Source organism: Elephas maximus, chromosome 19 (genome assembly GCF_024166365.1).
Source record: "Elephas maximus indicus isolate mEleMax1 chromosome 19, mEleMax1 primary haplotype, whole genome shotgun sequence".
NCBI classification, from domain to species: domain Eukaryota; kingdom Metazoa; phylum Chordata; class Mammalia; order Proboscidea; family Elephantidae; genus Elephas; species Elephas maximus.
In genome coordinates, this window is record NC_064837.1 from 47,583,838 (window position 1) to 47,654,697 (window position 70,860).

General features: G+C 48.1%; 1 protein-coding gene and 1 long non-coding RNA gene across 2 annotated transcripts; one reads left to right on the plus strand and one right to left on the minus strand.

The window, feature by feature from the left end:
• Window positions 1-8,978: 8,978 nt before the first annotated feature.
• On the minus strand, window positions 8,979-32,521 carry TNS4 (tensin 4). The gene is made up of 13 exons (XM_049860169.1): window positions 32,457-32,521; window positions 27,519-28,052; window positions 21,056-21,479; window positions 19,495-19,919; window positions 17,153-17,239; window positions 16,706-16,831; window positions 15,245-15,337; window positions 15,067-15,144; window positions 13,763-13,834; window positions 12,258-12,426; window positions 11,388-11,456; window positions 11,085-11,111; window positions 8,979-10,478 (listed from the first exon to the last, which is right to left on the minus strand). The coding sequence occupies exons 2-13, from the start codon at window positions 27,955-27,957 to the stop codon at window positions 10,337-10,339; spliced, it is 2,151 nt and encodes a 716-aa protein (XP_049716126.1). The 5' UTR covers window positions 27,958-28,052; window positions 32,457-32,521; the 3' UTR covers window positions 8,979-10,336.
• A 28,528-nt stretch (window positions 32,522-61,049) lies between these two features.
• LOC126062528 (uncharacterized) lies at window positions 61,050-63,341 on the plus strand. The gene is made up of 3 exons (XR_007514082.1): window positions 61,050-61,132; window positions 61,373-61,499; window positions 62,479-63,341. It is a non-coding gene; the product is annotated as an uncharacterized LOC126062528 (long non-coding RNA).
• The last annotated feature ends 7,519 nt before the right edge of the window (window positions 63,342-70,860 follow it).

Genomic DNA, 70,860 nt, shown 5'->3' on the forward strand with positions numbered 1-70,860 from the left:
AGGCAGGGGATGGCTCTAGCCTCGTGGCTGAGAAAGTCACCCCCAGAAGAAGACCAGGATGGAGAGGAGCCTTCAAGGTCCTTTCCTCCAGACCACCCATTGCACAGATGGGGAAACCAAGGCTTGGATGAGTCTCTGTCTCGCTTGTCTGAAGGCATACTATGAGCTGGTGGCAGAAGCAGATTGGAACTCAGTGCCGTGTTCTTTCCCAGTGGGGCTAGGTAGGGGCTCCTTGGGCACCCAAATAGGATGGGGCCCTTCAGACACCAGAAAGATGAAACTCAATAAGGGCTGTCACTTGGGAGGAAGGAAGGGAGTGTTCCTTCTTTGCAGAAGAGCCATGACCCCAGGTGAGGGGATGGAGCTCTGAGGTGTGAGTACCCAAAGGGCTACTGAGTGCCAGGAACCTGGCAAGAGTGGAGGTGGCTGCACATGCCAGAGGCCAGGGGTGGAGGAAGGCAGTAGAAAGGTATTTCCTTAAGCTCCTGCTTAAAATCCTCCAGAGGCCTCCAGTGAATGCCTTGAATTTGCCTATATAAGGCTTGCCTAGCCCGGCTGCTGTCATTTTCCACACCCTTCATTCTGACTCACACCAGCCCCAGGGCCTTTGCACTCACTGTTTCCTCTGCCTGAATCATTTTTGTCCCTGCTCTCTACAAGGTTGGCTACTCTTCAACCTTCCAGCCTCAGCCCAATTGATGCCTCCCCCGAGAGGTCTTCTCTGTTCTAGGTAAAGCATCTCCCTCAACTTTACTTTTCTATCACCCCTATTTATTTTCCTGCATTATATTTTTTGTAATCATTTTTTTTTCTGTCTTTCTGAAATATATACTAGCTCCATGCCTATCTTATTTAATTACAGTTGAATCCCCCGGCACATAGTAGTGCTCAGTGAATGTTAATCTAATAAACCAATGTAAAAGAAAACAGGAAGCAGTTGGGTAGAGGCAGTACTGGGTGGTTGTTAGTGCCGAAGGCTTTTCTTAAGGTAGCTGGTGCTCTGTTCAGTTCTGCTTTTCTCTTCACTCTTCCTGTCTTGGCCCTGTGGGGTCCTGAGGAACATTATCTTTCTGTGAGTTCTTACATCTCTGGTCCCATTCTCTTATTTGGTTCTTATCTTTTATTTGCCCATGTCTTGTTCTCTTACACTCCTTACTTTTTGCCTTTTCTATCCCCATCTCCCTCTTCTCTCCACTCTTAAATCTGCTCTGCAGCTGGATCTTCTCTGTATTCCTCTCCCCCACCTCACTCCATGATTACTCAGTCAGTGCTGGTGGACTGGGAGCCCCCAGGCTGGTGGACTTGGAGCCCCCAGTTTGGTGGACTGGGAGTTGCTAGGCTGGTAGACTGGGAGTCGCCAGGCTGGTGGACCTGGAGCTCCCAGGTTGGTGGACTGGGAGTCACTAGGCTGGTGAACTGGGAGCCCCCAGGCTGGTGGACTGGGAGTTGCTAGGCTGGTGGACTGGGAGCCCCCAGGTTGGAGGACTGGGAGTTGCTAGGCTAGTGGACTGGGAGCCAGCAGGCTGGTGGACTGGGAGTCGTTAGGCTGGAGTTGCAGTATGTTCCCCACTGCCCACCACCATAGAATCCTCTGAAATTTGGGAAGGGGTCCCTGTCATAAATCCAAGGCTGCCCAGCATTTTGGAGGAGTGGGGGATGGAGGCCATGAGGGTGAGCTTGCAATGGGGGGCATGCTGAGGAAGAGGGAAGTATCCCAGGGCCATCTGGGCACCGTCAGGGACCTCTCCAAGCCCAAGCAGATTGTCTGTGGGCTCAGGCCCCTCCTTTTCCCAGCAGGGCAAGGGAGGTGGTTTTCTGTTCAACTTCCCCTTCTCCTGTGCCGTGCACTGGTTTCCAGTCCAGCAATTTAGTGGGAGAGTGATTGATTGCCCGTTTGGGTAGATGGTCCTCATGAAGGTACCTCAGACAGTCCTGCTCAGATGAGGGTAGGGGTGGGATGTGGGCAGAGCAGGGAGGCAGGATTTGGACTCAGAATACAGATTTTCATTCCCACCCCAAGCCAGGTCCTCCCTATAAACCCCAAAACCCGCCGTTCTTGAGTGGATTCCAACTCATAGCAACCCCACTGGGTTTCCAAGGCCGTAAATCATTACGGGAGCAGACTGCCACATCTTTCTCCCCAGCAGACTGCCACATCTTTCTCCCGTGAAGCTGCTGATGATTTCAAACAGCTCACCTTTCCATTAGCAGCCGATTGCTTTAACCACTGAGCCACCAGGGCTCTCTGGTTGCCCCCATTTCAGGAAAGGGCTCCACCACCCATCTGGCCTGGGGGAACTGGCCAGAAATCTGGGCATCCTTTTGGAAATCCCTTCGTCTTTACCCCTCACAACACTCCGTCACTAAGTCCCATGGATTCTAATTCTAAACATCTCACCGCTCCACCCCCCTCCCACCTCCACCAAAGCCCCCACCTGGGTGGGTCCCATCCTTGGCCTCCATCATCACACACCTTGCCTCCCGCAAGGCTTCCCCACAGCCCACTCTCCAAGCAGTTCTTACAGTAGCACTGAGCTTTACTGAAATATAATTGGGCCCTTCAGTCTCTTGCTTCACTGGGCCCCTACCTGTTCCGAGAATGACAACCAAAATCCCCAAGTGGCCTGGAGGTCCTGCATGGCCTGACCCCTGCTGACCTTGCCAGTCTCCCCTGCTGTTTAGGTACCCTTGCTTTCTGTGACTGCCAGCCATAGTCCTTCAAGTCGTTGGCTGAACCATGCGCCCTTCTACCACAGGGCCTTTGCACATGCTGTTACCGCTACCCATAGTGTTCCTAATACTCCTCTTCCACCCCTGCACCTGCCAATTACTTTTCCTTCAGCTCTCAGTTCAGCCATCATCACCTTCTCCGGGAAGCCCTCCTTGACTTCCCTGATTAGCTCAATGCTCCCAAGTATTCACTGTCAGCACTCACAAGATGGTTTAGTTAGGCATTCAGAGTGTTATTATTTCATATCTTTTGTCCCTTGCTCTTACAGGCACCACAAGGTCAGGAACCATGTCTGTCTGTTTTATTCACCACTCTATCTCCAGGTAGAGCCCAGTGGTACAGTGGGTAAAGTGCTCGGCTTCTTACCAGAAGATCAGTGGTTTCAACCCACCAGCCGCTCCGAGGGAGAGAGACGTGGCAGTCTGCTTCCGTAAAGATTTATAGCCTTGGAAACCCTGTGGGGGCAATTCCACTGTGTCCTATAGGATTGCTATGATACAGAACACCCAATTAAATTTGAATTTCAGATAAACAATAATATTTTTAGAATAAACATGTCCCATATTTTGCATGGAATGCGCATTATCTGTATTTTATCTGGGTACCCCATCTCCAAGGCCTAGTACAGAGCCAGGTACACAGGCCCTCAGCAGACAATGAACGATTTACCAAACGAATATAGAAAGGGGCTTTTTGCCCTTCTGCATGGTGCTCATTGCCCATAGAAGCATTCTTTCTGTGCTCTGTACCCCTGGCACCTAGCAGCACTAATTTCTTCATTTTGGAGGAGGGAGTCTGTTTCTGCAGACTTTCCTTAGTTTGGTTGTCCTGTCCCTCCAGTCTGTTCTGTCTCTGGGTTTCCCTCCTCCCGTCTGCCTCCCCTCCTGGTCTGTTTCTCTGCGCTCTGTCAATCTCTTTTTTGTCTGTCTTCCATCTTCTCTCCATCTGTTTTCCACCTTTCCTTCCCCCCATCCCATCTGCCTACAAGTAGCTGGAGGGCTTCCTGGGGTTCCCCATCTTTCCTATAAAGGCTTCTCAGGTCCAGAATAGGGGCTCCAGGAAGGAGGATCTATCTGGCAAGGGTGGGCTGCAGGCACTGCAGGAGAGGGTAATTTGCTAAGAGCATTTGATTTTGAGTCTTGCTCCTGATGGAGGATTCTGGGTGGAAGTTTACAGGGGAAGGTGGTGCCAACTTCCAGGAAGAAAGAGAGGCGGGCAACTTTTTCAACATCCTGAGCAACCTGGGGCTAGGGACCTGGGTGATGTGGGGAGCTAATCCCTGAGGGGAAAAGAGGGGTTTGGCCAAGACCCCAGAATGGAGGGACTAAGGACCCAATCCTGGTGTGCTTGGAGGTAGAGGGTTGGATTTGATGAGCTCAGGCTCAATCAGCTCCAGATGGCTGCTATCACCATCATCATCACTGTCATCATTATCGACATCACCGTCACTACGGGTTTGGGTCCAGACTGCCTAGATTCAAACCCCAGCTTTGCCTCTTATTATGGTTGAAACCTGGACAATTTAATCTCCTAAATCACAGTTCCATCATCCATAAAACGAGACAAGATAAGAGCACTTACATAGTGTTGTTGTCAAGATCAAATGAGATAACATATGCAAAGCTTCTAACAAATACTTACTGAGGGGCCTAATGTGTGGCAGGTACTGTTCTGGGTGCTGGGGATTCAGTGGTAAACGGGTCAAGTCCTTTCCTCACACAGCTTCTATTCCAGTGGCGCAGCGCTTGGCGTATATTGAGCACTCAGTAAAAGGCAGGTAGTAGGGCTATCCTCTTAATAATGAACATTGGTGCAGTGCTCCACGGGTTACAAACTACGTGCATGTCTGGTATGTTTTTTGAGCTTCCCACAACCTTGATTTTGTGTAGATGAGTATTACAGTTGAGGAAACTGAGGCTCAATATGCAGAGAAGAGACTTGCCCTAAACTGTGCAGCTAGTCAGTGTCAGAGGGGACTAGCAACCCAGGTCTGCCTGACCATCCGGGCTTCTAATTCTCAATGCAGAAGAGGGAAGTCTGTGTATGTGTAGGTGGGAGTGGGGTGAACTAGGGAAGGGATGTGTTCTGTCTCACTGTTGATGGGGTGCCAAATCCCAAAACTGTGGAAGAGAGAAGAAACATCTCTTTCTGGGCACAGGCAGACTTCTCCCTCACCTCCTGCCCCCTCCAGTGTGCCTCATTCTGCACTGTTCACAGGACCCTCAGCACATATTTGGTGAATGAGTGAATGGATGAAAGAGCGAGTGTGTGTCATTCTCCTTTCTTCTCCCTTCCCCTCCCCTTCTCATTCTCTCTCTCTCTGGGTTCCCTCCTCCTGGCTTGTCTCCCTGCCCCCCAGGCCTGCTCCAAGCCAAGCTCCACTTGGCCCCCTTGGCTGGATCTGGCTGAGGAGCCGCCTTCCAGGAAATAGAGTTACAAAACAAGGCCCTGACTGGCTCCAAGGGCTCGGAGTTGGAAGGAGGAGGGTCTGCTTTGCTGGGGCTGAGGGCTCCAGACTGGCCCAGAATAGGGGTGGGGGTGGGGAATGTGGTTGGGGCAGGGCTCTGAATGGAGGGGGTGTGGGGGCCCCTGGTCCTGCTCTTTCCCACATGGTCCTTCCAAGCTCTGAGAGAAGCAAGGACTCAGGCCCAGGTCAGGCATCCTCTTGCCTGAGCCTGTCTCGGGGTGAAAGCCCCTCTTCTTAGGCTCTTCTCCCTTTCCTAGCCTGAACTCCAAGTCCTCACAGTTTTTTATCCCATTTCTTCTCCCCAACCCGGGCCTCAGAGCCTGTCTCCTGCCCCCAGAGCTCTATTTCTAAAGCACAAATCTGGTCAAGTACTCCTCGGCTGAAAAGCCTCTGATGTCTCCCCGTTGCCTACGTTGTACAATTGTACGTTGTGCAACCTGCATTACTGTACACAGTGGTCCTGAGTCCAATCTCATTCATTCATTCATTTATTCACTCACTCACATATATGTTCCTTAGACATTTTCAGGTTGGCTCCCAAGGCTCTTGATAATCCAGTTCCTGTCTCTTTCCTTTCCTTCTTCTCTCACCATATTCCCTTGGGTACTGTATACTTGAGCCACACTTAACAGGGTACACCTTTTTAGACCTGTGTGCTTCATACACAGATTTGCTCATTTGCTTGCCTGAGAATGCTGGGCAAGCAGAATGGGCACGGATTTTGAAATCTGTTGTTTCTCTGTTAACCCACTGAGCCTCAGTTTTCTAACCTGTACAATGGGATTAAACACATATAATGTGCCTCATCTTTTTTTTTTTTTTTTTAATGTGCCTCATCTTGCACTTAGCACATAAAAAACAAAACAAAACAAAAAACCAAACCCGTTGCCATGGAGTCAGTTCTGACTCATAGTGACCCTATAGGACAGAGAACTACCCCATAGGGTGTCTAAGGAGCGGCTGGTGGATTTGAGCTTCTGACTTTTTGGTTAGCAGCCAAGGTCTTAACCACCGTGCCATCAGGGCTCGGTTTAGCACATGTGACTCCTCAGTCAAAAGTTGACTTATTCCCCTCTTTGAGTGTTGAATTCCTATTCATCCTTAAAGATCCAACTTAAAAGTTATCACCTTGGTGACATTCCCTCCAAAAGGGTAAAGTTTATCTTTTTCTGTTTCTACCTTTCCTGCCAGCCCTGCATGGCACTTACAACTTTCTGTTAACATTGTATTTATGTTTTCCTGGTTTATGTGCACAAGCATGCAGTCAGAAAACATGTGGTGCGTGAATCTGGGCACTAGCACCTGGGTTGGAAGCCTTTGACTTCCCATTTCTCCCCCAGTTCCAAGCCCTGAGCCTACCCATGGCATGAGAGTAAAGGATGGGAGCCAGAGAAGTAAGAGCAGTGGTGAGCAGCCTTGGCCCTCAGTGGGAGATGGGGGTGGGTCAGGTGAGGGCCAGGGTGAGGTGCTTCCACCATCTGGAGAGGTCACTTTGTAGCCAGAGAGGAGGCAGGATTTGGGGGTGGGGTGAGAGTGGGATTCTGAACTCTGCAAACTGGTCTGTAGTACAGGTGGCTACTCTCATCCCCTCTCATCAACCCCATGAGCACCTGGATTTTGCGGTGGGCCCAGCCACCTGGGGACAAAAGGGTGCAGAAATTCCATTGGAAAAGAGTAGGAAGTAGAGAAAGTTTTTCTGTAAAGAGGGAGAAGGTAGGTTGGGGGTGGGTGGGCAGTGAAGGTGTGATGAGGAGAGTGAGGAAGGAGAGTGGGAGAAGGGAAGTGAGGGAGGGAAGGAGGGTGGCATATGTGTGTGTAGAGAGAAGGATGGAGAAAGGGATAGGGAGGGATGAAAAATCTGGGGAAGACAGTGGAGGGGGCACTTGGGAAGGGGTTTAAAGGCACAGGGCTGCAGAGGTTTAGAGCCTCCTGGAGAGAAAACTCATGGGGTATACCTGGGTACGAGGCCCCTTCTCCTCTTGATTCCTGGCATGGTGGCTGCCCTCCCTCTCCTCCAGCTTCCCCACCCTTCGTTGGATGGCTGCTCAGCCCTCTGGCAAAAGTCCAAGGCAAGTTCTCTGCTAAACCTTCCTGGAGGAAAGAGGAGCTACAGCAAATGCTGCGGAGATTGCTGCCTTCATAGACTCTGTCCGCAGCTCAGCACGGCGGCTGGGGCAAGGGGCTGAGAGGACTCCAGTCTGGAACTGCTTGACCCGTGGGAGGGGAAGCAGGGGCCACCGGATGGTAGTTCAAGGCCATTGGGAAGGTATCTTCCCAGTTCCTCCAGGACAGCGCCTGTACTGGGTCACCCAGCTTAGCCTAAAAACAAGGAGGCGGCGCTCCCATTCCTAAGGCTCTGTAGGAAAGGGGCACACCTACACCACCCCTCCCCCCGCCTTTTGTAACACTTAGTGAGACCTTCTTATGGCACACCAACCTTGGATCCTTAGCTCCAGGGGGTCTGGAGCAGGTCTGGGGCATTGCCCCGGGACCCATGGCTGACTGGAGAGGGGAGGGAGGACTGCCAGCCAGCAAAAGCCAGGGTAGAACTCACTAGGCCCAGGGTGGGGCAAAGAAGCTCTTGTCTAGTTCTCTAGGGCCTAGCTGGTAGCTTGGGGTCATGTGGGTTCAGGGACTCTTCTGGATTCCTCTTCAGCTGCTTATGCTTCACCTGCCTCTCCTCACCTCTCAGAGAGACCGAGTGGGATCTTGAATTTCCCTGAGCCTTCTTAGTGACCCCATTAGGGGTGCTGCACACTCACCTTGGGCCCTGGGGCAGAGGGGAAACCCCAATCCTTCTGCTTTCCCGGCAGGGTGGCAAGAAAGGGGTCATGAAGAAAGAAAAACGGGTGTGTTGGGCACCTGGGGGACACGGAATGGTTTAAGCAAGGGTTTGAAGTGGAAGCCAATTACTGAGGCCACGAGTTGAGGAAGGAGTGTGGCACACCTGGTCGTGTGTGTCTGAGACACAGCCACCACCTGCCGGGTCAGGTGTCCTTCTGCTCAGGGCTCCATCCCTAACGGGACAGCCCTGAATGCTTCAGAACCAACTGTCATGCAGAGACAGACACCTCATTTTTTGTGATGGGCACTACACAGCACCAGTGGGTATATGGGGGGCTCTCTGCCAGCCCTTAGGCTGGGGCTGGGCAGTGTGACCTTGAGAGCCACATCTGGCATTCTGCAGACTCCTGGAGGTGGGAAGAGTGTCTGACCACAGTCTGGGTGGGCTGCTCTCTGCCTGTCCTGCCAGCCCAGTGCCACTCTAGTCTGGTTTGGTTTCCTGGATTGAAATTATAACCTGTCAGGCCCAACCTTCGCCAAAGATAATGATACTCCGACAGGGCCTGCTGCTGGGGCGGGGAAGGAACTTGTTCCTTGTAGAGCAAAAGTGGGCTTCTTCCCTGAGCCTCCCCTTCCACCCCCAGGTATGGCTTCCTTAGGACTCCAGGCTGTTAGACAAACATTACCAAACGTTACCAGTTTCTGGGGGGTGGTCTGGGGGCAGAAAAGACCTCCCAGTTTCTCCAAGCTTCTTGGGTTGGATGCGTGTTTGCATTTTTTTACTCTCTGCTGCCCCCCTGTGGCTGTGAGACCAATCGAAGCCACTCAGCTGCAGAGTTGTGTGTAGGTTGGGTGTGCTGAGCACGTGGGGGACATGGAGTCGTTTAAGCGCTAGAGCCAGTGGTGTCACCGGGGGAGCGCGGGGAGTGCGGACCACACCGGGTGACATTGCTAGAGGGGATGACACCAAAATGACTGTAAAGTTTTTGTGCACTGTTTCAGCAAAAATTTATTATTTTTTATAAAAATATGCCTGTAGTTAGTTGTAACAACAAAAACATTTTTCGTAAGCCCAGCTTACATGGATCGATATACCTACAAGGCTAAACTCTATGCGAATTTACTTTTTGAACCTTCTAATACCTTCTAGTCAGAGCTGTCATTATGCAGTTACTACTATGCTATGAATCACGTGGTTTTGCCTGCACGCGCTACAAGCATGCGTTGTTGTTCTCATTTTGCCAGTGTTTATAGTCTCTGATTTTGTCAAATTTTCTGGTGTTTTAGCTACAATATTGTGGTAATTAGTATTGGTGGACCTATAGCAATAACTTTTTTGAGAATGAAGTGGCAATTAAAGGAAAAGAAGGAGTGATATACGGGAATCATGATTTACAAGTAACGTTAGTACTAAAACCGTTACTGGTCTGGTACAGGAGGTGGTCCACGGGGTGGGTGACACCAACCCCAGTGTGGCTACTGACGAGAGCTGACGCAGAACAGAGAGAGTTGGGCCTTTTATCTGCTCTAGAGAACAGAGGTCTCTCTGCCCCAACCTTCAGATGTGGGTTATACAAGCAACATTAGGGCAGCTGTGATGCCAGCTGTAGGACATTTGCTTACCAAGAAACTGAAAGAAAAGATGGGGCTGATACTTATTTGTAAGCGGAGAGGGGCTAGATAGCAAAAATGCAAGGACGGTGGGGTCATATCTGACAGTGAGGGCAAGTTCCGCTTGCTGAGCTGTCCCAATAGGCACAGCTGGGTTGGCCTGCAGAATTCTGGACAGAGGGGATTTAGCTTTGTCATGGGAACAGCTGCCCAAGAAGCTACCAGGGAAGTAGGGGAAGGAGCAGACAGAGAGGGGAAGAGATAGAGCCAGCCAAGCCCTCGTTTTGTCCACAGCCCTTGCACCCCCTTCTAGGCCATCGTCAGGCCAGGGACCCTATGGGTCCCCACCCAGCTCCTGCTGTTTGCCCTGACACAGGTCACAGGTCGAGCTTGACTCAGACTGTTGTTTTTTTGGGTAAACCACCCAGGCTGAGGGAGTTAGAGGGACCTTGGAGGTTATTTTCGTCCAGGGGTTCTCAGAGGTGGGTGTGCTTCAGAACCACTGGGGGAGCTTGTTAAAAATACCCACCAAGTTCTGAGAATTGACCTGTCTATTGACCTCCTTTTACAGTTGAGGAAACTGAGGCCTAGGGAGGTCTGGATGAAGGTCACAGTGGGTTCAAGGGTTTCAACTTGACCCTGCTCTCTTCTAGTCCAGTAGGTTGGTCTGTAAGTGTGGCCACGAGCCCCTTGTTCGGGGTGGAGGTGGGCTGCTGGGAAGATGCACAGGCAGCCCCCTGCTCCTACATCCTTTCTGCATCCTGCAGCAGAGCACCCACCAGACCGATGACCTGTGAAGCTGGCTGCACTGCGTCATACTCCGCGAAGAGGTGACACACATTCTCCTGAGGCTCTGTCTGGCTCTTGGCCACAAACCCAAAGATCCTGGTGGGAGAGGGCAGCCTGAGTGAGGCGCAGGACCCAGACTCGAGGACACTTGGGCTATGAGCAGCATTCCTTCCTGCCCTCCCCCAGCTACTGGCTCCAGCACCTCCTTAGGATGGGGTTCTCTGAGAGAAGGAGGTGCCCTCCCTGTCAGACTGAAAGATCCCTGACTTCAGGATCTTGGTTTTTCTGTTTTGAATGGGGCTCCCTAGGATGGGACCTGTGTGCCCCCATTAGAATGGATGTGCCCTGAGGGCAAGGATGTGTCTTGATGATGATCACCAGACTGGGGCATCCCTGTAGACTGAGGCTTCTTGAGATTACAGCCTGTGCCTCCTGTGTACAACTGAGGGTTCTCTGGCTCATGTCTTCCCCATTAGACTGGGGAGTCCCTGAGGGCATGGTCATATTCTCTCCCCATAAGACTGGGGGCTCCTTGAGGACCAGAGCCTGTGCCTTCCCCCATCAAAACCATGTGCCTTCTAAGGTCAAGATGGGTCTCCCCTCTCCTCTAATTCCCTTCCCATGTTGGATCCAGGGCCCTGCAACAGGGACACGTATTATGGCAACTGAGTGGGTGGGAATCCTGCATTGGGGAAGGCTTACCAGGAGGGCTTGCAGTACTTCTGCCACCTGTGGGAGAAGAAGGTGGGCAGTGATGAGCAGGGAAGCTTTGCTCCACTCTACAGGACGTGGGCTGAGCAGCGGAAGGGAATGGCAGCATGTACCCCTGCCCTGCCACACCACACCCTGCCCTCATTGTTTTGCCCATGACCCTTTAGGGTTCAAGGCTTTCTCTGTGCCCCCAATTCCAGAGCCAACCCTCCTTCTGCAAGAAAACTTGGTGGGCCACTGGTGAGGGCAGCCATGCCCTGGGCAGCCTTCTTAGTGGCCCAGCCTTGAACTTACTTCCGTTGATCTGGGTCCATGCCACAGAAGCGGAGGGTGGTGAGGGGGTAATGGCGCCGGAAAAACACTCTGGGAGGAGGAGGAAGAGAAGGGGGCTCTCGTGAGAGCCTGTCTCAGCATTGTGGCCCGTCTCCATCATCCCCAGGTCCCCTGAAGCTCAGATGCCCCTTTCCTCCAAGAAGACTCCCAGTTAGACCGCCTCCCAACCTCCAGGACCTTTCCAGCTGCTGGGCCCTGGGGCACACGTTTGTGCTTCTCTCCTCCCATGGAGTGCATCTGCCTTGTGTCCTACATATTGGGGTTTTCTATCTCCTGCCTTCACCACAAAGAATCCCGTGGGGCTCCTCTTTGAGCCACCACGCAGGAAGGGGGTGTGTGGGGGACCGCAATTTGAGGCCAACCCCAGAGGGCTTGGGGATTTAACTTTTTGAGGATAGGAAGTATATCTTGTTCATCTCTTGTTTCTCCCTGTGAACTGCCCATCTCCTGTTTCTCCCTGTAAAAGCACCAGACTCCTGCTAGACCGTGAGTCCCTGAGCCCGGGGAGGGAGTATCTCACTCCGCTGTGTCCCTGTGGTCAGCCAGACTAGCCTCTGGAAGATGTTCCACGGATGGGCGCAAATGTCACCGGTGACTACTTGTTGAACTCCATCTCCATTAGTCATGATAAATGGGGTCTTTGGCAGGAGGCCATTGGAGTGAGGCCCAGAGAAGGCAGGGGACTTGTTGGAGCCACTCGGCACATCACTGACCCAGTTAGGTTTAGGACCCCAAAGTCTACCTTCATCACTGATCCCTGGCTGTCTCAGCCACCCCTTCCAGCTCCACCCTGTCCAGCCCTGTGGCCCCAGGGCAAGGGAAAGGCCTTACTTCCTCTGGACATCAGTTAGGGTGATGCCCTGCTCGGTGACTTTGAAGTGGACCACGGTGGGAGTGGGGAGAACGTCCCCCTCGAAGGTGGTTGAGATGGCCTTCTGCACGGCCATGGCTCCAGTCAGGGTTTCCACGCTCACAGAACTCAGGTACAGGGCCTGGCAGCCTGTGGAATACAGATACTGCGCTGGGGCCACTGCAGGATCCATGGGGCAGTAGGGTCCTCCCTCTGCCCAGAGCCAGGGAAGGGGGCACCTTCCTTCTTTGGGAATCCCATGGGGCTCCTCTTTGAGCCCCTAGGCAGGGAGTGGGTGGGGATGGCAATTTGAGGCCAGCCCTAGAGGGCTTTGGGATTTCCTTTGCATTGCCCTGGCCACCGGTCCTCCAGGGTCGGACAAAGGAGGGGATGTTGCCCTGTGAGGAGGGGCGTCCAAGCAAATGTTTCTTCTGCCCAGACTCATGGCTGACCTTCCGCACCTCCGCCCCTGAGCCCCAAGTTCATTGTTGAGAGCACGAAGAGAAGACAGGAGGTGGGGAGGGGTCGTTACGTTTAGGGGTACAGAGTAGAAGCTGTCACCGAGAGCAGTGCTGATCAGTGCCCAGCCTCTGGGCGTCAGGAGGGAAGAACTTTTCCACAGAAAGGTCCCCATGACTTGGACCTGTCACCCTACAGAAGACCCAGGCCCAGAGACCACCTCCAGGGCAGGTGCCTCAGACCCAAAGAGACCCTGGGACACAGCGTGTGCCCGTGTGTGTATAGGATGGGACCTATGCCTTGCCAACACCTCCTCGTCTCGTGCCCAACGTCCTCACTGCCTGCAGCCTCTCACCTCTCAGTTTACAGGGAAGGGGAGTGTTATGGATTGAATTGTGTCACCCCAAAATGTGCATCAACTTGGCTAGGCCATGATTCCCAGTATTGTGTGGTTGTCCTCCATTTCGTGATCTGATGTGTTGTAAATCCTAACCTCTATGATGTTAATGAGGCAGCATTACAGGCAGTTATGTTAATGAAGCAGGACTCAATCTACAGGATTAGGATGTATCTTGAGTCAGTCTCTTCTGAGATATAAAGGAGAGAAATAGCAGAGAGGAGAGGGACCTCATACCCCAAGCAAGAAGAGCCAGGAGCAGAGCACATCCTTTGGACCCGAGGTCCCTGTGTTGAGAAATTCTTAGACCAGGGGAAGATTAATAACAAGGACCTTCTCCTAGAGCCAACAGAGAGAGAAAGCCTTTCCCTGGAGCTAGCACCCTGAATTAGGACTTCCAGCCTCCTAGGCTGTGAGAGAATACATTCGTTTGTTAAAGCTATTCACTTCTGTTATTTCTGTTATAGCAGCACTAGAACTAAGACAGGGAGGAATGTGGCACCTTGTTAAAGATGTAGAAATAAAGCTGTGATGGGAAACACATGTGGGCCTGCGTGCGCGGAGGTGTGCGCAGCACTGGGAGGTGTCATTGGGAACACAGCCACACATGGTGCCTCCCCAACCACTTACCTGCAGATTTCTTCAGGGAGGAGGCCGTGCTGTCTCCAGAGGGATCCGGGGCCCCATCTCCACCTCCCAATTCTGAGCCAAGGCAAAGAAACAGGCCCCCAAGGGGCAGGCACAGTGAATGGACCCCTCTCAAGGAAACCAGCCTCGTTAATTTCTTTGAACATCTCTCACTTCTGTCCCCACCTCCAGGAAGCGACTTGTCTGAGAAACTAGGTGTGATTACTGCAATTAGGCAAACAGGGGCCGCTTTGAGCTCCCAAAACTCCTAGTTTGAGAGCCTTTTGATCCCTCCTCCCCCTCCTGGCCCTCCAGCCCCTTGACTGTGGCTCTGACCTTCTCTTCACAGGCCTCTGACCTCCTCACTTTTTTCAGACTCCACCCCAACCCCAGGCCTTTCTTTGTAGAAAGTAGGGAGGCTCTCCCTATCATTCCACCAGGGCCTCTCCCTGCTCTTGACTCCCCTTCAACCCCGCCCCACGCTGCTTCTCCAGCTCACCCCTGAGAGTACCTACTCTATCTGGGGAGCAGCTGGGCAGGAAGCACTGGGCTGTGTTTGAGGTTTGGGTCAGGCACGCACTGGCTGTGTGCCTTTGGGCAAGTTACTTAAAGCCTGGAGCTGTTATTTTTTGGTCTGTAAAATGGGAATGATAACAGCAATATCTACAGGGTTGTAGCGAGGCATGAGTGAATGTATGAGTGCTGGGTAAAAGTTGGACCTGGAAAAGAAAAAAGAAAAAAACCAAACAAGTTGCCATCAAGTCGATTCCGACTCATGGCGACCCCATGTGTGTCCAGGGAGAACTGTACTCCATAGGGTTTTGAATGATTGTGATCTTTTGGAAGCAGATTGGCAGGCCTTTCTTCTGAAGTACCTCAAGGTGGAGTCAGCCTTTCATTTGGTAGTCAAGTGCTCAACCATTTGCACCACCCAGGGACTCCTGAAAAAAAAAAAAAAAAAAAGCCTCTCCAAATGGGCTTATTTATGTTTCTTTCATCTTCTTGGAGAAGACTAGTATTTATTAAACAACTACTTTGTTCCAGGCATTGTGCTAAGGGCCTAGCCTGTGCAACTTCATTTAGTCCCCATGCCAATCCTGTAAATAGGTACAATTGTGATCGTCCCCATTTTACAGATGAGGAAACTGAGGCTCAGTGAGGTTAACATTCTCAGATCCCCGTGGCTATTAAGTGGAGATGTTGATGCACTTTTAACTGTGATGTCAAAATAATCCACAGATAAGGTGAGATCACTAAGAGCTTTTCTAGTGACAACGAACAGGCCTGATGCCCCCAGTGTCACCCACCTTTCTGTGGGATGGTGAGCTTGCAGGGCAGGGCCAGGGCCATGATGGAGTGCTGGCACACAAAGGCAGAGAGGCTCCCTGCAAGGCAACAGGCATCTCTGTGTGAGCAGGGCTTCCCTAGCCCAACCCCACAGCTCAGAAGGTACCCACCAAGGGGCTGGAGGCTGGCAGAGCTCACCGAAGTAGGGCTCCTCGTCTGCTCCTTTGAGATGCACCCCTTTGGCAGAAGATTCGATGAGGAAATGTCGGATAAGGTCACTGCTATCCTCGCCTGGACAAAGAAAGAAAGAAGAGTGGAAGCAGATGGGAGTTGGCAGAAACTGGAGTTAAACAAACACCGACCAACTCATTCTCTGACTCCCTCCCTCCAGGTCATCCTGAGGTTACCTAGTCCATCCCCCTGCCTCTGGGTGGGACTACAGGTAGGAATCCTATCTTCAAGGCCTCCCACAAAGGAGGTGCCAACACTTTTGCTCAAAGGTGTCTGTGTCCAATAATTCTCCCTTCTGGAAACTTTTCTTAGTCTCAAGAGTTATCAGGGATGGTTCCTGATTACCGTTTAGATCAAATTGCAACTCTTCCGTCTGATTTCTCTCTCCCCTTACCCACCTCAGCCCAGCTTCATTACTTGCCACCAGCTCCTCCTTGCTGGAGCCAGGCTGGCCCCTTGGAGGTGAGCGTGCCCTTCTCCCTCTTTACCAGCCCCCTAGCTTCCACCTGTCTTTGGGCTCATTGCCTCTGAGAAGGCTTCTTTAATAACCAGCCCCACTTCAGAGGTCACTTTCTAGTTTAGACAGAGAGGCTGTGTAAAGATCAGGAGATTGGGCTTTTTATCCTCACTCGGTCACTTATTGCTCTGGGGCTCATTAACTAAAGCTCAGAGCCACAGTTACCTCACCTATAAAGTGGGAGGTACAATCTCTGGGATAGAGGTGAGGGGTTACGTTACCCAGCTATCTTGTACTGTAACTATGTATTATCATATCTCCCTGGTGCCTTACACAGTGCCTGGTGCATGGTGGATGCCCCATAAATGTGTGCTGAGTTACCAAATGAGTGTGTGTGATCACAGGAAAGCAGGTGATGAGCTATCGCACACGTGGTGAGCTATCACACACATGATAATCTGTTATACATATACGTGATAATCTCTCACCAAGCAAAAAAAAAAAGCCCAAATCTGTTGCCATCGAGTCCATTTTGACTCAGAGACCCTATTTCTCACACACGTGATAGTCTATCTCACAAACATGTGATAAGGTATCACACACACATGTTATTACTTCATTATATCCCCTCACCATGAATCCATTCTGGACAGAGATGAGTACTCAGAAGAGAGCAGCCTAGAGAGGGATGGGACCTTCCTGCTCTTCTTCCCACCGTAAGTGTCCCTGTGCCCAGAGAAGGGGACTTGGGGAACTCGGAAGGCAAAGGCAGTTTAGGCTTTTGAAGGGATCTGCTCAGAGCCTCAGAGCTGGAGGGCAGCTGGGAGAGTACTGAGGTGGACCCTCCTCCTCCCAGGAGTCATTGAGGGACTGGCTCAAGGCCACCCAGTGAGCTACTGGCAGAGCCGGGACTAGAGCTCACCACACCCTATCGCCTCAGTGAAGCCTCAAGTCAGCAGACAGGTGCATACCTGGTCGGGTTTGGGCAGATGCGGGGGCCTCTTGTACCTTCAAAGCAAGGCCGAAGGAGCCTCGGTATGAAGAACTGTCTCTCACGATGAAAGTCCCTGGCTCCTCCTTCCTCAGCAGCTGGATTGCTAGAACAATCCTTGAGTCAGAGACAGTACTGCCCCATGTGGACACCCTCTGTCCCCCAACCCCATGGGATCTTCATAAGCAGATGTTACAGAATCACCTCTTGTTTCCAGGAAGTCTTTTCTACTGTCTAATCTCCACTATTCTTGCTGCAGTTCCAATTTCCTCAGGTCACGAGGTCAGCAGAACACTTCCTGTCCTGCACCCCCATCTGCCAGTCTCTTCCCTACCATGACCCAGGCCCGGTCTGCCTGATGCTGAGTACAAAGCCCACACCCGATTCCTGGGTCACTTGTCCCCTGAAACGCAGTGCTTCCTTTTACCTTGCTCTCGGGTGATGCTTGGTTTAAACCAGTATTTTGATGTGTCCATCACAAACTTCATGGTGGGTTGCATGTCCCTGGAGGAACCTGTAGACAGGCAGAAGGGGGACTCTGTAGGCTGCACAAAGGGGAGCTGAGTGAGGGCCACCAGAGAAGGCTGGAAACCCTCCTCTCTTCTGGCCAGGGGTCCCATCAACCCACCTTCTCCACCTGACCCGATTGTATCTCCAAACTGCCTACAAGAAGCAAAATCAGACAGAAGGATTTCAGGGCTCAGTGCATCTAGGACTTAGGGGTCCCTTTGTACACTTGATAATAGATCAAAACCAGTAAATGAAACCTCAGTGAACAAGAATTGGTTTCTCAAATCTAATGTTGCCTGGTGGGGACTGGAATAAGGGATTCTCAGACCCATCATTTGCTTGATTTCACACCCAGCTTGCTCTTAATAGTCCTAAGAATTCCTTATATGGTTTATTCAGTTTGGAAAAAAAAATGAAAGAAAAGGTGAAGGAAAGGAAACAGCAGATCCTGGAAATCAAGAAACTGGATTTTTGACTTAGCTGTCTGGTTTGGGATAATGGTTTCAGTTCCAAAAAACCAAACCAAGCCAAACCAGTTGCTATCGAGTTGACTCCAACTCATGGTGACCCCATGTGTGTCAGAGTAGAACTGTTCTTCACAGAGTTTTCAACGGTTGATTTTTCAGAAGTAAATTGCCAGGCCTTTCTTCTGAGGTACCTCTAGATGGACTCAAACCTCCAACCTCTCAGTAGCAGAGCACTTTAACTATTTGTACCACCCAGGGACTCCTCCTGAACCCTAGAGAGGACTGAATGGACTATCTGAGGATCTTTAATGCCCCAGTATCTTATGAAATTAAAATGGATTTTGCTTTGAGAATATTTTACAGAATTTGCTAACATCCCAGAGTATAATTAGTGATATCCTGGGGGTATTACCAAACCAGGAAGGGAAAATCACTGGGCTAAGTAAATGTGCTCCCTGAAATACCAAAATGCCCAATTTTCTGGGTCCCTAAGGCAGAGAGCAGTGGTTCTCAATTTTGGGATCTTAAAAAGGTATGTTTCGGCCAGTTGAGAGTAGCAGTAATATAAAATATGTACTAAGATCTACAAATTATTTGTCTTGGGAAAACTATCAGAGCAGATCCAGAGGGATCCTTGTCATGTCATTTTCTCTTGCTTGCATTGACATGGCATCCTGAGTGGGAGAGGACGGTGGGCTTGGGTGAGCATTCCACACCTCTCTGAGGCATACCACGATGGCATCTCGTGACCGCTGTGGCCCGTGAGTGTCACAGCCCAGTGAGGGCTGAGAAGCCCCCGGATGGAGGTGGGTGAGTGAGGGGGGTGCAGGGACAGTGCCCTCTGGCCCCACACGGTGCTGTGCTCATGAGAGATGTGCACCCACTGGGTGTTAAGACTTAGGCTTGGTGTTTACTGCTTTGGGTTCTGGTTGATGTTCTTTTTGGATGCCTGCAGTCACAGACTCCGGGAAGGAGGGTGTTTGCTCTTTTGTGGTTTTAGCTGTCTGAATTGGAATGCATTGTCTCCATTACCCCATCCGCCCCCGCTTGTGTTCTCGTCATCCACGAACGTCAGAGTTGTGATTGCCTCTCCCTCTCCTTGGGTTAGTCATCAAGCCTGCTGCTTCTGCACCCCACAGGTCTCCTGGCTCTGTCTTCTCCCTCCACCCCCACTGCCCTGCTCTGGTTCAGGCCCCTATTATGGCTTGTCTGGACCCCTTCACAGTGAAAGACCAAAGAGAACCAAATAAAAACTTCCCTCTCTGCCCACGCCAGGCCCCCACTCTACAGCTTAGCGTCCAAGGTCTTTCACAATATGACCCCAGATTACTCTGATGGTCTCACCCCACACCCGACATTCCAGTCATTTCCTAAATGTGCCATGTGTTTCCACACCTTCATGACTGCGGACTCACTTTTCCCTCTGCAGGGTATGCCCTTCCTCTCCTCTGGCCATGAACTCTGCCCCACTCTCCAGATCCAGCTCAAATGTCACTTCCCTTGAGAAGCCTTCCTAGTTCTCCAGACTGAATCGCTCCTTCCTCTGTGGCCCCTACAAATCCTAGAACATCTCTTTACCTCTGTGCTTATTCTATTCTATAGTGATTGTTGGTCTTCATGTCTCTTTCTAGACTGTGTCCATCTGTGTGTCCTCCCCATTCCTGGTGTAGTGCATGGCACACAGTGGGTACTCAATAAGTGTGTTGACTGGCTGTCATAGTAACCCACCTGTGCTTTGTCTATTCCCCTTACCTAAGCCTTACAATGCTTGAGGTATTGGCTTCCAACATACCCTCCAGGGATGTGGTGAGAGAGGCATCTGGCAGGGTCTGGTTGTGGCTCCCAGTGGCTGGACAGGGGTTGCTGGAGGAAGCAGCCCCAGGTCGGACAATGCTCTGGTGTCCTGGGGTCCTCTGGGTTGGGGGAGACCCTGGTTCTGGGCAGCCATTGATCAGCACAACGGGTATGTCCACCATGGAGTTGGTGACGGATGGGGGGCAGCTGCTGGCATGCTCCTTGGCCAGTGGTGGGGAGTAGGTTGCTCTGGGCTGGCCCATGTTTGGGGTGGGGTTGCTGGAGACGTGCAAGTCACTGGGTCTCGTACATAGGGACGCAGGGCCAAGACTGTGGAGGCTGGAGGAGGAGCTGGTTGGGCTTTCCAAGGATCTAGAAGACGACTGACAGCTGGAGATGCTGGAGTGGAGGAGGGACTGGCTGCTGCAGGGGAAGAGAGTACCAGATAAGATGTTAGGGCATCAGGGATGGATGGACACTCAGGGTCCAGAGCCAGGCTCGGGAATCTAGTGAGCTAGGGTGCCCATGGCCTTGGTCAAATAGCACTGCATACCTTGTTCCCCATAGCCCAGAGCAAAAGGCATGCCCCCCTGATCCCCAAGGATGCTGAAGGATACAGAAATGTCTGTGGATTATAGGGTCTTTGGTGTTTAAAGTAGCCAATGGTCTGGCGCCTGTGGGGCAGGTGGGCTTAGTCTGGATCTGATCTCCTCTGCTTTGCTAGGCAGGTCTGTCACAGCTGTCCTTTCAGCTCCTCTCTATCTGTCCCCCCACCCCCCCAAAAGTCTGCAGACAAGCTGAACCTGGACCTGGGCTGGACCGTGTCCATGGCTGATGCAGGAGGAATTCCCCAGCTGGAGGAGGAGAAGGCCAGCTTCTGCATCCTGCCAGGCTTTTCCCTGAGCCCAGAGGCCCATGCCAATGGGCATGGCTGTGGAACCACAAGTATCCTTGCCAGGGACTGCCTTGGCACAGTGGCTTTGGGATTGATTTAGGGGGCGGAGGTCCTGTGATTTGGTCTTCTGGGGCAGGATGGGGGTGGGCGCGTGGTTCTGCTGTGAGCTTTGTAGAGAACTGAGCTGGGACATTGTAAATAATGCTCAGGCAGGTGCTCCTTTCTATTGCTAAGCTTTGCCAGCAACAAAAGGAAGGAGGCTGTTTTGTTCATTCCTAAATGTTCATCTCAGGCCCTAAAAGCCTACTTACTTCCTGCGTTCTGAGTTTTTAAAAAAAACAAACAAAAAAACCCTTCCTTGAGATGGGTTGTAGGGGCTGGAAAGGATACAGGTGAGCCTCATTAAAGTGATTACTCTCTTCCCAAAGAGGTGGGTGTAAGTCAAGATTTTTGTGTATTGAATCATATTCTCAATGCTTAAGGAAAGCTTGGGATCCAAATGGCTGTCATGCCTTTTATGAAGAGAACATTCGCTCCTTTATTTTGGGGGCACACCCAGATTTTGCTCAGAGCAGGGTGCCCCTCTATGATTTTAGGATCTCTGTGTGTGTATGGTGGGGGTGGGGTGCGGGCAATGCCAGAAGCTACAGTCGGGGTGACCTACCTTCCAAACACATAGCTGACATCAGACGCTGGGCTGGCCGACAGCACGGAGACTCTGCTACTCCGCTGTGGGGTCAGGCCCCCCAGCCCCTTCTCCAAGCCTGGAGAAGCCACCAGCGGGGAGCCCAAGCCATGGGGGCCCAAGGCCTTGCTCCCCATGCATGGAATGGAGATGCTAGGGGAATGTGAGGGATGAGGAGAAAGAGCCCCAAAGGGGGAAAGGGGGCGCTGGTGCCCCCGGCCCTGGCTGCCAGAGAAGATAAGGCTCTCACTGCTGCTTCGAGTCTCTCGGGGAATGTCTCTGGAAAGGAGGAGGCCGCCACTGCGGGGGGAGCCGAAGGGTGGGGTGACGGACTGGCTGGAGCAGCGCTGGGGGCCGTCATGGCACCTTGATCTGGTGGAGGTCACCTCGATGTACTTTATATCTTTGGGGAGAGAAGCAGAGCAGTGGTGAAACCTGGGAATCTGAACTCACAGAACAGCAAAGCTGGAAGCCTCCTCAAGACTACCTGGTCCCTCCTCCATACACACCAGGAAACTGAAGCTCAGAGGAGTAGCTTATTGGAATCAGGACTAGCAATAGCACCCAGCTCCACCTTCAGGGCTCAGTCCCCGTGTCACCCTCTTCCCTTGCATAGGGAGATGCAGTGGAATGAACACAGGCTTTGGAGTCAGACAGACCTGGGTCCCAGACTGGCTCTGTCACTTACGTTTTGAGAGAGCTTGGTCAAATGACTTTGCTGCCTAGAGCTTCAGTTTCCACACCTGTAAAGTGGGGAAACTATTCCCAGGTTCTCGGTGTTACAGTAAGGATGACATGAGACTAAAGTGAGCAGCGCAGCAGTGCGACTGGCATACAGTGGGTGCTTAATAACGAAGCCGAGCCTCTCCTTCGTCTACGCCCCACTCCCTGGGGTGAAACGACTGATCTAATGGAGTGCGCCAGTAATATCATGTGATGCCTTTCTACTGCTCAGGGCATGACAGCGGTTTATTTGTCTGTTCCTGCAATGAAGGCAGGGGTCCTCAACCTTGGTGGCATACTAGATTCATCTGAGGGGCTTTTAAAAATCCCAGTGCTCAGGTTGTACCTGATGCCAATTAATTAGAATCTTCAGTGGGGTAGACCCAGGCTGTGGTGCTTTGTTTATTGTTTAGTTTTTCAGGTGACTCCAATATGCAGCCAAGATGGGTAACCACCACTTAGAGCCTCACTACTGTGGTCCATGGCCCAGCAGCACCCCTTGCCTGGGAGCTGGTCAGACAAGCCAAATCTCAGGGTCCATGCCAGGCCTACTGAATCAGAATCTGCTTTTAGTGAAACCCCTGGGGATTCTGGGTGCCCCTTAAAGTTTGAGAAGCTCTGCTTCAGGGTGAGAGCTCCCTAAGGGCTGGGCTTGAGCTGTATTCAGCCATGGACCTCCCAGGGCCACGCTCTTACTCCAGGGCTCTTTCCATTCCCTATTCCTGTGGGAGCCTGGGACTGTTGGGTTTCCAAGACTCTGTTCCTCCTCCAGAGGTCATTCCTAGAGTGGGGTGTCCTACAGTTCTCCCCATGGTGAGGATAGACAGATACCCCTCCTCCCAACTGCCTCTGTCTGAGCCTGCTTGGACTGTGGGGTGTAGTGGTGGATTACATCAGATGAGGGGGGCTGGCAGGCTGACCTGGGCTTGCTGCTCCAGCAGGTGGAGGAATGGCCTTGGCTCTGCAGTTGACAAACCTGGGTGTGAGTCTTGGCTTTGGCTCTTTCCACCCAGAGGCATTGGGTAACTTTCCCTAACTTCTCTGAGCCTCAGTGTCCTTAGCACTGTTCCAGCAAAGGTGATGGGAGTTACTGAGCTGCTCCCCTCTGGAGGGGTTTGAGACCTGCCTCTGGCTTCCCAGATTGAGAGCTGGGGCAGAGCAGCAAAAAGCTGTACCCTCAGTTCCTGTTTGCCCGCCTCCCATCCCTCCTGGGCTCTGGCACATGCACCCCCCCCTTACTTCTGCCATTCCTGGAGTCCCAGCCTGTCCCAGCTCGCACCTGGGTAGGGCCTTCTGGCCCTGCTCATGGATACTGCCTCTGCCTGAGCCTGCTTGGACTGTGGCGGGCGGGGGGCAGATTACATCAGACAAGGGGGGCTGGCAGGCTGACCTGGGCTTGCTGCTCCAGCAGGTGGAGGAATGGGCTTGGCTTTGCAGTTGACAAATCTGGGTGTGAGTCTTGCTTTTGCCACTTTCCACCCCAGAGGCATTGGGTAACCTTCCTAACTTCTCCGAGCCTCAGTTTCCTCACTTGTGAAGTGGGGATTGGAAACCCACTTCCCAAGGTTGTGGTGAGGATTAAATATAATGATAATTAGAGCCTAGAGCCTGGCCCCTGGTGGGCCGCAGGGAGCAGTCCTGCCTGCCTGCCTTTCTGGGCCATTGTTGGCCAAATGGAGCACTCTTTCTGGCTGAGGTGGGGATCCGTCTGCTTAAGAGGATGAGGACTAGAGGAGAAATATTTGGGGTAATATATTATGGGCTCTGGAGAAGAAAATGTTTGGGAAGTGGGGTGGATTCTTCTGGAAGGTTGGCAAGAAGTGCAAGTTCTATTTTTATAGCACTTTATAGTGTTTACATTCATCATCCCCTTGAACCTTACAACAGGCAGGGCAGGCATTGCATTTAAAGAGGAAGAAGCTGAGGCTCAGAGAAAAGTGGGAATGGAGCTAACATGTACTGAGACCCCCTACTATGTGACTGGCATTGTGCTAGGCGATTCATCTTACTAAGTGATCTTTGCATTATCATTTCCATTTTAAATATAACAATTTTTAATAAAGGCTGGTGCCAGCACCATCCCCAACATGTTTCCTCCATCGGCTCATTTAATCTTTATGGCGACTCTACTTTCCTACTTCCTCAAAGTAGGGAATATTATTAATTCCCATAAGAAATCAAGGCTCAGAAAGGCTAAGTGAGTTATCCAATGTCACGCAGCCAGGGAATGGAGGCACCTGACTCCTGCTCCTGTGCTGTGTTGGGGCCTCTTCCTTCTTGTTCTATGAGAAGGTGCTTGGCTGCTCTGGGGAGGGGGCGGTGTTTTTCATCCTGGTAAAGCTCTGGGCCCCTTACTCACTGGGCTATCCAAAGACCCACCAATAATGGAGCAGTGCAGCTTGGGGGAGGTAGGAGTCCTGGTGCTGTGAGTCACCTCCCTGGGCTCTCCTGAGGTGGATGTGGCTGCGGGGAGGCCCCCACCTCATCACCTGGGTGCAGCCGCTGTTTACAGGCCTGTAGGGCAAGTCTGAGCAGCATTGGGTGTACACAAGCTCCAGCAGTAGGCCAGGTGGGTGCGGGGAGGTAAGGGGGAATGGTGTGGGTGAGGGGCATGGGGACAGTTATTAAACCCTTCACTTTGGATAGGGAAACAGCCTTGCCTGGCAGATATTGCTGGAAAAAGAAATATGAGGGCCTGTTCCAAAGATGGAGAGGGGATAAAGAAAGGGATAAAGCATTTGCTTCTAGGAACCATGTTTGCTGTGGGCTAGGGACCCTCTAGAGTAAGTCTAAAGGAAGAGGACAGGAGCCTGAAACCCAGGGAAGGTTCACAAGCGCTGGTGAGGTAGAGCCTCAGAAAGGAGGCTGTAGGCTGCCTCCAAACAGATTTACTCTGTGAAGCCTGAGAGGGCAGGGAACTAGTTCCAAAGAAGAGAGGCAGATGGAGAGTGTGGACTTTGAAGGCCGACAGCCCAGATCTGAGGCCTGGCCCTACCACTCACTAGCTGCATGAGCGTGGACCATTCCTTTCTCTCCCTGAGCCTCAGTTTTCTCATCTGTAAGTGAGGTTACCACTATCACAGAGTAGATGTTGGGATCGTGTGTTATGTGAACTACTTAAAAAATAATCTATCAAAGGAATCAACATATGATTGCTAACATTTAAGTTTTAATTTTGCCAAGTTAGGGCATAAGAGAAACAGCAAACATAGAACACCACAATTATGAATGCCTTTCCTTCAACACCCCCAAAGTAGGAAGGATGAGATTGTAAAATACAGAGGGATCCCCACATGAATGTATTTGTTGTTGTTAGTTGCAGTTGAGTTGATTCCAACTCATGGCGACCCCACGTGTGCAGAGTAGAACTGTCTCATAGGATTTTCAAGGAAGCAGATTGCCAGGCCTGTCTTCGAAGCTGCCTCTGGGTGGGTTCAAAATGCTGACTTTTCAGCTAGTAAACCAGTGCTTAACCATTTGCACCACTCAAGGACTCCTGAATATTTTTAGGAATATAAAGATCCACCATGGTGCCCAGAATTAGCTACACTACATGGGCTGGTGAAAACTTTGTCACCAGGAGCAACGGTTTGTGGAGCGGGCTTTGGGAGCCTGAGATGCATGAGAAAGGGTGCAGCAGATACAAAGACCTGCAAATGCTCCGTCACTATACTTAGTGCTCATAGCAGAGCTTCCTAAGGGAATATAACTGGCTGGGCTGTCTCAGGAGGTAGTGAGCTTCCAGCATTGCAGGTGTCCAGGTGGAAGTTACAGGAAAGAATTTTTTTTTTTTTTTTTTTTAAACTCCATCATAAGGGGCGAGGGCAGAGCTAGGCGGCTTTGTCAGGACCTTTTGACCACTGTCACCCCCCTCACATCCCCTACTTCCTCAGAATTGGTGGACACATACTTACAATGGCAGGCTGTGCCCAGGGCATCTAAGAATACAGACGACTGTCCGTTAGTCTCTTGGAGGAAGGGCTGGGTTGTCCCCACTTCCCACCCTAGGCACCCCCGGCCACAGAGACTGGCCTGGCCTCAGCTGGCCTTGCGTGTGTGAAACCTTTGCCTTGGGGTATAAACATGAAAGGGCTGGGTTTGTTCCTGCCAACATTAATTAGGCCCCAGATGCTTTTCCTGCAATGACATGCCCATGACTGGCCTTAAGACACAGGAAAGGCTCTTGAGGGATAGAGGTGGTTCCTTTAACAGGCCTGGCAGGCAACCCTGGGTGGGAGGAGGTAGGAGTAAGCCCAGGCGCCAGAGGACCTAGGTCCTGGGCTCATCTCCACCCCAGAGCCGAAACCTGCCCTGGGGCTGGTCCTAAACTCAAACCTAATGTTTTAAAAAAAAACAGCCACCATTTATAATGACGTACAGAGTGCCAGGATTTATGATAAGCAGCCAACCAACATTATTATTTTTAATTCTCTGCAACGCCCTTTGAGGTAAGAACTCTTATTATCTTTATTTTACGGATGAGGAGCGTGAGACACAAAGCGAAGTAAGCAGATTGTGTAAGATCTGCCTGACTCCAACCTCAATTTTTTCATTCGTAAACTGGGGATAAAAATGTTTATCCCTTGGGGGTGGATTTGGAGAACTGAAGGCTCTACTATCTATAAAATGCTTAATATATTTGGCACTTTGACCTTCGAGGCCTCAGTCCTCAGGACTGTCTAGTGGGGCTGCTGCTCCTTGACCCTCATCCTCAGAGTAGATTTGAAACGGTTTGTTTGGCAAACTGAAGCCAGATGTGGGGATTCTCGTATTCCCTTGGATGTAGTGATGTACTAGAACTGGCTTATACCAGCTTTCAAGAACCAATTGTTAAATTGTCAGGATTTTGTCCAGTTGGTTGCTAAGCTCAGCCATTATGAAATTTATATAACCTTACAATTGAACAACTTATATTCAGATGAAGGTAACAAATACTCAGAACTCATCACATCTAATTATTTTACTATTATCTCTGCTCTTGAGGTAATTTATGTCTGTTGTATCTGTATGGTAGAAATACTACATGATGACCTGCAACTGCACATCTCTTCCCAACTCTAAACCACGTTGGTAGCTTGAAGTCAGCTATGGTGAGAAAATTTACACCATGGACATTGGCACTTTAAATCAGGGCTTCTTCCTCCCCATCCCCCAACCAGAGAGCCAGTTGTTAAACATTTAATACTGTACCACTACTTGAATGTAACGGAATGCCTACCCTAAAAAGACTGAATTCTGCGTCTCTCCAACCCCACTATTTCTAGCTTGGGCCTCCCAGAGAGATACCCCTCTAAACAGGGACAGAGACCCAGATAGAAATCCTAAGAAAATTTCAGAGGATCTAGGTTAGGACCTAGAGACACCACAGAGCAGTAGAGCTCAGAGGTCCCACATTTATTAAGTCCTTACTTACATGCATGGCATTGTATAAAACACTTATATGTATTAACTTATTTAAATTCTCATAAAAATCCTGTAAGGCAGGTATTCATTACTTTCCAAACTCAGGAACCTAATAGAATTGGCTAGCAAGGGAAACTTGCATTTATCCCTGTTTTATAGCAGAGAAAACAGAGAGGTTAAACAACTTCTTTAGGGCTGCCCAGCACCTCCCAACAGGATAGTGTCTCCTGCCGTTCTGATTCCATAGCAAAGTTCTCCTTCCTCATGAGGTCTGGCCCCCCAGTCCCCCTCCTGGCACTGTGCCCCAGGTCCTTACCCAAGGCTTCGGGCTCCTCCCTCTTTCTTCTCAAGGTTGTGTCCTGGGCAGGCTCAGCCTGGGGGCCACCAGTTCCTGGTGGAAGCAGCTGGAAGGTGGGATCCAGTTCTAGGATCATCTGGTTCAGACTCTCCAGTGAGAAGTCAATGTAGGAGGCGAGGTCCTCTGGGGCCCCTGAGGCCTGCTCATCGGGGAACTGCAGGAGGCAGCTGGCTTTGGCCCTGGCCTGTGGGGCCTGCTGGGGCCTGCTGGAGGGCCCCTTGCAGGGCATAGGGGCCATCAGGGCCTGGGCTCCCCAGCCTTCCGTGGTATAGTAAGGACACTGGGGTGGCAGGCTGGGGCTGGGCGCTGGGTGCAGGGCCCTGCTGGGTTCTTCGTGGGGAGCCAAGCAGACTGCATGGGCTCCTGCCAGGAGGGGGCTGGACATCACCTGTGACATGGTGGGGCTGGGGACCCCAGTGGTTTACCTCTGGCTTTCAACCAGCCTCACTTGCATTCCAGAGATATCACTTGCCAACCCGCAGTTCCCAGGACCTGAAAGAGGCAGGGAGGTGGGACTGAGTAAGTTCTGTAGATGAAGCTCCTCCCCCGCTCCCCCAATCAAAGGCATATATATTCATTTATTAGAAAGCATGGATTCTGGAGCCAGACTGCCTGGATTTACATCCTGGCCCTAGTATTTACTAGCTATGTAAACTTGAGCAAGTTAATTACTGTTTTCTGTGGCTAGGTTGTGATCCATAGGGTTTTCATTGGCCAATTTTTGGAAGTAGATCACCATGCCTTTCTTCCTAGTCTTAGTCTGGAAGGTCTGCTTTAACCTGTCCATCATGCATGACCCTGCTGGTATTCGAAATACCTTTAGCATAGCTTCAACATCATAAACCAAAAACTAAACCCATTGCCATGGAGTTGATTCTGACTCATAGCAACCGTATAGGACAGAGTAGAACTGCCCCATAGGGTTTCCAAAGAACAGCTGATGGATCCGAATTGCCAACCTTTTGGTTAGAGGCTAAATGCTTAGCCACTGAGCCACCAGGACTCCTCCAGCATCATCGCAACACGTGAACCAACACCGTATGACAAACTGACAGACGAGTGGTGGATTCTCCCATAGCACTGTGTATATCTGTTTAGGCTCCCTATTGGGATGGTATCATAGATTTTAGTTATACATAAAAACAGTTGTCCTGGAGTTGACTTCAACTCATGACGACCTGATGTGTGTCAGAGTAGAACTGTGCTCCATAGGGTTTTCAGTGGCTGATTTTTTGGAAGTAGAGCATCAGGCCTTGTTTCTGAGGCACCTCTGGGTGAACTCAAACCTCTAACCTTTTAGTTAGCATCAGAGGGCATTAACAGTTTGCATCACACAGGGATTAGGTGGCATATAAGCACTGCTATTTACACATAGAGCCTTTATAAATCCTCGTAATACTCCTATGAGGCAGGTCCTGTTATTATCCAGTTTTACAACAAGACAGCCTGAGATTTAGAGAGGTAAATGACTTGCCCAAAGGTCACACCACCAGCAATTGTCAGAGCAGGGTTGACCTGAGACTGCCTGATGTCAGGGCTCATGCACTTAGCTGCTGTTTCACGTAGCCCAGTTGGTGAAAGAGACAAGTAATCAGGTGAGCAATCATAAACAGTGTCACCAGGGAGGAGGGGACTCTGTAGGCACTGATGGGGAGGTCAGGGAAGACTTAACCTGGAGGAAGGGACATGTAAACAGGGACAAGAAGGAAAAACAGGAGCTAGCTGGGCAAGGCAGGCAGGGGTGGGTATGTAGGGAGTGTTCAAAGCAGAGGGAACAGTGTGTGTGAAGGCCCTGGTGGACAGGGGCGACCAAGAGGCATTCTTGAGCATCCAAGAACAGAGAGCACAGGGGTGGGTGGAAGGGAGATGGGGCAGGGGAGGCCAGCTGGCCAGACCCTGCATCCTCTTGCAGGTAGACTCAGGAGTGCAGACTCAACCCTAAGGGCAATGGGAGCCACAGAAATGTTCTGAGTACGGGAGTGACATCATTAGACGCTCTTCGCTCCCTGGGGGCTCATCTAGGAGAGAGATGTCTCAACTGCCTCATTTCCCTTACTGTGCAAAGTTCTTTGCGTTGTCTAACCTTAATGCCTTGTGCTAGTTCCTTATAGGTGGGGCTGGGAAAGAGGTAAGAGGTTCAGGCACGGGTGCTGCCAAAAAAAACTACAAGGAGCTGAGGCACGTTGGGTGCACTTCTGTTGCCTGCCCTGAGCCTGGCTGCCTGCCCACCCAACACTCCCCACCTCTGCTTCTCCCTTTCTCCCAGATGCTCCACCATGTCCTGGTTTCAAGCCAGAGCCTGGGCTGGAAAAGGCATCTGAGACCAGCTAGGGGCAGGTAAAATGAACATGGACTCTTGCATCTGAAGAGTTAGATTCTAATCCTAGCACAAACGGCTCCTAACTGTAATGCTGACCCTTAGTCTCCTCAACTGTGAGATGGGAATAAGAATTTCTGCCCTGTGTCCTCCAAGACAGTGGTGGGGAACAAATGAGAAAATAGTTTTTTGTGAAACAAACAAACAAACAAAAAAGCCCAAACCCATTGCTGTCGAGTCAATTCTGACTCACAGCAACCCTGTAGGACAGAGCAGAACTGCCCCATAAGGCTTCCAAGGAGTGGCTGATGACTTGAACTGCAAACGTTTTGGTTAGCAGCTGAGATCTTAACCACTGCTCCACCAGGGCTCTTGTGAAAGCAGTCGAACAGTTTCAAGTACTATTTAGAAGTAAGGGCTTGTAGAGTGTAACACCGTAATAATAACAATGACAACAACAACAATGACAACAACTACTCCCATTTATTGAGCTCTCATCACGTGCCAGGCACCAGTGGACATGCTTTACATATAGTAACTCATTTAATTCCCTCACAACCCTAGGAAGTACTGAACCTCTATTATCAGCCCATTTTATAGACGAAGCCACTAAGACTCAGAGAGGTTAAGAAACCTGTGTTGGTCACACAGCTAACAAAGTGGTGAAGCTGGGAGTCAGACCCAGGCCATGGAACTTTGGACTCTTAACTCCTTATGTCACATGGAATTCAATGCAGAGGGGCACCTGACGCCCACATAAGGGGTGTGGCCTGGCCAAGGTCATACAGTCAGTTAACAAGAAGTCGGTCTTCCCCCATCCCCCACCAAAGCTTCTGGAGGCTGGTTGCCAGACTTCTCCTGGCAGATCCTGGAGAAGGCGGTGCATCCCGGGCGCGGGAAGCCTGTCTATAAATGGCACTGGAAGGGAGCTGGGCCTTCCTGCTCCTCCCTGGGGCAGCTGAGGACACGGAACAGTGGCTTTTCCCCCACACACTCCAAGTATCCTGGGTTAGTGGGGACAGAATCTCTGTGCACTCTGGAAGGCTTTCTGAGGAGGCTAGGGTTACTGACTAACAGGGCACAGAGTGGCTGGGTGTCCTCCCAGGAACAGGACCTGGATGCCTGTTTTCTGATTAGACCTGCTTTTGTACCACCCTGGGCGAATGTCATTTCCTCTCTGGGCCTCAGTTTCCCCATCTTTATAATGGGAACATAATAATATACCCATTGCTGTCAAGTCGATTTAGACTCATAGTGACCCTATAGGACAGAGTAGAACCTCCCCACAGAGTTTCCAAGGAGCACCTGGTGTATTTGAATTGCCAGCCTTTTGGTTAGCAGATGTAGCACTTCACCACCACACCACCAGGGTTTCATAGTAGACACTTAATACTTAGTCATATCATTTTCTCAACTGTTCTCTGAGGTGGGCTGGAGAGGTCAAGGGATTTGCCCAAGGTCATACAATAGCAAGTGGAGGAGCTGGGATTTGAACCCAGGCGGTCTTGGCTTCCCAGTCCCCAGATCTTACCCTACGCTGCTGCTTCATAGATTCAAGACCCCTTCCAACCCGGCCCTTCTGTGGTTCTGGAACAGAGTAGGACAGACCTGGGATTGAGCAAAGGGCTCTTTTTCAAACTCTTCTCACTTTTAACACCTCCTGAATCGCCACTGATATCCTAGGGTAGGAACTGTGTCTCACGCCTTTAGTCCTGGACCCCTCCCCCCAGCCTTCCATGGGACACCTTCCTCTAGCTCTTTCTTTCCTGCCCTAAGTGGCTGGGGAGGCTCCCTGGGGCTCAGGACTGAGAGTGTGTGTGTGTTTTGGGGGTGGGTGTAGGGGGCAGGAGGGAGCATCACCAGCTTTGCCCTATTTGCAGATCCCTCCCACCCACTCCCCCTTCAGATCCAGATTCAAACCTCTCTCTTTGTTACAAAGGCCACTTTGAGAGGCAGCAAACCCCTACCTGGCAAATCCTGTCTTCTGCCTCCCTGTCCACCTCTTCTTCCAATTTACTCTCCCTCATATAAGCTCAGGTCAGCCAAGTCGACAGAGGAGGGGGTGAAACCTGAGTCTCCCCCAAAACACTTTGCTCAACAGCCTATCCACCCACACCCCACCCCCACCCATGAGGAATGGCTCCTGACTCCCCCTCCCTCCCACCCAGAACTAGCCAAGCAGCACCTAGAGCAGCAGGGAGATATGGGCCAGGCAGGGACCTGAAGGACCAGCAGAGGCCAGGAGCTGCCCTCTGAAGTGCCCAGCACCGGCCTCTGGGCTGGGAGGCTGGAGGCCTGGGCTCTGTGCCCATTCTCTTCCCAAGTCCCCATCTCAAGCCTCTTCCACTCCCTGGGCCTTGTTCCCTCATCTGCTCATTGAGGGGTACAGAATTAGTTCCCCAAAAGTGCTGGATTCTGGGGTCATCTCTCACCCACAGCCTCCTCCCCATTTCTCTCCACCTTTACTGAACCCCAAGGAGATGTGAAGAAGTGAGGACAGAGGGTTAAATGAGTCAAAGTTGGGGTGAGGGTTATAGGTTTCCCTCCCTCCTCCTTAAAGAATAAAGGTGCCTGCCTACCTGGTGTCCGTGGAGGCAGAGGCTGTGCTCGCTGAGGGCTACTGGGACCAAGCTGCTCAGAGCCCAGGTGAAGAGTAAGGGGAGGGGCCAGCTCACCTCCAGACCTGCCTTAAGAGTAGTCCTAGGTCCCTCCCTCCCTCCCTCCCTCCCCTTTCCTTCCCTCGGGCTCCTCACACCGCCCTAACCGCCAGCAGGCCCCACCCTCCCGCACCTGACCAACTTCTGACCAGCCCAGGTGGGGCTGGCACCAGCACGGGGGTGAGGCACTGGGTGGCTGCCTGGCCTGGCAGGCGCCAGGTCAGGCTTGTGTGTGAGGGGTTGCCAAGCGTCCTGCATGGCCTCTCAGTGCCCCATGTGGTCAGGGGAGCCCTTGGTTGGACTGGGTAGGGTGTTGCTTGAGCCAAGGTGTGCTACTGGTGTCCCTTTCAGCCATGTGCCTGCCAGAAACGGGTGGGCTGGCAGAGACAGAGTGAAGGCCTTGGTCTCGGGTAAGCAGGGCGCCAGTGAGCAGAATACCCTCCCACTGCCCCTCCTATACTGTCTGGACTGGGTCAGGTGGTGGCAGGACCTAGGTGGGGCCCCACTAGAACGATCTTGTCTTTTCTTCTTTTTACAATGTCTTTAGACATTATTGCAGAATGGGGCTTCCATCCCTAGTGTGTGGAGGGCTTTGAGAAGGGGCTCAGAGCCCTGTTTCATGCATTCATTCACGTGTGTGTGTGCCCTAAGGTGGGAACTACACCTGTGGTGATGGCAGCAAGTCCAGGCACTCCCTCTCCATGGCTCCAGCTCCCTCCCTGTTCTGTGCCAGGGGTCCCAGCCAGTTACAGTGGGGGAAAGGCATTAGTGCTTTAGTCAAGCTGGTCTGGGGAGGTTGGTTTGAAGTGAGGGAGCCAGTAAAGTCCCCAGCCCAGGGACTGGTGATCCCAGCAGTGACTAATATGAGGAATGATGAGGGTGTGGGTGAGGGGTGGGCTCCCCAGTGCTCTTCTTATGCTCAGTGGAAGGGCTTCTGGCTTCAGAGGCCTGAGGAGCCAGTGCCATGGCGGGTGGCCAGTGACCAAAGCTGTGCAAAGTTGTCAAAGGTGCTCCCTCTTGATGGTGCATTAAAGACATCTCCATGTGTCCATACAAATCCTGCTAGGTTGGGGAGCAGTTCTGTCTTTGAGTCAAGAAAATGGCGCCCCTCCTTCTGGCAGCTCCAAGCTAGGGCATACCATCCAGCAGTCTCAGCCAGGGACTGCAGCTCAGGATGGTGGGTGGGTGGGCAGAAGGGGCGACTGCTGAGGTTCTCAGCTTGAAGGAGCAGGTTACAGGGAGATGGAATGTCAGGCCAGGTGGTGGCTGGGCTTTAGCCCTAGCTACCTCCTGCAGGCTGGCACCAAGGACCACCTTCACACTGGTTCTTCAGGGCTGGTCTGGGGGGTCTGAGGGTTAATGCCTTGGTAGGTTGGCTCTTTTAGTTCACATATTGGCCACTTCCTTCAGCATAAGGCAGACCCAGGAACACTGATTCCAGCCTCAGCTGCTTCACAGGCCCTGCTCAGCCACCCCTGCCTCTGACACCATCAGCTTCCCAAGGCTAGGGCAGCTTTTGCTGGTGCCTTAAAATACACCCTTTCCCTGGCTGATGAGGGTACCGTGTCCTCCACCTACCCTTCCAGAAAAGGGAATCCAAGGTGACATTTCCCTAACCCAGTCCAGACTGTGAAGCAGTGAAGCGGTCTAGGCTGCAGTTTCCTCACTAAAGAAAGAGGAAAATCAGTCAAACAAACAAAAAAGTAATTTCTGACAGGACCTTTTTTTTTTTTGAGTACAGAACCCATTACTCATTCTTTCAAAACACCTTTATTGAGCATCTGCTATGTTCAGGTGCTAGAATACAGACCTTTGACAAGGCCCTTGACCCCAAGTAGTACACCATCTGTGGAGGAGGATGACTCATAAGCAAATGAGGCCAATAAATCCCAGGCTGGTGCTAGACGAGGCGTACAAAGGGCTAATAGCTGCCCATCCTATAGAGTGGCCATTAGTCACACGAGCTATTCAGCGCTTGAAATGTGGCTAGACTGATTTGAGAAGCTCTGTAAGTGCAAAATGCACTTCAGATTTCAAAGACTTAGTACCAAGAAAAATGTAAAATATCTTATTAATAATTCTATGCTGATTAAATGTGGAAATGATAATATTTTGGATATATTGGGTTAAATAAAATATACTGTTAAATTAATTTCACCTGTTTCTTTTTGCTTTTTAAAAATGTGGTAGTTTACTTAGGCTGCTGTAACAAATTACCATAAATTTGATGGCTTATCAAAAAAAACCCCTTTGCTGTCAAGTTGATTCCGACTCATAGCAACCCTCTAGGACAGAGTAGAACTGTCCCATAGGGTTTCTAAGGAGCGGTTGGTGGATTCAAACTGCTGACCTTTTAGTTAGCAGCCTGAACTCTTAATCACTGTGTCATCGGTTGTAGTTGGGTACCATCTAGTTCTGGTCTCAGGCTGATGTAGTCTCAGGTTTATGTGGCCCTTTCTGTCTCTTGGGCTCATAATTACCTTATGTCTTTGGTGTTCTTCATTCTCCTTTGCTACAGGTGCGTTGAGACCAATTGATGCATCTTAGGTGGCCACTTGCTAGCGTTTAAGACCTCAGACAGCACTGTCCAAAGTGGGATGCAGAATGTTTTCTTAGTAGATTTTATTATGCCAATTTACTTAGATGTCCCCGGAAACCATGGTCCCAAAACCGCTGCCCCTGTTACGCTGGCCTTTGAAGCATTCAGTTTATTCAGGAAACTTCTTTGCTTTTGGTTTAGTCCAGTTGTGCTGACCTCCCCTGTATTGTGCTTTGTCTTTCCCTTCACCTAAAATAGTTCTTATCTAATTAGTGAAAACCCCTCTCCCTCCCTCCCCACTCTAGTAACCGTCAAAGAATATTTTCTTTTCTGTTTAAACTATTTTTTGAGTTCTTATAATAGTGGTCTCATACAATATTTGTCCTTTTGCAACTAATTTCACTCAGCATAATGCCTTCCAGGTTCCCCCATGTTATGAAATGTTTCTCAGATTCCTCACTGTTCTTTATCGATGTGTAGTATTCCACTGTGTGAATATACCATAATTGATTTATCCATTCATCCGTTGATAGGCACCTTAGTTGCACCCATCTTTTTGCTATTGTAAACAGTGCTGTGATGAACATGGGTGTGCATATATCTGTTAGTGTAAAGGCTCTTATTTCTCTAGGATATATTCGAAGGAGTGGGATTGATAGATCATATGGTAGTTCTATTTCTAGTTTTTTAAGGAAGCGCCAAATTGATTTCCAAAGTGGTTATAGCATTTTACATTCCAACCAGCAGTGTATAAGTGTTCCAGTCTCTCCACAACCTCTCCAACATTTATTATTTTGTGTTTTTTGGATTAATGCCAGCCTTGTTGGAGTGAGATGGACTCTCATTGTAGTTTTGATCTGCATTTCTCTCATGGCTAATGATCGTGAGCATTTCCTCATGTATCTGTTAGCTACCTAAATGTTTTCCTTAGTGAAGTGCCTATTTATAGCCTTTGTTCATTTTTTAGTTAGGTTATTTGCTTTTTTTGTGTTGAGTTTTTGCAATATCATGTAGATTTTGAGATCAGACGCTGATTGGAAATGTCATAGCTGAAAAATTTTTCCATCTGTAGGTAATCTTTTTACTCTTTTGGTGATGTCTTTGGATGACCATAGGTGTTTGATTTTTAGGAGCTCCCAGTTATCTAGTTTCTCTTCTGCATTGTTAGTAATATTTTTATACTGTTTAGACCATGTGTTAGGGCTCCTAGTGTTGTCCCTATTTTTTTCTTCCATGATCTTTATTGTTTTAGATTTTATATTTAGGTCTTTGATCCCTTTTGAGTTAGTTTTTGTGCATGGTGTGAGGTATGGGTCTTGTTTCATTTTTTTGCAGATGGATATCCAGTTACGCCAGCACCATTTGTTAAAGAGGCTGTCTTTTCCCCATTTAACTGACTTTGGGCCTTTATCGAATATCAGCTGCTTGTATGTAGATGGATTTATGTGTGGATTCTCAATTCTGTTCCATTGGTCTATGTATCTGTTGTTGTACCAGTACCAGACTGTTTTGACTATTGTGGCGGTATAATAGGTTCTAAAATCAGGTAGAGTGAGGTCTTCCACTTTGTTCTTCTTTTTCGGTAATGCCTTACATACCTGGGACCTCTTTCCCAAAGGGTTTTCTTGGCTGTAATCTTTATGGAAGCAGATCTCCAGGCCTTTTCTTCCATGGTGCCACTTAGTGGGTTCGAACCACCAACCTTTTGGTTGCCAGTCGAGCACAAACTGTTTGCGCCACCTAGGGACCTTTGGGTGGCCATTATTCTACCTATTGCATATGGCTACTAGAAAATTTAGAATTATGCATGTGGCTCACATTATATTTCTACCGGACAGCTTTGGGCTATGGGAGTCCCTGAATGAGGGAACCAGAGAGAACATCTTAGGTTTGGGAAGGGCATTCAAGGTGGGGTGCCAGCAGGGACAGGGTCAGAGAGGTGAGAGAGAGCCTGCAGTGTTTCCAGGACATTTGGAGTGGTCTCTGTAGCTGGAGTTCAGGGTGAGTGTGGGAAGAGTGCTGGGAAAAGAATCTGGAGAGACAGTGTGTGTATAGCACCCAGCCTCCACCCGCCTTCCTGAGCTGGGGAGGCTGGATACTAGAAGCTGCATTACTCCGACTCTCTTGCTGCTAGAGTTCTGGCTATGCAATGGGTTCTATCAACCAAATGACCTTGATTTGCAAGCCCTGGTTGCACAGTGGTTAAGCACTTGGTTGCTAACTGAAAGGTTTGAACCTACCAGCTGCTCCGTGGAGGAAAGATGTGGCAGTCTGCTTCTGTAAATATTACAGCCTCGGAAACCTATGGGAGAGTTCTTCTCTGCTCTACAGGGTCAGTATGAGTTAGAATTGACTCGATGGGAATGGGTTTCAGGCTTTTATTTGGAAGGTGTGCTATCTTCTTTCTGCCACTTGGCTTATTGCTCCTGGCAAAGCATGGCTATGGAAACACTGGGGATTTTTGCCAGCTGCCTTCTGGTGTCCAGTCTCCAGCTTCATGGGTGTTGAGAAGTCGTTGCTGAAATCGCCCCTTGATCCCTGAATAGCTAATAGTTGTTATGGATTGAATAACGTCCCCCCAAAATATGTGTTATAAATCCTAACCCCTACACCTGTGGTTATAATCCCATTTGGGAATGGATTTTCTTTGTTATGTTAATGAGGCAGTATTAGTGTAGGGTGTATCTCTTTTGAAATTAAAAAAAGGAGCAGATTAAGTAAACAGGGATGTGGGAAGATAGATGCCAAGCCACATGAAGATAGCTGAGGATTAGAAACTCAAAAGAGACAAGACTTTCTTTAAGAGCCAACAGAGAGAGAAAGCCTTCTCCTAGAGCTAGAACCCTGAATTCAGACTTCTAGCCTCCTAAACTGTGAGAAAATAAATTTCTGTTAAAGCCATCTACTTGTGATATTTCTGTGATAGCAGCACTAGATAACTAAGACAGTAGTGATGGTTCTTGAAGCCAACAGACCCTGTATGACTCCCAGCGTGGGTAGTTGGGACCATGATATTGTGGAAGCCATTCCTAGAAGCTGTTCCTCTAGTCCTTTTAAAGATTTTCTAAGTATGGAATTATTTGCACGAAATTCCTTTCTGCTTACATTAGCAGTGTGGAATCCATTCCTGTAGGTGACTGATGCGGTGGGTTGGGCTGGGGGTGAGGGCCATGTAGTTTGGCCTAAGCAGCCTGAGTTTCCTGGGCAATGGAGAGAGAGCATTTTAGTTTCCTAGGGCTGTCATAACAAACTGGTTGGCTTTAAACAACAGAGATTTACCGTCTCACAGTTCTGGATGTTAGAAGCCCAAATCAACATGTGGGCAGGGCTACGCTCCTCCAAAGTCTCTAGGGGAAGACCCTTTCTTGCTTCTCTGGGAGCTCCAGGGGTTCCCTGGGTGGTAGATGCATGTTTAGATGGCTGTCCTTCCTTGGTCTTTCTGTGTCTCTTCTCTGTTTTTATAAGGACGTCACCCATACTAGATTAAGACCCACCTTATTCTAGTATGATCGCATCTTCAAAGACCCTATTTCAAGGACGGTCAAGTTCACAGGTACCAGGGCTTAGAACTTCAACATATTTTTTGAGAAAACGCAATTCAATCCCTAAAACTGGGAAGCCTTTAAGCAGGGGAGGGAGTGACACAAACATATCTGTGCCTTAGAAAGATCATTTTGCTTCAGGGATGTGCTGAGCCCTCTGAAAGGGTGGCAGAGCTGCAGCAGGCCTTGCTTTTCTCTGAAACTCTATTTTTGGGGATTAAGACACAAAAGATTGAGAGAGAGATGTTCTTCACTACGATGGGGCAGAAAACTGACCTGGGTGTTTAACTTCCTGAGCATTCTAGGCTTTATTTGCATCATGCAAGACTGAAATTAGTAGCAGGAAGGACTTCCGAACAGAGACAATCGTGTGAATTCAGTGGTCTAAAACCAGGTTCTGCCTCAAGGTTCAGAAGGAGCAGGACAGGTAAAAGGCCAGATCGGGCACTCAGGACACTTGCATTCATACTTTGGCTCCATTGCCAATTTGCTATGGCTCCAGGAAAGACAGTTACACTCTCAGGGCCTCTGTATTCCCTTCTGAGCAGGAGGAACGTTATCATTTTCTGTTGCAGTGGAAGGGGTAAGGAGGAGAGGAGTGAAGTCTTGTTTATTCCAGGGGAAGGAATGGGATGGAGGGTCAGTCCTCACTCTCATCTGCGTCCCTGACTTCTCAGCTACAAAATGTGCATGCCTGAAACTCTAATCAACCCCTTGCCCCTGCAGGGCAGGTGTTATGGATTAAATTATGTCCCCCCAAAATGTGTATCAACTTGATTAGGCCATGATTGCCAGTATTGTGTGGTTGTCCACAATTTTGTGATCTGATATAATTATCCTATGTGTTATAAATCCTAACCTCTATGATGTTAATGAGGCAGGATTAGAGGCAGTTACGTTAATGACGCAGGACTCAATCTACAGGATTATGTTGTGTTTTGGGTCAATGTCTTTTGAGATATAAAAAGGAGAAGTGAGCAGAGAGGCGAGGGGCCTCGTATTACCAAGGAAGAAGAGCCGGGAGAAGAAACATGTCCGTTGGACCCAGGGTGCCTGTGCTGAGAAACTCCTAGACCTGAGGGAAGATTGATGACAGGGACCTTCCTCCAAAGCCAACAGAGGGAGAAAGCCTTCTCCGGGAACTGGCACCCTGAACTAGGACTTTCAGCCACCTAGACTGTGAGAGAATAAGTTTCCGTTTGTTAAAGCCATACACTTGTGGTATTTTGTTATAGCAGCACTAGATGACTAAGACAGCAGGTAAGGATCCAGGAGAATGTTTATCATGAATGCTCCCACCCAGGATGTGGTGGCCTATTGTAGTCTCCGATGCCAGAGCTGGAGGGGCCTTTAGGCACTGCGATACCCTCAAGCTCAAACTTTATTGTTCACATATACCATCAGTAAAAAATTTTGAGCAGGCACCTTCAATATCTATTTATAATTTATGAATTACATACATATAACTTTACGCATGACACGTAAAAACCAAAAACCAAGCATGCTGCCATGGAGTCTGACTCATAGCAACCCTCTAGGACAGAGTAGAACTGCTGCACAGGATTTCCAAGGAGTGGCTGGTAGATTCGAACTGCCAACCTTTTGGTTAGCAGCTGAGCTTGTAACCACTGTGCCACTAGGACTCCAACATGACATGTATAAACCACATATACGAATATACATTAGTATGTACTTTATAAAAACATATATGTACTTTACAAATGTACATTACATACAGAATTATATATGTACAAATTACATAATATGCAGATTATTACATTATGTACATCACAAAACTATAGCAGTGGAAATGAAAAAAGAATCTAGTAAATATAAAACAAACAATATTTTAAAGTAGCGTTTACGGCATTTCATTTAATGATGGTTCAAAACCCCTTTTTGCTCTCACAATGAAAGCAATGTGATTGAAAGTGCTGCTTTATTTTTGAAAAACTCGGTTTAACACTTTGTGGAGCAGTGATTTGAAGGTCTGACTCTAAATTGGGTGTATTTCCATATTCAGTTTTAGTGGCTGTCACGGCTGAAAAGGATGCCTCACCAAGATGCCTAGATCCAGGCAGGCGAAGCGCATTGTGGGCTCAGCTTATTAAATCATGACATTCAGTTTTCAATTTCTTCCACCAATTATGCCAAGGCTTTGTTCAAAATTGGCTCACAAATTTCCATCTTCTTTCATGTCAATCAGTTGTTCCTGCAAAGAAATTGGAATGTGTTGCATTTTAATACCTTTAGCAAATTGATTTTAAACCCACTCAAAGTCTTCATTTGGAAGATTTTAGGCACGTTGAAAAATCCTTTTCTTCACATTTACCTCGATGGAAAGAGATGTCGTTTTTGGAAATCTCTCCTGTCTGCTGCAGCAGACAACAGAGAACTCTTGTTTGTCCTTTGTGATATGTTGGACAAAAGCATGTCCTAGGAGTAGGGGCCAGAAGCCCTGGTGGCTCAGTGTTTAAGGACTCGCTGCTAGCTAAAACGTTGGGGGTTTGAAAGAAGTGGCAGTTTGCTTCCATAAAGATTTACAGGCTTGGAAACCCTATAGAGCAGTTCTACTCTATCCTATGGGGTTTCTATGAGTTGGAATCGACTTGACAGCAATGGATTTTTTTTTTTTCTTTTTTTTTCGGATTGGGGAAGCTCTCCTACTTTCTTGCTGTTTTTGTAGAAATCTTTGTAGGCCACTTGTCCTTTTTTTTTGAAGGGTTAATTCAGTTTAAATCAGATATTATAATCTCTCCCCAGCTCCTGGAAACCACTAATCTGCTTTCTGTCCCTCTGGATTTACCTATTCCGGCTATTTCATATACATGGAATCATGCAGTACGTGGCGTTTTGTAATTGGCATCTTTCGCTTAGCATTATGTTTTCATGGTTCATCCATGTTGTACCACGTATCAGGACTTCGTTCCTTTTTATGGCTGCAAAATATTCCATCATATGAACATACCACATTAGCAGGGGCCTTTCTTGCCAAGACCTAAGGTGGTATTGGGAGGGATGTCAGCTGCTGGCTCTGCCTCTTTGTCCTCTTCTCCTTGGTGCCTCTTTGGATCTGTCATTCTAGAATATGTTGCTGAGGCCTGAAGACCCAGGGAGACAGCAAGTCTCACCACGTTCCCTGGTCTTTGCAACTTGATCCTGAAATCCGTCTGGCTGTGGCAGCAGCGTCAGACAGAGTGGGTGTAAACCCGTCCCAGGAGGATGCTCCTGTTTTGGGGTTCCCTGCTGTCTTGGGTCAGGGTGCCCCAGCCCAGTCCGGGAAGAACTGGAGTCCATCTCCGGTGACAGTTCTGAGGCCCTCCAGGGTGGGGAGCCTGGGGAGGGAAGGGGAACATGGTCTCAGGAGTTGGGATTGCTCAACCGCCTAGCCTGGAAGGCAGAGGGCGTCCAGCCCGGCACCGGGCGGAGCGGTCAGCCCCACGCCTAAAGAGATGCTTAGATCTCCACTTGTGGAGTCTGTTTTCCAGAGAAATTTAATTCCCCATTGTTTGTTTTCTGCTCCGCAGACGCCCCAGCTGAGGAAACCACGAGAATCTCATTTGAAAAGGAATTTGGTCTCTGGAGCCCCCTCCCCACTTGCCGGTGGGAGAGTGCCAAGACTTTGGTTGCTGCCACCACTCCAGCAAACCCCAAGCCACAGGAATGCAGTGGGGTCACCTGGGGACAGAGGGACGGTGGCCAGGCAGTGAGTTGGCAGTAAGCCCACGGGCTGCTGTTTTGTCACATGGGGGTCCGCTGTTTTGTGACAAGAGCTCTGGGCTTGGAGTCCCCAGGCCTCAGTTTGAATCCAGGCTCTGTCTCTGATTGTGGGATCTTGGGTGGCCACTTCTGTGGCTAACCACTCTCACCTGGCCACTCCGGCCCTCAGCCATACTCAAAACGAATTGCTGAGGAAGCTGCATGTCAGGCCCCTGGCAGGCAGCAGACGGGGGGATAGGAGGAGGGGCCCAGCTGGGGAGGCACAGCACTCAGGGACATATTCTTGTATCAGGGAGAGGGAACTACATCCATGAGTGCATCAATTATGGGTCAAGCCCTGCTCAGGCACTTTACGTAAGTAATTCATTGCATTTTCTTCCCATGGTAATCCTATGGTGTGGCTGGCATGATCCCTTTTCTACAGATGAGGAAACTGAAGAAAGTGAAGGGACTCACCTAGAGTAGCAGCTAAGGGCAGAGGGGAGAGGGCAGCAGCCTCCAGACGCCATGTTCTTTCTGCACTGTGCCGCTGGGTCCGTGACCTGGCCCTCTGATTTGTTTCTTGGTGGGATTACAGTTGGAATCATGATATTTTTGAACCAGAATGGATCTAGTGGAAGTTGCCATTGCCATTTTACAGTTGAGGAAATTGAGGCCCAGGGAGGGGAAGCTACTTGTCCAGAGTCTCCCAGGCAGGTAGCACATCTATCCTCTGTGCTCTGTCTGGGTAGAGCCCCGCATCTGTAAAGCCAAGTCCATCTTCAGCGCCAGTGGGACAAATCTCCTTGCTCTGCCCAAGTTCAAAGCCTGTCTGTTGGTCTAATCCTGCCTCTGGTTCTGAGACAGTGTGAATGACTTGGTACATCCTGTCTCCACTGTTATAACAACTCCAGGTTCTGATGACAGAGATGAGGAGTGCCACCCTGGTAGATAAAGGACTGCTCTAAGGTGTCTCTCCTTTTAACAGGCATGTGTCACTTGGCTTGAGTGGCTCCAGACCTCAAGAGAGAGGGCAGAAAAGAGCCCAGCTTCCCATCCCAACTCAGCTACTGTCTAGTAGTGTCACCTTAGTCTGGTCACTTCATTGGGTTGGCTAATATTTATTCCTGTGAGCAATCTATGTGCTAGGGAAATGAAGACGGAATAATGTCCCTGCTCTCAAGGAGCTCACAGTCTAGTGGGGAGGCAGGTCTGCAGTTAAACATATTCTTGCTATAAAGGACGATGTGTAAAGTACAGTGGGAGCCTGGGGGAGGTTGGGGCAGGCTTTCCAGAGGAGGTAGGGTCTATCTTCCAGATGGACAAAGGGTAGATTATTGAGTTTAGAAAGTGGATTAGAGTGGAAAGAAATAGATGTGTGTACAGGGAATAACTTAGAATATTTGGAGCGCACCACGTGGGATGGTTATAATGATGGCAAGGGGATGTTAGATTGGCTGGGAGGTGGTGCCTGATGCAAAAGCCTTTACACCATACATAGGTGTTTGGACTTCATCCTCAGGGAGTGAGGAGGCATAAAACATTTCAAACAGGCCTGTGTTTCGGAAAATTCATCGGGGCTGCACCAGGGATGGCCTGGTGGGGGCGGGGAGGATAGCCAGGGAGCCGAGGTAGTGATGCTGGTGTAAGGGCTGAGGTACCGGTGCCCTAAGGCTAGGCAGTAATGGAGAGGAGGGCAGGATAGAGTGGGTTGTGATTGGCTAGATATGGGGGTTGAGGAGGAAGGAGTCGGTTTCTGGCTTGGGCAATGGGTAATTGGGCAATTGGGGGTGCCGCTCACCCCAACAAGGAAACAGGAGGTATAGATTTGATGGTGAGGATGAATGAAATTTGGCACCTTTGTCTCCTATGCTGTTGTTGTGAGGTGCTGTGGAGTTGGCTCTGACTCATGGTGACCCCAAGTACAACAGAACAAAATGTTACCCGAAGCTGTGCTATTTACATGGTCGTTCGTGTGCTCAAGTCATTGTTGCAGCCACTGTGCATTTGGGGTGCCTTCCAACCTAGAGGGCTCATCTTCCAGCACTATATTGGACAATATTCTGTTGTGATCCATAGGGTTTTCATTGGCCGATTTTCGGAAGTAGATCACCAGGCCTTCCTAGTCTGTCAGCCTGGAAGCTCCGCTGAAACCTGTCTACCGTGAGTGACTCTGGCGTGATTGAAAGACCAGTGGCATAGCTTCCAGCATCGTGGCACCACGTAAGCCCCCACATGACGACAAACCGAGAGTTGGGTGGTGGATTCTCCTGTAGCACCCTGTGTTCTTTATGCTCTTTATCATAGATTTTAGTTACAGGTTTATAAAATTATTTAAATAATGTTTAGACTAGTGTTTTTTCCAAACTGTTTTTGATTGTGACCCACAGTAAGAAACACATTTTATGCTGGGACCCAATTCACATAATACATAAAACATTGATACAAAGCTTATTCGTACTCTGTGGGATACACTAATATTTTCTATTCTGTTCTGTTTTTTGCTGTCCTAGTCCGTATTTCATTTTTTAAAATGCTGGCTGTCTCACTAAATGAATTGCTGGCTCGCAGTTTGAAAACTGGTCTAGGAACTTGGTTGTTATTATGCGCTATCATGCCTGTGAATTCAAGAGAGCAGTGACCTGATGCGCTTTTCCTCACCACGGATTTCCTGGGGCATAGCATAGAGCTGGGCACACAGAAATGTGCTCAATCAATATTTGTTGAATGACTATATGAACATGTATGAATAAGTGAATGAATTGTCTACCCCACCCGGACAGGAAAGTGTGGCTTTGATCAGATTTTCCGTTGCTGAAAAACTCAACCCACTTCCTGTCGCTTTGATCTACAGCCTTAATTCTAAGCCGTCCTGCCTCAGCCAACAGCTCCCAGCTGCTCATTTCCCACTTTTTAGACGCCTTATCTCTCTATCCAAACATTTCTCAGCTTTCCCTTTCCAGGTAAGTATGTGTTCCTGAGTGCCTCCTCCTCATATCTTTGGCACAAGATGGGGCTGACCTCTTGGGCCAAGTATTTCCCAAATCTCAGCTCGCAGGGGTGCAGAGCATTTCTGGGTCAGGCATGTCCTCCTGCTCCAGCCTTCTGGGGGACAGGTGCCAGGACTTGGGTGGGGCACTGGCCTACATCCCGCTGATGGCCTGTGGGGCAGGAGGGGTGAGGACAAATATTGATGAAAGAGCCATGCAAATGTATAACAAGCTGCAAAGATGCTACCTAGGAAAAGTCAAGGTTGCCTTGAGAAAGTGTAACGAGGAAACTGTCTCTGTGGGATTAGGGAGGGCTTCCAGAGAAAGGGACAACTAATCTGAGACCTGAAAAAGAATAGGAGTTAGCTAGGCACTTTTAAGGCGTGCTTTCCTATGGACCCACCACTCATCAGTCAGTTTGTGGTACTGTGGTGGCTTGTGTGTTACTGTGATACTGGAAGCTATGCCATTGGTATTTCAAATACCAGAAGGGTCACCCACGGTGGACAGATTTCAGCGGAGCTTCCAGACTAAGACAGACTAGGAAGAAGGATATGGTTGTCTGTTTCTGAAAAAAATTGGCCAGTGAAAACCTTATGAATAGCAGCAGAACATTGTTTGATATAGTGCCAGAAGATGAACCCCTCAGTTTGGAACCAAAAAAACCAAACCTGTTGCAGTGGTTGATTCTGACTCATAGCGACCCTATAGGACAGAGTATGACTGCCCCATAGGGTTTGCAAGGAGCAGCTGGTGGATTTGAACTGCCAACCTCTTGGTTAGCAGCTCAACTCTTAACCACTGCGGCACCAGGGCTCCCTCAGTTTGGAAGGCACTCAAAATATGACTGAGGAAGAGCTGTCTCCTCAAAGTAGAGTTGACCCTAATGACAGGGACTCAGTAAAGCTTTCGGAACCTTCATTTGCTGATGTGGTATGACTAAAAATGAGAAGATACAGCTGCAAACAGGCATTAATGATTGAAATGTGGAATGTATGAAGTGTGAGTCTAGGAAAATAGGAAGTCATCAAAAATGAAACGCATAAAGATTGATATCCTAGGCATTAGTGAGCTGAAATGGACTGATGTTGGCCATTTTTAATCAGACAATCATATGGTATGCTATGCTGGGAGTGACAAATTGAAAATGAATGGCGTCTCATACAAAAAAAAAAAAAAAATTCACTATCTATCCTGAAGTACAACACTGTCAGTGATAGCACAATAACTGTATGCCTACAAGGAAGACCAGTTAATACGACAGCTATTTAAATTTATGCACCAACCACTAAGGCCAAAGCTGAAGAAATTGAAAATTTTTACCAACTTCTGCAGTCTGAAATTGACGAAACATGCAATCAAGTTGCATTGATAATTACTGGCGATAGGAACCCAAAAGTTGGAAACAAAGAAGAATTGGTAGTTGGAAAGTACGGCCTTGGTGATAGAAAAGATACTGGAGATTGGATGATAAAATTCTGGAAAATCAACAACTTATTCTTTGCAAATACCTTTTTTCAACAACGTAAACGGGCAAGTATACACGTGGTCCTTACCCAGGTGGAATACACAGGAATCAAACTGACTACGTCTGTGGGAAGAGACATTGGAGATGCTCGAATTGTCAGTCAGAGTAAGGCCAGGGCCCAACTGCAGAACAGACCAAATCAGCAGATAGCAGATTGGGCAAATTGGGAAAATCTGCTGCAAAAGACCTCTTTAAAGTGTTAAAAAGCAAAGATGTCACTTTGAGGACTAAGATGTGACTGACACAAGCCATGGTATTTTCAATCGCCTCATATGCATGCAAAAGCTGGACGATAAATAAGGAAGAACGAAGAAGAATTGATGCCTTTGAATTATGGTGTTGGTGAAGAATATTGAATATACCGTGGACTGCCAGAAGAATGAACAAATCTGTCTTGGTAGAAGTGTAGCCAGAATGCTCCTTAGAAGCAGGGATGGCGAGACTTTGTCTCACATACTTCAGACGTGTTATCAGGAGGGACCAGTCCCTAGAGAAGGACATCATGCTTGGTAAAGCAGAGGGTCAGTGAAAGAGAGGAAGACTCTCAACTAGATGGATTGACGCAGTGGCTGCAACTGTGGGCTCAAGCATAGCAACTATGGTGAGAATGACGCAGGACCAGGCAGTGTTTGGTTCTGCTGGATATACGGTTGCTGTGAGTCGCAACTGATTCCAGGGCACCTAACAACAACAACAATGACAACTCCTATGAACACTGTTTTAGCTTTAGGCAGAAGGGAAGTCTAGTCTTGGGAGAGAAATTCATTAATATCCACCCTCCCCCTGACCCCCAGTCATTTACAGGACTCTTGGCCTCAGTGATTTTCCCTGAATCCCACTGGGGGTCTATCTCCCCCTACAAAAGCCCTGCACTCTCCAGTGGAGCCTGAGGGTGTGAGAGGAAACAGGGGTTGGGCCACCTCCCCACCCAAGTGCCTGGGGACAGTGGAGCCTACTAGCCTGGGCAAAGGCTGGCATGTAGCTTTCCAGGTCTAATTCTTCCTGCCTTTGACTCACTTTCCTTGGAAGTACAGTCCTTGGAGAACCTGCTTAGTCATGGAAGTCTACACCCTGCACACACACAGGCCTTCATCCTGCCCTGGGGCGGGGAGTGGTGGAGGAGCCCCGAGGTGCCCCACCCCACCCCTGAAGTAAGGCCTGGGTCTCCCCCTTTGGACTGGGAGCTCCCTGAGGGCAAGTCTTTGCCTCTTCCATGGACTGAAAGTTCTCTGAGGGCAGGGAGGTTTCTTTGCTTTGAGACCAGGGCTCCTACAAGGCCTTGAGGAGGCCGTTCTTTAATAGAGACCTTACTGCCAGTAATCTCCCTGACACACCCTTCTCCATCCCCCCACAAGGCTCTGAGGGGCCCTCCCCTGTGTATGGGATGACAGGTGGTGGTGGTGGTATATGGGATTCCAGCTCCTGCCTCCCCATCTGTCTTCCTGATGGCAACAACTGCCAGTGGTTCTAGCAGGGCTTGGTGTTCCATGCTGTGGTTCTTGGCTCTGGTGCCCTGGGCTGTGTGTGTTGCGGGGAGCATGGGCAAGCCTTGAGGGTGCTTCCCCATCAGAGCCTACTCTGCCCATTTCTTCCCACAAAGCCCTGGGGCCTACTCCCTGCTGTGACTGAGGCTGCTGGGACTGCATGGAGTCTAGGCTTCCTGGTCTCTAGGCTGTCATCAGGAATTGAGCAACATGGGTCTTTTGGTTTTCCTGTCTGCCCTGGGGTGCTGACAGCAGTGCCCTGCCTCCCCTCTCTCTGGCTCCTCCTATGCCTCCTGCCTGGCCTCATCGGTCTGTTTTATAGACCAGGCCACAGACCTGCACAGAGAGGATCAGAGCAGAAGGTCAGAGGGAGAACAGATTGCTGACCAGCACCAGGGGCTCCTGGGGCAGCCCTGCCATTGGTCCCTACAACTGAGAGCCCAAGGCCATCTAGTCCAGCCCCTGCCTTCTTACCTGGGAAGGAGTCTTTCCAGTGTAAGCTGTGAACTAAAGCAGCCTCTGTTTCTTGCTCTGGACATTTTGGTGTCCACACAAATCCCATCAGAGCATGGGGAGGGATGCTCAGTAGATAGGACACCTGGCTCTCACCCCTCATCCTGGCACTCTTGGTCTTTATACGGAGGACCACGGAGAAGCCATTTTTTTTTTTTTTTTTTAATACTGCTGCTATCAATAGGGAAGGTAGCCCAGGAGAAAGGAAGGCAAAGAAGCTCCTCCATCCCAACCCCACCCCCTACTTAGGAACCTCCTCCTAAATGTACAGAAAAATCATTATTTAAGCTCAAGCAACAGAGAAGGATTGCAAACAAACCCCATACAAAGATATTTGTGAGAAGGAAGGCAGGATGACAGAACTCTTTCTTCAAATTGCATCTTGCCAGTAAGTGTGGACTAATAAAACAAAAATCAAAGCTAATCCAGTTGAAGGGTAGAGGTGGGCACTGAGGAAAGAAAGGGGTAGATGTCCCAGCTGTTCAGCCCCCTCCATCCTCCAGCATCCTCTCCCCTAGTGGGTTCTGTACAACGTGATATATTCCCAGCTCCTCCTGTGCAACAGAGGAAGGGAGGTGCAAAGAGGGGGGATGGCTTGTCCAAGGCCACCCAGGGAGTCGGCTTGGAGCACAGTAGGAAGAGATCTTAGATGGACTCCTCTTCACTGCTCTTTCCTTTAGTGGAGATGGGACTTAGAACTGTCAAGTTCCCCAAAGCCCAGGCTGGGTGCTGGGTGTGATGGGAGTCTAGATGGGGAGTCAGAAAATCTGGGTTTAAGCCTAGGTTCTGACACCTGTACAACGGTGATACTTTCTTGAGTCTCAGTTTTCTTGTTTATAAAATGGGGCAACACTCCCTGCCATACCCACCTCTCATTGTTGAATGAAGGCTCAAATAGGATGGTGGCGGGGAAAGCCTTTTATATTCTGTAACAAGATGCCCATGAGTGAATTATACTCTCACCCTGGGCCCCTCATACCTGTCTTCTGGTCTCAAGAGTCCCCTGGTCCACTCTGATCCTCAGTGAGAGACCCTAGTATCTTCCTCAGTGTCAGGGGCACCTTTGTTGGTTCATGGCCCTTACAGTCCTTCCTGAGCTTTCTGAGGCTAAGTGGCTCCACATGGAATGTCCTCCCACACTGTGAGCTGTAGGAAGTGGGGCATGGCTATGGGGAACTCCCTGTGGTCACCCCCACTTCTCTCCCCAGACATATACCAACAGACACAAACACATACATATCATATCCTGAGGTACTGAAGAAGAATTTGCCACACCCTGGAGAATGCCTTCCACAAAGCCCTCAAAGCCCTGAGTCACCAACTCCTTCACTCTGACCGGCCCGCTAACTGATACTTGTCTTTCAGTTATCATATTTTTCTCTGCACTGGAGTTGGCAGACGTGGATTCGAGTACTGGTTCTACCACTTACTGATGGCAAGACCTTGATCAAATATTACTTGCTAAGCTCAGTTTCCTCACCTGTGCAATAGGTGCCTGTGCCTCTTCAGTGATCTTTCCTTTAGTGGAGATGGGACTTAGAACTGTCAAGTTCCCCAAAGCCCAGGCTGGGTGCTGGGTGTGATGGGAGTCTAGATGGGGAGTCAGAAGATCTGGGTTTAAGCCTAGGTTCTGACACCTGTACAACGGTGATACTTTCTTGAGTCTCAGTTTTCTTGTTTGTAAAATTGGGCAACGCTCCCTGCCATACCCACCTCGCATTGTTGAATGAAGGCTCAAATAGGATGGTGGCGGGGAAAGCCTTTTATATTCTGTAACAAGATGCCCTGGGCCCCTCATACCTGTCTTCTGGTCTGAAGAATCCCCTGGCCCACTCTGATCCTTATAAGGTGCCAACCTTATAAGGTCGTTCTGAGGTTTAAGTGAGATAATATATGTGTGATGTGATGAAAATGATTAATGCATGAGTGTTCCTTCCCAGTCTTTCTCTTCTTCCTGCCTGTTCGAGAAAATTCTGCCTTGACCTACACAGCTTCTTGCCTCCCTCCCCTTCTAAGAAGGATACTGACTTGTCAGAACAGTTCTTAGGCATATGTGATAAAGAACTGGGAGGAAAGAGAGAAGGAGAAGAAGGACCTGGGGCAGGACTAAGAGGAGGGAGGTTTGGGAGCAGCTGCAGTGTGTGAGGGAAGAGCGTGGGAGAGATAAAGGAGATTTAAGAAGCGTTGCTGTGATCTACGAATCCCTTTTGTCAGGGTTGAGAAATTCAAGTAAACAAAACTGAGTTATTTTGAAATTGTTATTTTTTGGTTGTCATCCTTGATGATAACACAGCAATGAGACTGGATCACTTGGGTGATGATCTTATAAATAATAAAAAACCAAAATCAAACTCATTACTATTGAGTCGATTTTGACTCATGGTGACCCCATGCATTGCAGGGTAGAACTGCTCCACAGAGTTTTCTTGACTGTAATCTTTATGGAAGCAGATAGCCAGGCCTTTCTTCCATTGTGCCACTGGGCAGATTTGATTAATAGTCAAGTGCAAACTGTTTGTGCCATCCAGGAACCTTTATAAATGATGCATATGTAAAATGCTTGGCTTACAAGAGAGGCACAGTATAGACAGTGACTGGTGCTGTAAACTCTCAATTTTAGATGGCTTAAAATGAGCCATCCGAGAAACAGGAAGGGAGGATCTCAACACCACAAAGAAGACCCAGGAACGGAGTGGGTCCTTTGGACCCAGGATCCCTGTGCTGAGAACCAATTAGTTTGTGTGCACAATATACCGTCCCTCACGTTGGTCTGAGTGTTCCCTGAGTGTCGGTGTGACCACATACACCTGGAGGGCTGGGAATATGCTACGTCTTCCCCATTAGATTGGGGGCTTCTTGAGGGCAGGGACATTGCGTTCTTCACTAGACCAGTGACTCCCAGTATAAGCTGTGCCTGTTTCACCCTTACACTCTTCCCGAGGCTCCAGAACAGGGTCTTGCCCACAGATTGTGTCATATCTCTGTATTTGCCTGACTAATGGCCTGACCCAGCCTGGGTGGGAGGTAAATGTGGAGGGAGGAAGAAGGGAGAGGGCCAAGCCCAAGATGTTTGCTTCTGCCATGTGCTGCCTGAGGAGGTAAAGAGAATAACAGAGACAGTATCCTGCCTCAGCCTCACCTCAGTCTAGCCTTAGAGAAAAACGTGTCATTCTTGAGAATGAAAAAAATCTCATCCGCACCCAGTGGGTTCCCAGAAATCCAGGTGAGGTCTGTCTGGTCCAAATATCTTTCTTCCCCTGACTCTGTCTCATGGGGCGGGGCAAGGGCCAAGCCAAATCAAGATTCTGTCTCGTGGAGTTGACCATGTTTACTTGTGTTTGGCAAAGTGGCAGGGTTGGGGGCGGAGGTCATTATGACAACAGCTCAGCAACTCCTTCAAGAAATGAACAAGGTGTTTGTATTGTGGACAAGTTAGAATCTGTCTGTATGGGTCATAGCTTGGTTTTCAAATTTCAGCCTGGCAGTTGATTAAGGCTGTCCATAATCTGGTTCAGTTTGTTACAACTCGATTTGATTCCATAAACATTTTATTAAGTGCCACTATAAACAAGATCAGGAACGCCTCTCTACCAGAGAGGCAGATGGTTGCATAGCTCACTATGTTGCAGAGAGATTAGAGCTATAACAGAGATATGAACAAGTACCAGGAAAGCACAAAAGACAGAATAATTAATCTTTTGGAAGGTTGGGGAAAACTATAAATGTGAGGATGTTTGACCTGAAACCTTATAGAATTAACAGGAACTCAAGAGGTGGAGTAGTGGGGAGGTAAGAATAAAATGAACAGAGTGGGACATTGTAGTGCAGTGAATTACTTAATATGGCCCTTCTAACCATAGCCTTTCTAACTCCCACCAAATAACTGGGTGGGACTATGCAAATGAGGTGCTTGTGGTCCACTAAGGGGATTGGATAGTTTGCTAAAAAAAGGTGCATGGTACACTTGTGACGGTGGGACCATGCAAATAAGGTGTATGGAACCCTAACGAGGTGATTGGTCAGTTTTTCCATTCTGCTAGGCTTAAAATGAGCCATCCCAGAAACAGGAAGAGAGGATCTCAACACCACAAAGAAGATCCAGGAATGGAGTGAGTCCTTTGGACCCAGGATCCCTGTGCTGAGAACCAGTAGGATCCAGGAGACTGAGAGAGGAACTGTAACACAGAAGACAGAGAGAGATGGTAACACGAGATGGCAGGAATCAGGAGACTGGCATGAGATGGCTGCAGTGGGGCTTCCCAGCCCACAGAGAAAGTTGATTGCCTTTGGGCATGAGCCTTACTGGTGGAGTGGGGTGCCTCCAGGCACTTATCAAGAGAGCTAAAAGAGTTTTATAACACTTGCCCGAGAAAGGCAGAGGTCACGCCAAGGGGCCAAGAGACTAAGGGGCCACAGAGGTGTGTCTGTGGGCACTGCTGAGAAGAGGTTGTACTGATCAAAGAACTGTATCCTGAGCATTCCTGAACCTGAACTGTAACCTGTTACTTTCCTAATAAATCCCATAATCAAGAGTATTTTCTGTGAGTTCCGTGTGGCCATTGCAACGAATTATCAAACCTGGCAGAGAAGTAGGGAGTGCCATGGGAGGGATGGTTGGTTTGTCAGAATTGGTAAAAGGGGAATGAGAGGAGGCATGTCTGACCTCTGCCTCATAGGAATCAACAGGCTTGGGCTGTTAATCTTGGTTCTTCTTTCCCCTCATGAAGTTAGAGGAGGTCAGATGCCACCCCGCCACACCATTTTTACGGTTGGTGTCAGAAGTGGGATTTGTGCAATGGCTCCACAGTCGTGGAAGTATGGGACTTTGTAAGAGAAAGAATGAAGGGGCATAGGAGGTGAAACTTTTGATTCTTACATGGTTACTTTGGTTATTGTAACCTATAATGGTTGAAAGGAAAGTAAGAGATGTTATGCTGCAGCTGAAGAGAGGAAATTGCATCTGGAGTGGCCTGGGGATAAAGTAAGGTTGATTGAACAAGACGATTGATAGGAGGCCAGGGTCTACTTGTTCCACGCAGCAAGAGGGCCAAGGCCATATGCATATGAGTAGGAAGATAGTCAAGGTGTGGAGAAGATAAGGTGAAACTGGAATATTTTTAAAAGGGTTATGTGTTTATCCAAAGGTACTATGGATATTGAATGTTTCTTCTGCCTAATGTTGTAAAACTGACCTGACTTTATGATAGAAATGAATATTGGGTATTATAGACTACAGAGAGTGTGTAACTCCACCTTCAGCCAATACTTGATTGGTTATGTTAAAAGGGGAACTAGGATTTGCCCGAAAGAAACACAGACTGTTCATTTCAATGCAGTAGCCCTGTGTATACCTGAGCCCCATCCTAACCCTTCAGAGTCAGAACATTTGCATTTGAAAAGACATGCAGACCCACCTAGAGCTGCTGAGAGAACAGGAGATTTGCATTTGAAGGAAGGATCTGCAGGGGAAAAAAGGACTGTTTTGCTTTTTGAATTTTGAGCAAGTGGTTTGCCTTTGAGTGCATTGAAGCAGGAAAAGCCATTGCCCATCAGAAGAACTCCCTTCTAGGACTGGAAGTTAAAGAGAGCTGGCAAATAGACCGCCTAGTATGCTCACTTGTGATGAACACCTTGGTCTACTCAATGAGTGGAAGTGAAGGAGGAGCAGCAATGAAGAGATGGGCTGAATGTGGACATGTTCTGTTGGCACCCATTGACCTAGCCAATAGAGGCTAGGGATGAGAGAGAGAGAGAGAGAAAGAGAGAGAGACAGAGAGATCACTGGTCTGAAGTGCCAGCCAGAAAGGGAGTTGCATGGACTCCTGAGCCTATGGAGGTGGCTGCTGCCTGTTGACCTAGCCCTTGGGGGTTACGGATGAGAGAGTGAAGGGACTGGCAGGTCTGAAGTTCAGGGAGGTGTGTGTGGACTCCTGAGCTTACAACTGGTACCCATCGACCTGGCCCCTGGGGGCTAGGGATGAGCTGACTAGAACCCGACCGAATGAAGAGAAAGATGTCTGATACTGTGAGCTGGTAAAAATTACTGCAATTTGATGGCTTGCTCTGGACTGGATTTTGCTTATGGGTGCAGATGCTCAAAGTTCCAACTGGAACAGAAGATTTATCAGATAAAGGAACATGCTTGCCTCCTCAGAGTACCGATTTAATGTTGTTACTAGGTGCCTTTGAGTTGGTTCCAACTCATAGTAACCCTATGTACAACAGAACAAAACATTACCCAGTCCTGAGCCATCCTCACAATCGTTGCAATGCTGGAGCCAATTGTTGCAGCCACTGTGTCAATCTGTCTTGTTGAGGATCTTCATCTCTTTCACTGACCCTTTACCAAGCATGATGCCCTTCTCCAGGGACTGGTCCCTCCTGATAACATGTCCAAAGTATGTGAGATGAAGTCTTGCCATCCTTGCTTCTAAGGAGGATTCTGGCTATACTTCCTCCAAGACATATTTGTTCGTTCTTCTGGTAGTCCATGGTATATTCAATATTCTTAACCAAGACCATAATTCAAAGGCATCAATTCTTCTTTGGTGTTTCTTATTCATTGTCTAGCTTTTGCATGCATATGAGGTGATTGAAAAATACCATGGCTTGTGTCAGTCACACCTTAGTCCTCAAAGTGACATCTTTGCTTTTTAACACTTGAAAGAGGTCCTTTGCAGTAGATTGATAGGGACAGACAACTTAAACACTGACTATCTAAAATGGGAAGAGAGAAAGGCATGAAGTGGCTGGCTTACATGCTTTTGTGTATGTGTTTACGCTCAAAACGAAGGGGCAAGGGAGGACACCCCGCTGAAGCTCTTTTCCTGTCGAGTCTGGGGAAGAGAGGGTAGGGGAAGATGCTGATCGGATTATATGATTCAGCTGTGAGTAATGATTGTTAACAGGGTTAATTGTGATTGTAAATACTGTAATTATAGAAGCTGTAATGTCAAAGAGTAGACTAAAGGGGAGGCACTGTTAGACTGGAGTACAGTGGCCAGACCTGAAGTCCCTTAAAGGTTTTGCTATGCTGACACCTTGTGAGGCTCAGAGCATGGGAATATTCTTCTCAGTTAAATTTTTTTCAGACACCAGAAAGGGTGAAGCTGAGATGACCTGCAGAAGACTTGGATGGCTGGTACCTGAGCAACCTTATCCTGAGAACCGTTTGCCATACTGAAGGACTAATTCTTAATGACTGTTTTGGACTGGTAAAATGATTGGGAAGGGGAAGTTAATCCTTCAAGTATGAAAGGGCCAAAGGTTAGAAGAGCCAAGGGGTGGCCTACAGTACAATGAATTGCTTAATATGACCCTTCTAGCCATGGTCTTTGTAACTTCTGCCAAACGACTGTGTGGGACTATGAAAATGAGGTGCTTGTGGCCCACCAAGGGGATTGGATAGTTTGCTAATAATGTAAATAAGGTGCATGGAACCCTTGTGGGGATGGGACCGTGCAAATAAGATGTATGGAACCCTAGTGAGGGGATTGGTCAGCTTTGCCATTCTGCTAGGCTTAGAATGAGCCATTCCAGAGGTGAGAAGGGAGGACCTCAACACCACCAAGAAAGAGGGGGGAGTGGACCTAGCATCCCTGCACTGAGAATTTCCTAGATCCAGGAGACCAAGAGAGGAGCTGTAACATGGAAGACAGAGAGAGACAGTGACAAGAGAAAGCAGAAATCAGGAAACTGGCACAAGGTGGCTACAGTGGGGCTTCCTGGCCACAGAGCAAGAAAGCTGAGTGCCTTTGGGTACGAGGCTTCCCGATGGAGTGGGGACTTATCGGCAGAGTTAAAGGAGCTTTGTAACACTTGCCTGAACAGGGCAGAAGCCAGACTGAGAAGATAATAGGCCAAGGGGCCAGAGAGAGGTATGCCTGTGGGCATAGCTGAGAAGGGGTTGTTCCGATCAAAGAACTGTCCTGAGCATTCCTAAAAGTGAATTGTAACCTATTATTTCCCTAATAAACCCCACAATCATGAATATTGTCTGTGAATTCTGTGTGGCCATTGCAACAAATTATTGAACCCAGCAGAGAAGTAGAGAGTGTCATGGGAGTGATGTTGGTGTGTCACAATAGGTAAAAAAGGGAGAGGGAGGAGGCATGTCTGACCTCTTCCTCACAGTAATCAACAGCCTTGGGCTGGTTGATCTTGATTCTCCTTCCCCCTTGTGAAGTTAGAGGAGGTCAGGTGCTGGCCCCGCCACGCCGTTTTTACAGGCATGGTAAGTAGATCAGTATAAAGCGGGGAGGAAGAATTGTAATTAGCATTTATTGAGCACCTACTAGTCACCAGGTTCTGTACTAACTGCTTTACGTGTATATTATCTCATTTAATCCTCCCACCAATCTAAGGAGGTAGGTGCTATTGAGGGAAACTAACATTTGAAGAGAACAGGCTTGTCCAACTCTAAATTTCAAGTTTTTTAAAATTTATTTTATTATGCTAGTGGTTTTCTGAATATATTCTATGAAACTTTTATAGCTCTGAGGAGGCACTTTAGGGACATGTCTGATTTTAATTTCATATTTAAATTATATTTTAATCAACACATACTCAAATGTGTTATATAACAAAAAAGTCTTCCATCTCCATGCATATTTTTAAATTTCTTGTAAATGTGTCACTGATTAACAAGACTGTAGTTCTGCACAGTCTGCTTGGGTCTACCACGTGAAATTGTAAAAAAGAGCGCATTCCCATGCCTGTCACCCTCCATTACAAGGCAGATAGAACTTACAATCTAAGATGGCAGACTAAACACACATGAGCTTTTCTCTACTTCCTCCAGAAACTTTATAGTAATAAATAAAAAACACAGAAACCCTTCCAAAGAAGAAAACTGGGTGGGGGAGACATCTGTGGACGAGAGAAGTCTCAACAAATTTCTGGAGCAGTCGTTTAATGGAGGAGTGATGACTGAGTAAGCAGGAGAGAGGAAGCTGCGGTCTGGAATACACCTAGAAGGGTCTGCAGCTGACCTGCCCAAGAAGCCTGGAAAAGCTTGGGACTTTGCTATTCTGGTTGCAATGGAGGGTAGGAAGGGGATGTGTAAGTGAAAATAAGGGGCTTAATTGAAAGTCTGTAAATGGATGGTTAACTTCCCAGATACTGAGTGCTCCACTAGGTGCTTGCTCTGCCCTTCATATCCTCCCTCCTGCCAAAATGGAGGCCCTTCTTTAAAGAAATTAAATTGTCTGAGGAAGACTAGGGCAGCTGGATTTTAAGGTGGCATCCTAGAGCAAAGCACTTGCAGGCTGACATTTAGGACTCCCAAAGTGTAAAGACCAGCTCACTCTGAAACAAAGCTTGCTATTCATCTCTGATTATCCATGTACACAAAGCTTTCAGGAAACTTTTCTACTGTCTCATTCTTAAATATGAATGGACAATCATCATAGGCCACCAGCTATTTGAGAAAGCTTGAAATATGAAATAGAAAGACCAAGATAAACCGAAAATAAGACCTTTGAGGAAACAGAAACAAAGTATAGGTAGAAGAGAACTTAAAAAGACACCGTAAAACACATATAGTGTGCTAGGAAAAAGGAATAATCAGAGAACATACACACAAACAAACAAGACAAAACAGAAAACCCCTGGACATTAAAAATACAGTTAAAATTCAGTGAAGTGTCAGAAGTTAAGGTCAAGGTAATCTCTCAGGAAATAAAGCAAAGAGAATTTTATGATAGAAAAGAGATATAAACATAAAATCAGTGCAAAAAGTCCATGTTTGATTAGTAAGCATTTCAGAGAGAAAAGAGAAAGCAAGGGAAAGATTTTTCAAATAAATAATTGAAAAGAATTTCTCAGAACAAAAAGACTCAAGTCTTCAGACTAACAGGGCTCATCAAGTCTGCAGCACAGAGATCACGTTGACAATATTTTGAAATTTCAGAATTCCTAAAAAAATGAGAACTTAAAGTTTCTAGAGAGAGGAGTTCAGCACAATTGGACTAAACCAAAAGCAAAGAAGTTTCCTGAATAAACTGAATGCTTCGAAGGCCAGCGTAGCAGGGACAGGGGCCTGGGGACCATGGTTTCCGGGGACATCTAGGTCAATTGGCATAATAAAATCTATTAAGAAAACATTCTGCATCCCACTTTGAAGACTGGAGTCTTAAACGCCGGCAAGCAGCCATCTAAGATGCATAAATTGGTCTCATCCTACCTGGATCAAAGGAGAATGAACACCAAGGACACAAGACAATTATGAGCCCAAGAGACAGAAAGGGCCACATGAACCAGAGACTACATCACCCTGAGACCAGAAGAACTAGATGGTGCCCGGCTACAACCCATGACTGCCCTGACAGGGAACACAACAGAGAACCCCTGAGGGAGCAGGAGAGCAGTGGGATGCAGACCCCAAATTCTCATAAGACCAGACTTAATGGCCTGAGACTAGAAGGACCCCGGTGGTCATGGCCCCCAGATCTTCTGTTGCCCCAGGACAGGAACCATTCCCGAAGCCAACTCTTCAGACATGGATTGGACTGGACAATGGGTTGGAGAGGGATGCTGGTGAGGAGTGAGCTTCTTGGATCAAGTGGACACTTGAAACTATGTTGGCATCTCCTGCCTGGAGGGGAGATGAGAGGGTGGAAGGGGTTAGAAGCTGGCGAAATGGACACGAAAAGAGAGAGTGGAGGGAGAGAGCAGGATGTCTCATTAGGGGGAGAGTAATTGGGAGTGTGTAGCTTTTTTTTTTAGCAAGGTGTATATGGGTTTTTGTGTGAGAGACTGACTTGATTTGTAAACTTTCACTTAAAGCACAATAAAAATTATAGAAAAAAGGTTTCTAAAGAGAAAAGCAGTCCCTATAAATGACTGGAAATCAGCAATGTCTTCAAAGTTCTGAGGGAAAATAATGTTCAATTTATAATCCAATATCCAGCTAAACTGTCTCTTAGGTACAAAAGCAGATCAAAGACTTTTTAGACATATAAGTACTAAGACATTTTACTTCCCACAAGCTTTCTTAGGGAGTTACTTGAGGATGTGTTGTAATAAAACAAAGGAGAGACCAAGGAAGGGGAAAACATGCAATTTTTGCCAGTTTGTAAGTTAGCCTGGTATGTCATTTTAATTAATTAATTAATTTAAGGCATGCTTTCTTTTTGTTAGATTTAAGTATCAGGTTTATGCCAACTCTGAGAAATGAACTTTTTTTTTTTTTTATTAATCTTTTTATGTTCTGAAAGTGCCCAGGGAATAACCACTTTCTTGAATGTTTGCAAAAAAGTATCAGACCTTTTTTTTTTTTAAAAACCTAGTCTTTGGCAATATTATCCATGTTTTCTTTCACCATTGTTTTGGTAGACCCATTGAAGACCTTCTTGGCAGATCATTTGGCTATCCAATATTCGTTCTTTTTCTTCCTTTATTTAACAGAATCCAATTCTGCCAAGTTAAAAATTAACTTTCACAGGCTGTCTTGCAGAGAGGTGGGACAAGAGATGGAAATATATATTTGCTGGATGGGTGTCTTAGTTATACAGTGCTGCTATAACAGAAATACCACAAGTGGATGGCTTTAACAAACAGAAGTTTATTCTCTCACAGTTTAGGAGGCTAGAATTCCGAATTCAGGATGCTGGTTTTAGGGGAAGGCTTTCTTTCTCTGTGTGCTCTGGAGGAAAGTCTTTGTCTTTTTGAGCTTCTGCTCCTGGGTGATCTTCATCTGGCTTGGCACCTCTCTTCCTGCATCTTTGCTTGATGGCTTGCATTTGATCTCTTTTATATCTCAAAATAGATTGCCTCAAAATACACCCAACACTGATCCTGCCTCATTATCATAACAAAGACAACCCATTTCCAAATGAGTTTATAAACACAGGCATAAAGGTTAGGATTTACAACACAAATTTTGGGGGGGACTCAGTCAGTCCATAACAATGGATTTCCAGAAAAGCTATTGTTTTCCTGATAAAAAGGGACAGATTTAGCTGGCCCTTTGCCCTTCTCCTTTCTTCTTGCCTGGAATGTAGCAGGATTCTTAAAGCTGAAGTAACCATATTGTGAGCACAAGGACAAAAGCCACAGGCTAAGGATGGTGGAGCAGAAAGACAGAAAGAGTCTGGGTTCCTGCTGGCATTGTAGAGTTCCACACTAACCCGGGACTGTCTACCTTTTTATTTCTTGTTACATGAGAACAATATATCCCTTATTAGTTTAAGTTTCCAATTGTTCACTTTTCTGTTATTTGCAGCAAATTCCCTTTCAACTGATACAACATTTAACCTCAGAGCATCTTGCTGGAACCCAGAGGATTTTAGATTCTATGAAAAGGTATTCAGTGAATTGAAAGTTGTCACTAAGGGGAGCAATTTTCTTTCCTCTCCATTCTGTCATTTTCCCATAAAACAGGAACATACATCCTCTTGGTAGTACTGGGAAGAAACCATTTGACTTTCTTTGTACCCTCGTCACTGGTTCCCCACTATGAGAAGAGTGACCTCTTGGCTTGGTGGGGATGGAAAAATGGTACCCAGTGTGCATTGCTCAGCTTGGCTCTGGCTTTCTCTCTAGGACTGACGACTGCAAGCAGCATGTGATCCCTTTGCTCCTGCTTCCTCCAGGCAATGAGCACCAGGGTGGGCCCAGCCCCTGCCTGGGAGGACTTCAATAGTCCAGCTGCTCTGCTGTGAGTGGGTGGGTAAGTTCAATTCAGGGGAGAAAGAATAGGAAGCCCATTTGGGCCTTGGGTCTATGCCACATCCTCCAGTCCATCTGGATCAGCAATAAAGCTGACATTTTAATCCCTACATGCCTCCTGTGACTATTTCTCAATTGGGTCAGAACTTGGAGAAATGAGGGATGTGATTAACTAGCACCCACAAACTCTAACATCTGTTGAATTCTTAGCCCCAGTAGGATAAGCAAAGGTTAGAAAAAAGCAATGGTTTAAAAAATTGATAATTATTAGATAGTACTTCTTATGTTGAGTGCTGTGTTGGAGGCTGGTTATACAATGTTATGTAAAACAAACATGGCCCCTGCCATCTTGGAGCTAAGAATCTACTAGGAGAGACAGACATCAAACACACAAATAAATGTACAAATATAAGTATTCAACTCTTTTAATAAAATTTTAATAAATGAATAATTGGATTGGGCACAGCACTCCTACTTATCCACACTCAGGGAGAGCTGCGTGTGGTGGCGCCACTAGTTAGCAAATTGTACCACAGCCACTGTGCTTAGGAAGACATAACAACGATGCTTACAATGGGCTGGCCTTTGGAATTGAACACAAAACAAAAAACCAAAACCACATTTTTTTAAAGTTACAAATTAATACATACTTATTATAAAAAGGCAAACAATACCGAGAAAAAATTAAAAGAAAAAAAAAAATCTTCCTTTTTCCCCCTCCAAGGTCACTTGGAAATAGGAATAATGGGTAGATGTATATCCTTCCAGAAGGATGGAAATAGGAATAATGGGTAGATGTATATCCTTCCAGAAGGATGCATACTTAACAGTAGGCTTCAAGAGGGCAGAGATGGGATCTGCCTCAGTCACTGCCGTGTCCTTGGTGGGTGCTCAGTAAATATTTGTTAACTGAATTAATAAGTAAGCAATCATCACACATAAATGCTCATATAAAGTTTTTTTTTTTTTCTTTTTCTAAGATCAAAAAGGGGATCATCCACTTTGGAGAGTGACATCTGGGGTCTTAAACGCTAGCAAGTGGCCATCTAAGATGCATCAATTGGTCTCAACCCACCTGGAGCACAGGAGAATGAAGAACACCAAAGACACAAGATAATTATGAGCCCAAGAGACAGAAAGGGCCACATAAACCAGAGACTACATTAGCCTGAGACCAGAAGAACTAGATGGTGCCCAGCTACAACTGATGACTGCCCTGATAGGGAACACAACGGAGAACCCCTGAGGGAGCAAGAGAGCAGTGAGATGCAGACCCCAAATTCTCGTAAAAAGACCAGACTTAATGGTCTGACTGAGACTAGAAGGTGGTCATGGGCCCTAGACCTTCTGTTGGCCCAGAACAGGAACCATTCCTAAAGCCAGCTAGCTGTTCACACAGGGATTGGACTGGACTATAGGATAGAAAATGATACTGGTGAAGAGTGAGCTTCTTCGATCAAGTAGACACATGAGACTATGTGGGCAGCTCCTGTCTGGAGGGAAGATGAGAGGGCAGAGGGGGTCCGAAGCTGGCTGAATGGACACGAAAATAGACAGTGGAGGGAAGAAGGGTTCTATCTCATTAGGAGGAGAGCAACTAGGAGTATATACCAAAAAAAACAAACCTACTGCCATCGAGTCGATCCCGACTCTTAGCGGCCCTATAGGACAGAGTAGAACTGCCCTATAGAGTTTTCAAGAAGTGCCTGGCAGATTTGAACTGCCGACCTCTTGGTTAGCAGCTGTAGCACTTAACCACTATGCCACCAGAGTTTCCAGGAGCATACAGCAGGGTGTATATAAATTTTTGTATGAGGCACTGACTTGATTTGCAAACTTTCACTTAAAGCACAATAAAAATTAAAAAAAAAAAAAGCTCTGATTGATGCCAAAAAAAAAAAAAAAGGGGGGGGGGTCATGCTATGCATATGTGCTTTCTGTCCTGTGCCTTGCTTTTTCTTCACTCAAAAACCCACAGTGTACATCCTTTCACATAATTTATCCATTCTCGGTGGATATTTAGGTTGCTTCTAAGGTTGAACTATTATGATGGTAACTGTTGTCATTTTTCTGAGCACCATTGCTGGGAGAGAAGAGCCCTAGGAATTTGTTCTTCTCTCCAGGAAACCCTTGGAATAATCCCAGACTGTAGCCTTGGTATCTCAGCCTTGGTAGAATTGCTAGATAAAATCCAGGATGACTATGTAATATTTGGCACATATCTACACTAAAAAATTTTCTGTTGTTTATCTGAAATTCTAATCAAATGGACATTTTGTATTTTTATTTGCTGAATCTGGGCTTCCCAGTTGTAATCCTGGATAGTGGGGCTGTGGGTAGGCGACCCATGCAGTAATGGAAGGAGCCCAAGGATCCTTGTTTCTGCTTTGTGGCTGAGAAAGCTCTGGAAAGTCTCTCCTAGTCCTGACCCTCCCCCCAGCATCCTGATTGTTCTCAGTGGGACCTGGATGTCCTGCAGCACCAGCCACCCGGGAACCAAGCTGAGCCTCCTTGTCTCCCATGTCGTAAGCAGTTTGTGCATCTCCTCTGCTGCACCTTTGCACAGGCCATTCAAGTTCATTTCCCTCCAGCCTGCCCTCTCCGTCCCCACTCACCCTCACTGGGCTTGGAGCACTCAAAGGGAACAAGGCAGCTGTAGATCTGGCCTTAAGGGGCCCACAGTACAGAACTAATGAGTCAATCAACTAACTGATCAAATACAACAAGTGGGACAGGAGAAGTGGGAATGCTATGAGAGCGTGTGGCAGTGTTTCCTTAACTGCCCTATTTAAAAATCCAACAGGGGCTTGTTGAAAATGCTATTCCTGGTTGGAATCAGAAATCTCCGGGAGTGGCGGGGCGGGGGGCAGGTGACTAACTTGGGGGCCTGGCCTAGTCTGGAGGCTTAGGGAAGACTTCTGCAGTGAAGGGACATCCAAGTTGAGGTCTTAAGACTCAGTAGGAATTAGGCAAGTGAGGGTCTGGGGCAGGGTAGGGGATTCAGGAGGGGAAAGAACATAAACAAATGCCGTGAGGAGGGAAAGAGCCTGGCTCATCTGAGGCCAGAGAAAAGGCCAATGTGATGTGGCCAGAGAGAGCCAAGAGAAGAAAGGGGTGAGTTGAGCCTGGAGAACGTAGGTGAAGCTGCATCTGACCAGGCCTTGCTGAGCTGGTTAAGAATTCAGTCTGAAAGCTATGAGAAGGCCATGGGGCAGAGACTGTTGCCCTCAGGCCAACTAAGCCTTTTTCAAATTCAAGCCCTGGTTTGCCTCCCTCCTCTGACACTTAGCTTCTGGAAGTCCCCACATTGACCCTATCCTCACACAACCCCTCTCCCACAATGTGGCGAAGAGCCACTCACTCACCCAACAGGGGTGGGGGGCAAGGAGACTGTGGCTTTTGAGAAATGGGTATGGGAGTTCACCAACAGAGTTAGAGAATTTCCATATTGGAAAAGTAACTTTTGAAAATAGTTTTTGTTACTGAGAAGATGCTATAAATGTTACAGTATGTGGAAGGCCTGCCATACCACACGTCCTCTCCTTGGGTGTGGGCTGGGCCTAGTGGCTTGCTTCTAATGAATAAAACATGACAACAGTGATAGGATGTCGCTTTTGAGATCAAGTTATAAAAGACTGTGACTTCTATCTTCCTTGTACTAGTGGGTGTGGCTCTTCTATGACTCTTCTCTCTTACTCGCTCTGATGAAGCCAGAGGCCATATTGTGAGCTGCTCTATGGAGAAGCCCATGGGCCAAGGAACTGAAGGTGGCCTCTGGCTAACAGCCAGCGAGAAATTGAGATCCTCAGTCCACCAGACCTGTGAGGAACTGAATTGTGCCAATGACCATGTGATGAGTTCAGAAGTGAATCCTTCCCATGCAACCTTGAAGTGACTGACTATGCCCAGCTAATTGCAGCCTAGAGGTCTCAGCTAGGCTGAACCTAGATTCATAACCTACCGAAACTGTGAGATAATAAATGTTGTTTTAAAACACTAAGTGTTGGGGTAATTTGTCATGTGGCAATAGATATCTACTACAAAGTATCATGTGGGAAAGACCCAGTACACTTGTCACCATCCTTACATATTTATTTACATACATTGAATCTTGGTGGGCACACTAATTTTGAAGTCTTCTTTATCACTTATTATGGGAGTGATATCATATGTCAGGGTCTGTGGTCTGTGTGTGGATCAGTTATGGTCTGGTCAGAAAACAGAAACCACCCCAGTTATTTTGTTGTTGTTAGGTGCCGTTGAGTTGGTTCTGACTTATAACGAGATTATGTACAATGGTTATTTTAACAGAAATTAATAGGAAGAATTGTATCAATAACCAGTGTGGTGTGCAGGGTGAAAACCACCAATAATCAAAATCACTCAGGAAATCCTGTGAACCATGAGGACCTGGGGTCTTAGGATCTCAAAAGCCAAGAATTATTTAGTTGTTTTGTTGTTTGTTGCGTTTTAGCTTCTCTTTCATTTCTTTGGTGGGCAGCGGAGGTGAAGAGTCTGTTTTGAACGGGAAAGGAGAGCTTTCTCTTTCTTGCTCTTTAATAAGCATGATTAGCTGAATGAGCTAGTTAAGTGTGAGCGTCAGAGTGCTACGCCATGGAACAGAAGCATTTTCCACGGTCCCATCAGTCATGCAGCTGTGGTGGTCGACAGCCTGATTTTCCATTGTGTCGATGTCTCAGTTTACGAAACCATTTCCCTATTGCGGTTCCCAGTTTTTGACCTTTAGAGAAAAGACTTCAGTGTACACATTTATGCAGATAATACTTGGCTTCCGTTTGAATTACTTCCTTGGAATAAGGTGCCAGGAATGAGATTACTGGGCCAAAGGGGGAGGAACAGTGTCTTAGTTATCTAGTGCTGCTATGACAGAAATACCACAAATGGATGGCTTTAACAAACAGATATTTATTTTCTCACAGTTTAGGAGCCTAGAAGTTCGAATCCTGGGTGCCGGCTCTAGGTGAAGGCTTTCTCTTCCTGTTGGCTTTGAGGAAAGTCCTTGTCTCTTCAGCTTGTTTCCTGGTTCCTTGGAGTTCTCCACGTGTTTTGGCATCTGTCTTATTCCATCTCTCCTCTGCTCACTTGTTTAATCTCTTTTATATCTCAGAAGAGGTTGACTCAAGATACATCTTACACCAATCCTGCCTCATTAACATTATGAAGACAACCCATTCTCAAATGGAATTATAAGCACAGGCATAGAGGTTAGGATTTACAATACATATTTTTGGAGAACAAAATTCAATCCAGGCTTTATGGCTTTTGCAAGGAATTGCTTTATTGCTTTCCAAAGGAGCTATACTACCAGTAACTCACCATCAACAATTTATAGTGTATGAGGGGCCAGCTTCAGGGTAACCTTGACCAGTTATTCACTCCTTGGAAATCAGCTTCCAGGCCTTTTAAAAAACCACCAGAAAGGGTTTAGAGACTAGGGAAGCGGTGGCCACTGCAGAGAGCCCAGGGCTGAGAAGTAGGAGGTTTGAAGGTCTAATGCCAAGGGAGTGAGCTGTTAACAGAATGGCCCTAGGTTCAAATTCTGATGTCACCACTGAATGACCCTGTACAAATCACTTAACCTTTCTGAGACATTAGTTTCTTCATCGGTAAAACAGAGACTATAGTAGTACTGAACCTCGTAGAGGTGAGATGAAGACTAAGTAAGTTATTACATGTTACATGATTAGATAGACCAGGGACTAACCAGTTAACCATTTGCCATGGAGTTTATTCTGATTTATGGCGACCACATGTACGGCAGAGCAGAGCTGCGCTCCATAGGATTGTCATGGCTGTGACCTTTTGGAAGCAGACTGTCAGGCGTTTTTTCTGAGGTGCCTCTGGGCAGGTTCAAACCGCCAACCTTTCATTTAGTAGTCAAGTGCTTAACCATCTGTACCACCCGGAGATCTCTATATACCAGGGACTAGCGCATGGTAAACATTCAAAAAATATGAAGGGCGATCATGATGACCATTCTAGTGACACTGGGCTCAGTTCCCATCTCTCAGCCCTGTTGTTCCAGTGGCTAACCATCTTTTCCTCTGGGGGTTCTACCAAGGCTCTCCAGTCTTTCCTGGGGAGCTTATTGTCTCTCTGAGGTTGAAGAAGTAATCTTGGCTTTGAGATATAGAGTCCAGTGGTCTTTGGATGCCCCCTTGTGGACAGCTGGCTCTCTTTTGCTTTCCCCAGCTAAAGGGAAAGCCAGCCCTGCATTATGCAAGAGATACAATGTGTGTTCAAGGCCTGGTGGCATAGTGGTTAAGAGCTATGGCTGCTAACCAAGAGGTTGGCAGTTCGAATCCACCAGGCACTCCTTGGAAACTCTACGGGGCAGTTCTACGGTGTCCTTATAGGGTCACTATGAGTCGGAATCGACTCAATGGCAACGAGTTTTATAATATGTGTGTGTGTCTCAGGGGTGGGTGAGGGTAGGAGAGGTATCCATTTCTGCAAATGTAGTAGTAGTAGTCTTTGCTGGCTAGGAAGGGGATGGGTCTATCTAGTTTATATACACATACAGATATACACAGATGGGATCTGTATGTGCTGGGGTGGATGTATGTACATGTGTACATGTGTATGTGTGTGTGCTTGTGTGTGTACACTTGATGTCACTCTTCTTGTCACAGGGTCTTACAGAGTTCACTTGAAAAGACGTGACTTGAGAAATGAAAACACTGTGTCGATGTGAGGCCATTATCGTGTATAATAACGTGTTCTCACTTTGTTTATCCGTTCACTCATTTGGACATTCAGTTCCACAGGTATTTATTGTCTACTACGTGCCAGATCTCCTGAGGGCTAGGGAGGCAATAGCGACGAAGGCAGAAGCTGTTTCTGCCCTTTCGCAGTCAAATGGGAGAGAGAAGCAAGTGAGTAAACCACTGTAATACAGATGAGTGGTAGAGATGCTGAGGGGAGGGAAGGGAGCCTGCCTGGAGGAGGTGACACTTGAGCTGAGCCATGAAACCCATGGGTGCTCTAACCCCACCTAAGGTTTGGAGCAGAGGGTATAGTACAAAGAGAACTCGTGGGGTTTTAGAAGCGCAGGTTTCTAACCCCAACTCCCTGAGCCAGTCCCTTTCTTTGGGCCTGAGATCCCTCCTGGGTTAAACCAGGTGTTTGGCTATGATGAAGTCCTTGGGTGGCACCAACAGTTAAGCACTTGGCTACTAACCGAAAGGTGGGTGGTTCAAATCCACCTAGGGACTCCTCAGAAGACAGGCCTGGTGATCTACTCCCGAAAGGTTGCAGCCATTGAAAACCCTCTGAAGCACAGTTCTACTCTGACACACATGAGGTAGCCATGAGTCGGAATCGTTTCAGCGGCACTGGTGGTTTGGCCATGATACCTACAATTCCCATCAGCACTGACGTCTTCTGATCTCTTATTCCCTCAGCCTGAGGAATTCTCTTCTTCCACTCTTTTGTCATGCTCCATCTCCTTCCCTGAAGAATGAAAACCAGACTGAGTGATGGAATGTTTATGTAGGGGGTGAGTGCACATGTGTACGTGCATACACACACACACATTCCTCCATCCCTATCCCTGCCCTGCTGGAAACCCCAGCTGCCTCCTGGGTCAGAAGTGACCTGACATGGGAGGGGTGTGGTGTGGGGCAGAGTGGAAGTGAGAGTTCACACAGATCCAGTTACTTCCATGCTTGGGCACTTGGCAGCTGCAGCAACACCTCAGCCGTGCCCCTTAGCTTCCCAGAACCTGTTTCCAGATCAGCAAAGCAAATGCCCACCTAGCAGGGTTTCTGCGAGGATCGGAGTTGATGTATGTGAAGTCCCCTGGCCCTGTGTAGGACCTAGCAGACTCTCAGAAAATGGGAGCTGAAAAGAATTACCCTGAAAAAAATCAACTGTGGGTCAGACACTTGTCGCTGCAGGGGGAAGGTTTGACAAAGACACCACTCTGACCTTCCCAGTGACAATAGTCTGAGATGGATGTCAGACATGTGCCAGACTCAGTACAGGTTGCTATGTACTCTGGCTCCTGTTAGAGCACAGCTTACTGGGTAACTTTGGGCAAGCTACTTACCCTTCCTACACCTCAGTTTTCTTGTTTATAAAATGGAGACTTAGCAGTAGCTCAGGATTAACGGAAATAATGATCGTAAAAGTCCTTACTATAATTTCCGTTGTTGTTAGGTGCCATGGAGTCGGTTCCAACTTAAAGCAGCCCTATGTACAACAGAACAAAACACTGCCCGGTCCTGAGCCATCCTCACAATCGTTGTTATGCTTAAGCCCATTGTTACAGCCACTGTGTCAATCCATCTCGTTGAGGGTCTTTCTTTGTTTTGTTGACCCTCTACTTTACCAAGAATGATGTCCGTCTTCAGCGACTGGTCCCTCCTGACAACATGTCCAAAGTATGTGAGACAAAGTGTCACCATCTTTTCTTCTAAGGAGCACTCTGGCTGTACTTCCTAGTGCATAGTAAGTGCTCAATAAATTGGTAGGTACTTGTATTGGTCAAGGAGTCCCTGGGTGGTACAAATGCTAAAGTACTTGACTACTAACCAAAAGGTTGGCAGTTCAAACCCACCCAGGGACCTGAGAAAAAAGGCCTGGCGATCTGCTTCCAAAAGTTCATATGGGTCTGCCATGAGTCGGGATTGACTCAAAGGAAACTGTTTTTTTTTTTTTTTGGTTTATAATGGTTTGTACAGGTTAACTGCTGTAACAAACAGACCGAAGAATGTATAATGCTTAGCGGCAATTGAAGTTTGTTTCTTGCTCCTTAAAGGTCTAAGGAAACACCAGGCTGACGGTGGGGCTCACTCACAGACCAGGCTGCTGACATGTGGCTGCCAAGACCAACATGTGACTGCCAAGATCATTTTGGCCATCTGTATCGAGCCAGTGGATGGAGAAGAGAGAGTGGAGAAGGCACGCCAGCTTCTTGACTGCCTTGGCCTAGAAGGGACGCTCCTGTTCACATTCCATTGTGAGAACTAGTCCCATGGCTCCTTCTACGTGCCACAAACCCCATTGCCGTTGAATTGATTCCAACTTATAGTGACCCTATAGGACAGAGTAAAACTGCCTCATAGGGTTTCCAAGGAGTGTTTGGTGGATTCGAACTGCTGATCTTTTGGTTAGCAGTCGTAGTTCTTAACCACTAAGCCACCAGTGTTTCCTCTACATGCCATGGGGGATGAGGAAACAGAGTCCCTGGCTGAGCATCCACTTCCCATTGTCAACTCTGTACACTGTGGAAGGGGAAGCAGGGATTTTTTGGTATTATGGTTGTTATTTCCATCCAAGGCGGATTAATAAGCACTGGATAAAAGTCAAAAGCACCGCGAGGTCTTAAAAAGGGGAGA

Bases quoted from the DNA above. Each gene is read 5' to 3' on its own strand.
- TNS4 (XM_049860169.1), bottom strand. From the start codon at position 27,957: ATGTCACAGGTGATGTCCAGCCCCCTCCTGGCAGGAGCCCATGCAGTC. The intron at 19,920-21,055 runs GTAGGTCACCCC...CTTCCCCTGCAG, and splicing joins GTCAGCTATGTGTTTGGAAG to CAGCCAGTCCCTCCTCCACT. The intron at 11,112-11,387 runs GTAAGTTCAAGG...CTTCTCCCACAG, and splicing joins ATGGACCCAGATCAACGGAA to GTGGCAGAAGTACTGCAAGC.